Source organism: Zootoca vivipara, chromosome 13 (assembly GCF_963506605.1).
Source record: "Zootoca vivipara chromosome 13, rZooViv1.1, whole genome shotgun sequence".
Classification (NCBI taxonomy): Eukaryota; Metazoa; Chordata; class Lepidosauria; order Squamata; family Lacertidae; genus Zootoca; species Zootoca vivipara.
In genome coordinates, this window is record NC_083288.1 from 32,062,452 (window position 1) to 32,134,540 (window position 72,089).

The window sequence follows — 72,089 nt, forward strand, 5'->3', positions numbered from 1 at the left end:
TAATAGGCTCTGAATGTCAATTGTGCAATTGGTTGCAAAAACCAATAATTTTGATAAAGTTAAGGATGATTATCATGTCCCCAGTGTGTTGGTGAAGTTGTATCACACATGAGAAAACTACTGGGGATTTTCCTTATTAGAGTTCTACAACTATTATTTTCTCCTTTTAGGTATAATTAATATTATGTGGCACTTCCCCAGCAGGTCTAATCTGCCTGTCTCCAGATAGATGTAAGTTGCTCCATGTATCTACTATACATTTTGGAAAGTTGTTTGCTCACTGTACCTTTGGATGAGATGTTCTAACCAATTTATGCATAATGGTTCCTAAAATCAAGACACAGGTTTTCACCTATATTTGGATACAGTTGGGTGCCATTCTAAATCCTTTAAAAATGCACTTGTTTTAACCACTGATTTCAAATCTGCAATGATTTGGGAGCTTATTTAAATAATTCCTGAGCACCAATAAATTTAATATTTTTGAGCTTTTTTTAATGAAGTGCAATGAAAAATCAGCACTTCCAGAATGGGTTGCCATACATCCGGGTTTTCCTGGACATTAGTGTTGGACGAATCATGGATATGTCTGGGAAACCCCAGAAGTATGACTGGGGGGAAGAGAAAATAATAATAATAATAATAATAATAATAATAATAATAATAATAATAATAATTTATTATTTATACCCCGCCCATCTGGCTGGGTTTCCCCAACCACTCTGGACGGCTTCCAAACGAATATTAAAAACAGTACAGCATCAAACATTAAAAACTTCCCTAAACAGGGCCGCCTTCAGTTGTCTTCTAAATGCAAAATAGTTGTTTATTGCCTTGACATCTGCTGGGAGGGCGTTCCACAGGGTGGGTGCCACTACCGAGAAGGCCCTCTGTCTAGTTCCCTGTAACCTCACTTCTCGCAATGAGGGAACCGCCAGAAGGCCGTCGTTGCTGGATTTCAGTGTCCGGGCTGAATGGTGGGGGTGGAGACGCTCCTTCAGGTATACAGGACCGAGGCCGTTTAGGGCTTTAAAGGTCAGTACCAACACTTTGAATTGTGCTCGGAAACGTACTGGGAGCCAGGTGTTATGTGGTCCCGGCAGCCACTCCCAGTCACTAGTCTAGCTGCCACATTCTGGATTAATTGCAGTTTCTGGGTCACAGTCTGTGGGCAGGTAGGGTCTCAGCCTGCATACCAGATGGAGCTGCTAGACAGCCGCCCTGGACACAGAATTAACCCGTGCCTCCATGGACATCTGTGAGTCCAAAGTGACTCCCAGGCTGCAGGACATGGGAGTCCTCCACACCTGTCCGCCTCCTGTTCCCCCAAAACAGTACTTCTGTCTTGTCAGGATTCAACCTCAATCCGTTAGCCGTCATCCATCCTCCAATCACCTCCAGGCACTCACACAGGACCTTCACTGGTTCTGATTTAAAAGAGAGGTAGAGCTGGGTGTCATCCGCATACTGATGAACACCCAGCCCAAACCCCCTGATGAATATAAGCCGCTCCATTCCTTGGTGCTCCTGGCTTCAAAGTTGGGGGGGGGGAGTGCACCGCGTTGCCAGCGGCCTTTCCCCTTTCCTTGCTCTCTCTCTTCCTTACAATATACACAAAGTATCAAAGTGGTGATAATAATATTGCAGTAAACCAAAACAAAATACCACAAACGGGATAATAAATATAAAAGGGAATTTACTGAGATAATAACTGGAATAAAGATAAACTAATGACCATTCAAACTAACAAAAACATGTTACAGTGCCATGTGCAGATCAACATGTTACAGTGCCATGTGCATGTGTTTTGGTTTACTTTTTCACTCTCCCTTGCCTAGGGGGAGACGACAGGGGACTATGCTTGTTTTATTCAAATGTAAGGAATGTTAGCAAACCAAAGTGAGAAACAAATTGAAATGGAATGTTTATGGTGGCTAAACTCTTCAAACAGTAGTTTGAGGAGAGTTGCTTGCTTCTATGCGACTTCCGGACATGCGTGGAAGCAACTTCTGGTGCTGCTCTGCCCATTTCCAAAATGGCCACGGTGTAGAAGCGACTTCTGGCACTGCGGCCATTTTGGAAATGGACAGAGCAGCACCGGAAGTTGCTTCTACGCACTTCCAGACATGCATAGAAGTGAATTCTGATGCCGGCACTGCCCGATTTCCGGTGCCCATACATGGGCAGAGCAGCACCAGAAACATGGCCGCCAGCAGGAGCTGCTTTCCGGGGGATTTACGGGACATAAATCAATTCGGGAGACCAGCGGGAAACGGTAATAAAATATGGGGGGTTTCCTGGGGAAAACGGGGTACTTGGAAGCTATGGAGACGTGGTAGACTGTCCAGTAAAAGACCTACTAAAACTGAGCTGGAAGCCTCTCCAAACATAGCCATTCTGTTGTTCACTAGCCCAGGGTTTTTCAACCACTGTTCCGCGGCACACTAGTGTGCCGCAAGATGTTGCCTGGTGTGCCAAGGGAAAAATTACTTTATATATAGTCAATATAGGCACAGAGTTAAATTTTTTAACATTTTCTAATGGTGGTGTGCCTCGTGATTTTTTTTCATAAAACAAGTGTGCCTTTGTCCAAAAAAGGTTGAAAAACACTGCACTAGCCTACAAATTTTACTGACACTTTGATGGCTGCTAGGCTGTCTTTAGCTTCTATCAGGAACAAAATTCAGCTTAGTAAACAGCTAACACTTTTCTGAAATTATATAACATTATTATACTAAGTTTTATTATGTAAGCAATATGAGTTATATGCAACATGTTAGGAGTTATTCTGCAAAGAAACAGAAAAGATTATTGTAACTTTAAGAACTGTTTCTGTAAGTTCTGGGTGTGAGTTCTGAGCTGATTGGTTACAGCTGGTGATGAGTACAAAAGAAGGAGAAGTGGCAGTTTGAATTTGCCTGCAGAGAAAGAACACCCACACGCTTTATGTTTGTTGTTTTTGTATAGCTAAAAATAAATCCTTTATCTGAGTGTTTTTTACCAGTCTCGTTGCCTCATGGTTCTGCCATCTGCCACCAGATAAACCCGCCTCCAATACAACAAAATAAAAAAATGCTACAATAAAGTATAACAGCAAGTATCCATTGACATCACTCCTAATTATCTGAAATCAAGTATGCAAGCACATACGAAGAAGGCTGCTGGTGAATTGCATAGTCCAGCCAAAGCCGCTGCCATAATAATTTGTTGTAAGGTGCTCTGAAGCTCTTTGGCTGTAGAGTAGACCTGTTAAAGTCAGTGGGCCTAAGTTACTCACGTCCACTAATTTCAGTGGTTCCAGTGACTAACTTTGGTTTTACAACCCTTTTTTGGACTAACTTTGGCTTCTGCTGCAGCAGGCGAACAGAGTGGCTACTCTGCTTCATCACCTGCTTGGAGAAAAGAAAACTGAGCACAGCAACAGCCTGCTGCAGAAAGGCTTGCAGGACATTCAGGGAAGCAGGGGCAAGGGAGAGAGGGAGACGCAGGGGGAGGGGGTGATGAGGGGGCCGTACTGGCACCTTTTTATCTAGAAAAAAGGCACTGGATTTAAACATGAGACTTCAGAGGCCCACCCAAAGCAGAGCTGCATGCCATCTGGCTTTCCAGACATGTTTGGTCTGCTCATAAGAAATAGCTTGCTCGCAAGTAGCCATTTACTCCCAAGGGATCCATGTTCTTTATACAGGAAATCCAGCAGCTGGCAGCTGCCTGAGTTTGCACCATTGGGCCCTGGCAACACCCCCTCCCCAATCTCAGTGATAGCTCACCCTCAACTTTTCATTTTGTGAATGGGCCCTTAATGAACTTCCAAGACCCCTGAAGGCCTGTATCTTCTCTTTCTCAGCTTCAGTTGACACAGTCTGTTCCTCTGTAACATTTGCCTTAAGGCGCATTAGGGCCTCCTCGAAGATGACTTTTCTAGCTGGGGCATGGCAGCTATTATATCTTAAGAGGTGTACAAATCAGTGCAGTTTTGACAAGTTCAGTACCCCATGTTGGTTCAAAGTGCCATTGGATAGTTGCCAAACATAGACCAAAACAAACTCCTCAAACTCAGGAGCTACCATGCCAAATATTCTTTAGGTTTTATTACATTTTAATTGTTCTCTGTTATTTAACTCAGGCCTGAACACAATTATGTAGAATTTTGGGGAAAATATGCAAAAAAGTAGCCCAGCACTAGATGATAAGATAGCAAAGATCTCCACAGCTACCATGTATTTTCCTTTGGTACTCAGGTATGCTGGAACAAATGATATCCAAACACTGCAAAAGACCAACATGCTGAAAGTGATAAATTTGGCTTCATTGAAACTGTCAGGTAATTTCCTAGCAAGAAATGCCACAGTGAAAGTGACAGCAGCTAGGAAGGCCATATACCCCAAAACACCATAAAACATGGAAACTGAGCCCTCTTTACACTCTGCTATGATTTTTCCAATCAGGGAGTGCATATCTGTATGTGCATAAGGTGGAGAAGTACTCAACCAAAAAGCACAAATTCCTGTTTGAACAAAGGTGCAAGAAAGTACAATGGATCTTCCCAGCCTGTTCCCCAACCATTTTCTCATCCTCGATCCTGGTTTGGTTGCCATAAATGCCAGAACCACAATGATGGTTTTTGCTAAAACACAGGAGAGAGCCACAGAGAATATGATGCCAAAAGCACTTTGTTGGAGAAAGCAACTCACCTGTCCAGGCTGTCCCATAAAAAGGAAGGAGCAGAGGAAACAAAGGAGGAGTGAGATGAGAAGAATGTAGGTTAGACTTCGATTATTGGCTTTGACTATGGGAGTGTTTTTGTGCTTAATAAATATTACCAGTATCAAAGCTGTGGTGAGAGCAAAAGCAATAGCAGAGAAAACTAAAGTCATCCCTAAAGGTTCTTCATAAGAGAGGTAGGTTATAACTTTGGGAATGCATTGGCTCTGATCCAAATTTGGATATTGATCTTCTGGACATCTCGTGCAAGCATCTATATCTAAAAAGTGGAATTGAAGAAAGAGGTTACATTGAATAATGTGGAATATTTTTTGCACACTTTGTATTCAGTATGTATGTATAACTTTTGTATATTTATAGATGGATGAATTAAGTCTTCAAATATTTGTATTTGAAATTGTAGTAATAAAATTGTTAAAAATTAAAAAGAAAAGCCAGCTTTTTAGCGTATAATAATTCCAGAAATATTGGAAATGAGTAAGATATTTGTGCTACACATTTTGTCAATTTATTTTAATGGTTAATGAGTGATGACAGCAGGACATAAGCATTTGTGACAAAGTTCTCATTTTTAACCTACTATCATTTACACACTTTTAAGTTGGTCCAAAGCTGTAATTGGAAAATGGCGTCTGCTGCTAAAAAGAAAAGAAGCCTAATTTTCATGATCCGTGTGTGAGCCAATTTAAATATCTCCATCCAAAACTCAGCAGGGAAATGAATACCACTCATCTTAATCTTCTACCCAAAGAAGGATAAGCCATTGTCTGTTTTACGGGCATTAGGTCCCTTAACCAGGAACTATACATAATAAGGGAAACAAATTATTCAGCAGTCCCAGTATATGTATGGAATGCTTACCTTGACTGATACTACAGTAAGTGGACTGAGGAAATTAATTCTATTAATGATATATTGACACTATAGATACAATTCAGCTTTCCCTACTGCATCTTACAAGAGATTTTTGCAATGAAATATTGAATGAGAGATGGTGCAGCCAATGGCAATGATTAGCAAAATGTACTACATCTCTATTGTGTAAGTCCAGATCCTGATCCCAACTGTCAATATCAAAACACCACTATGAGCACAGAGAATAGTGGCTTTGTCTATTGCATGCCTATTGTCTATTGCAAACGGATTGGGTAATTTGGAACAGGAAATTTCTATGATGTTGGTGTAAAGTTCTAAAGTGGACACAAAACACTTTGAACATTCACACAATGCCAATTTACCAGCTCCTGCCTTTATGGAGAAGACTTGACATGGTCTCTCCCAAGGTGAGAGACACTGAGGTGAGGGTCACAAAGGAAGGAGTGTCTGGTCAGCTATTTAAGCTGGATCGACCCACAAACCACCTCCTTCTCAGCTGCAGTGCTCTGCCTTCCTTTACAGCGTGGACTTTGCTGTTTGTTTTTTTCTCAGGAGTTGAGTTGGAATTTTGAGGCTAACTGTACATCATGCACTTGACCCCTGTGACAAACCTATTTCCTACCTGTTTGGTTAGAAATCTTTCCTTCTGGACATGGAACACAATCGTAACAACAAAATGGCTTCCCTTCTTTCTCTTTTCTTCTGTGACCGGGGAGGCACTTGTCGTTACACACAGAAATAGGAAGAACCTATATAGAAACATTAGAGAAGAATAACAAATTCAATGTATAACGAAATAAGACAATTAGACAAACATGCATGGTATACAAGATGGAATGACATAAGTATGAAAACAGAATTTAGATGATCGTTAAAATATGGATAAAAGTGGACTCATGATTTAACGCATAAAGAATGTTAAACTGTGCAAGTTAAAGTAAGACTTTAAAAAGGCAGATGAAGGTAGGGTGGAAGTCACATTTCAGTATTTGTATTTTAATGTCAGCTTTCTGTCGTGTTTTATTTTATTTTATATTTTATTTTTCTACTTTTTGGTGTTCTTTTTTTACTTTTTTTTATTTTCTTGTACTTTGAAAGAAATTTATGTATATACAAAGTTAATAAAAAATGTTGTGTATGAGTAATGAATTTGGATATTGGATATGAAAACTAAATAAAAATTACTGTGGGGGAAAAAGAAACATTAGGGATTGAGAAAGTCTCTCTCTCTCTCTCTCTCTCTCTCTCTCTCTCTCTCTCTCTCTCTCTCTCTCTGTGTGTGTGTGTGTGTGCGTGTGTGTGTGTGTGTGCTGGTCCTAAAGCTAGGTACTATGAGATGGAGCAGCTGTTGGCTATTCATGTATACTCTTCCTTCACGATTTCTCCATTCTGCCATTTCTTACACATGTTATTCTATTTCTTACATGTGGCCCATGAACATTTCATATATTCTACATTGTTCATTTTTTTCGTGGTTTTAAACTCCTATTATGTCACATAACTTTAACTTCTTAAGCCACTTTGAGATATTGTTTTTGTATAAAGTGGCTCATAATTGTTGTTGTTGTTAATAATAATAATAATAATAATAATAATAATAATAATATATGACAAAATGAGATCTCCAGTAACCTCATTCAAGTTAAAGCAACCCAGAGTACATACTGGAAACCTTGAAAAACATTCATCAACTGGAGATTGGGGTACCCCAAACAATGATCGTAGGGCATGTAACATCACTAAAATGTACTAATAACATTGAAAAGAACTCACACATTTGAATAACCAGCTATTTGGAACTACAGATCTGTTGTTTGTTCTGTCTCACCTGGTTATACTTGCTATGCCACACAATGCTTTCATCTTTTATGGTTAACTCTTTGCCTGGAGGAGCCCGAAGATCCAGGCTTCCAATTTTGACTCTACCAAAAGACTGATTTGGAAACATTACCCAGTTGGTCACATCAAATCCGGCAACTAACTCCCCATTTTCATCAAATTGTATTGTCTCACCAGCACTGTTGTTGAATGAGATACCCCTTAGAAAGAAATGGAGCTATGTTCAAAGCAAGAATAAAGAATGACAAATAGCAAGATGTTAGATTTCTGAGTATGGCTGAGATGGTGTCACCAGATATGTTGCAAAGATATGAATTTGGGAATAGACAAAATGGGGGTTGCAGTGGGGGGGGGGAATGAATAATTTTAAGAGTTAGCCCAAATTAACTGAATGTTACTAAAGGGTGTTACTTTCTGAAGAGATAGCACTGAATTCATCTAGATTTTCTTATTTTTAAAAAGCTTTCCTGCTATTGTAACCAGTAGTACAGTTGCAGTGAGCAACCATACAGATTGCAGAACTTTTGGCTTAGCACTATGGTGAGCACTGTAGAGCTATGTCACTTGGTGACTTCTGTAACAAAACTTTTAACAGTTGATTCATGCGGAAGAAAGAAAAAGCCATGAACGTAGCATTCGTTTTTGTAGATGATACTTTTTGCAAAGCAGGTTCTCCCCATAGAGGAGAACATGGGTTACAGAAGGGTTAACAAGACATCCCAGGGTTAGAGAGGAGGGTCAATTTGAATGGCCACATGTGTGATTGGTGGTTTCATGAGGTCGCCTGTTTTGGATCAGGGGCCTGGTAGGAATTTTGCCACTTGGCTGATTGGCTGGTGCCAGGTGGTTTTTGCCTATTACGCTGCAATAAGTCACAACTTGTAAGGTTGGCAGTTAGGCATTGGTTCAAATTGGATGGTGGAGGGGTACAGATTTTGGTTGGGCCTGCCCGTCATGGTTGCTGCTGCCTTTAGGGGTATTCCTTTAAAGGAATCCTCGGGCTCTACATGTTTGTCCGTTTATCCGTTAGGGGCCAGAGTCACGCATGAGCCTCGTGGAGCATCTGAGGGATGAGGTCAAGGGCGTGGGGCCCCTGCCCTGATCTCTCCCAGAGGGTGCTTACCTACTGGCTCCCCTACTAAGCTAGTGGGAGTCAGATCTGTCCCAGGTGGGGGACAGATGGCAAGAACCAATGCCTACGCAACCACACACATTCAGTTGTATTTAAATAAAGCTGTGGCCAAATTAATGCCAAAAACCTTAAAATATTGTGTGAAGTGTGAGTTATTGGGGGGATGTCTTGGTACCTCGGCATGCAAACATGTTGAAAGCTCCGTTCTTTTAGTCTATGCAAGAAAATTAAACTGGTTTTGGTGAAATTACCTCCCATGGGTGCAGATTCTGAGCCACCAGTTTCCTTCCAACTCCCTGTCTTCTGTATTTTGATATGGATCTATACATGGCTTGCAGAACATGCAGAATTGTGTGGACAGCATTGTACACAGCGTAGCTGTTGCCAGTCATGCCCATTTCAAAGATAGATAATGGGAGACTCTCCAGTTTCTCCTCCACGTTGCAGCATTTTTTAATCTTGTCACCCACATTATTCTTTTTCAATGAGCAATTAAATGTTTTCTCCCAGAAATCCTGCATCAAGCAGTTTTCTTTTGCCTCTGAAGGATTTAGATTCTGGAGAAATGTCTTGAATCCCGGTGGTTCATTTGAATGGACAGATAAGGATAAGGCCCCCTGAAATGACTGCATATTCCAGGGACTTTTACTGGTGGTTTTGAAATCCCAATGTGATGTGACAAGCAGCACTTTACCTGAAGGGAGATGTGTCATATGAAGATACCAGATCAGGATATCCATTACTATAGGAGTTCCATATACAACAATTATATTGGCTTTGTTAGTCATAGCATCCGATATTGTAGGAACGTCAGCATTCCATTTCCCTGACATATCAACAGCATAACCCCATGGTTGTATATTTGTTATAAAAGCAATACAGATGCCATTTAAAGAAAGCTGTGGCACTAGAGCTTGCAAAAATCTTTCTGCACTGAATAATTTCACAGTTAATAGCCCAACCCATGTCCATCCGAAATGCAGAAGTAAGTGGACCACCCCATTGTACTCATAGTTGTTATTTGGCACCATCCGGTATAGGGAAGGGAAGAATTTTCTTTCTATAAACCTTGAGTCAAGGGAGCCAATTGTGAACTAAGAATAAAACAGAGATATATTATATGTAGGTCACAAAAATAGCTGCATTAAATCACTCACTAGTGTGCAGTACATTTGCTTGCATACACTGGTGTGACTTAAATTAATATTTCATTTGTAATACAAAAATGTGTTCATTCAAGAGATGCACACCAGTATGTAGTTAGACAAATCTTTCTCAGTGAGGAACAGTGAGATGAATGCATCTAGGGCTATAATAGTGGAGTGATAAAAGTGATTGCATTTGGGGGCTTCCAAAGGTAGATAGGACAATGCTTTGGATCCAGTAGTACCAAGAAACATTTTTTTTTTGTAGTACACACCTCTAGGATGGGCAAAGAAATCACACTGGCATACATTTTTTCCTTTCCTTTCACCTTAGCCAATGTGTTATGTTTTAATGCCACATGTTCTTCTTCCCCACCCCCCATTTAGGTTCACTCTGCCTGATTGGGTCTAATCCAGTGGCTACATTTATGACCTTGTGCCATGTTTTTTTAAAAAATATTATATATATATATATATATATATATATATATATATATATATATATATATATATATATATAATTTCCCTCTAGCACACGTAGTAGCTGCCTTCTAGATTGGGGAACCCACTCTCAGCTATTCAATCCACCGGAACCTGTCTTCACCTGTGGGGGAAGTCCCTAGCTCACTGAGGGTTTGAGATTCATCAGCTATCGTCATCTGGTTTAGCCGGCCAGTCAAAGCTATTCCTGGGATGTGGCCATGGTCACATGCTGACAGTGTCTAGGAGCCACAGGTGAGAGCTACCTCAGAAGGAGCATGATGTGCCCCCCACCAGAGCTACTACCACGTACCTAACATCTCTTTCATCTCTATTAAACTATTAAAGCATAATATTTAAACTTCTGCTTGTTTGACTCTGAACCTCAAACTGACCCATTAAACACAACTTCATTTTGAATAACTTATGTTGTAGCATCTTAGTACTATCCCCTGTAATATATACCTGTGGAATCTTGTATGAGTTTACAATGTTGACCAGGTTGAGGGAGAGCTCAGAGTATTTCGACCCAAGAATGGCTATCAAATTGTTCTGGGTATCACACTTGTAGTTGGGTAAAAGTCTGTGCTGTGTAGAAACAAGATCCAATGAGGCCTTGTAAGTCCTCTGAACACTGTGGTAGCTTTCATAGACGTGGTATCCCACAGTAACATTAGGTAAAATTGTGGGGTTTCTTTTAATCTCCTCCATAGCAAATACTAAGGCCAGAATCTCCTGGTAGTTCTTTGGCACAACGCTGCAATAAAAAGTACATTCCATATAATAAAATGCCAAGAAATACCATATCAAAGGACCACAGAGAATACCATTTCTTATTCTCTCAGTTATCTCCAGTAAAGAGTACCATATGTTATTATTCTTAATTCTTTGTAGTAGTATCAGCATTTTCCTTTTCATGAAAATGTTACATCACTGTTCTGCTTCTCTTGGAATACTTCCCACAATACACAATGCATGCTAAGGCTTATATAGTTGCAAATATATTTGGAGACACTTGCTGTAAGGATTTTCTCATATGGAATCATCTGAATATTTCATACCCCTCACTTTCCAGAGTTATGACATGTTCCTTAGGGGGTGCTACCTATGCTTGCCTTCCTATGGATTAGACACACTGCTTTTTTGTTATATCTGCTATGTTAAGAAATGTGCAGCTGAATAATTAGTAGAGACGCAGAGGCACTCCTAGGGTGTAGCAGCTATCCCAGATCAGGTGCCCAGACTGAAACTTTGAATCCTTATCCTTCTGCTAGGCTTCAGTGAACTCACTACATGCCAGCTTCTGAACTGCAATACTGCTGTTTACACACACAAGTTACAAAACTGAATTGGTGCTCAGCCTCTGAAAGTCAAACACACTGCTGAATTTCCATCAATTTTCAATTCTTCAGCTCCAACTAAGAAAATACCAACTAGCCATCCTGAGCTATGAAGACAAAGAGACTGTTAGCCAGCAGTTGGAACACCATATGAATAATGCTTCACATACATTGTAAAAAATAATAATCCTTGTTAAGTAGGATAGTATGGTTATCTCCACATGGATAATGTGGATCAGCATCAGATAGAGCGAATTCTTTCCAGTAATTAACATCAGGGATATTTAAAATTAATGGGAGAGAAGGCAAAAAGCAAATACTAAGTACATATTGCCAACTATTAAGAACATTGGACTAGATGACCCTCATGGTGTCATCTAACTCTAGAATTCTATGGCTCACTTTAATGTTTGAAATAAACATGGACAAGGTTGATGCCACAAACACAGGACAAATATCATAGAATAATCTGGCACAGAATTGCAAGCCTCAGGGGATGGAATATCCCAATATAGTACTTGAAAAATACTATAAAAATAAATACATTTTGTTTTATTATTTTTAAAAAGGCAATTGAGTTCATGAAAGAAAGAAGTGCTGCAGAGAAAATAGGAAGAGTTATGAAGTGGTCAAAATGATGGTCTGTCCTAGCAGATACAAGGAGAATACCAAATGAACACAATTGGGTTACAAAATGTTATGTCTAAATGACCTTAGAATGAAGTGCTGGAAATCTGGACCAAATTCTCAAATACTAAACAATGTCTTATCCAGATACTATGGCAAGTATCTACATGTGAACTGCATGCCACTTTTTGTTAGGTAAAGAGCTCCCGTTGCTTCATTATCTGTTCACAGTTTCTATGAGGTAAACAAGTGAATGCTTTAGTTAAAAGAATGAAAATGCCTTACACGACGTCCTTGCTCAACACTGAAGAAGGCTGTTTATTGAACATATGAGTGAAGTTCACCAAATAGAACCGAGAAGCAATTTGTCCAATGAAAAGGTCTCCTGACTGAGAAAACTCCTGTTAAATAAAGAAGTAGTCATTAACTCTGCATTTAGAGTATCAGATATTCAAGCTGAAAGAACCAGGATCAGTTTTGTTTACAAAACAAGGGAGAAGACCAAGCAGAAACCCATTTTTCAAAGAAAATCTCATTTCTAAACACACAGTTTTATTCAACTGCAGTTAGCATATTCAGATCAGTCCGGTTGTGACCTGCTTTCAATGAGACCTTAATGCCACTTTGACCAGTTTGTTTAAGAGAATGCTTCCATTACTATCAGTTTGCCTGTATTTTACTTTTCTTAATCACACACACACACACACACACACACACACACACTTCTATTTCCTATTCCCCAATGTTGCATAAAAGTCTCCCAGCCAATAAAAATCCTGTGAAATAAAGGAGTTACTTACTCTGCAGCTATTGGAATGAGCCTTCAAGACAGGAGGAATGCAATTGGTCTTGCTCACAATATGTGGGAGAAGACCAAAAAGAAACACAAATAACATCACCATTTGGGGAACGAAACTTCCCTTCCAGAAACACATGCTTCGGTTTTCTTCAGCTCACCCAGTTATGACTTACTTTCTATGAGATTTACCCCATTACTACATTGGTAAGTTGGTATTAGAGGATGTCAGTGTCACTGCCCCTCTCTTTCTACTTAATAATTCTTAATAGTTTTTCCCTATGCCATTTTTTGTGGGTACCTTTTCTGTACCTATGCATCAAGGTTGTATTTTCCCCCCATATAAGCAATATCTAGAAATGGAGTCTGCCTTGGGGAAACAGAGTGAGTTGCAGATTGCTCAAGCTACTCACAAACCATTTTCACTGGTAATAATCACAGGACATCCAATTGCGTACTCTTACTCTAAAACTATCAGAGCACAGGGTGGCAGAGCTATACCCAAACCTGACTCTTTGAGCCAGTTCTGAGCCTGGGAGAAACCTCTTATAATCACTTTCTGACACAACAGTTTAGTTTTCTCAAGACTTTCAAATACCCCATGGGGCTTGGTGAGCAGGACAATTATATGGGCATAATTATATGGGGAGGGAGAATCGGGAACATTTCTGTGGTCTCAAACACAGCAAAACACTAGGAGTAGCAGAAGGTGTTAATTGGTGTGGTAAACTCATTCTTTTTTGTGCAGAGTAGGATCACTCTGCTGTAATTAATTCAGTAGGGTTTCTGATCTGTTCTGCAATGAGTTAAAATGTGAATGTTGTACAATGTTGAACAATGTGTTTAAATATTAATGTTTTTGCTGCTGGATATTATTATTATTATTATTATTATTATTATTATTATTATTATTATTATTATTACATTAGTATAATTTCTACCCCACTGCTCCTGCCAATGGAACTTTATTCTCTCTCTCTTTTTTAAAAATATATTGTCTATTTCTTTTTCTTTACTTCTTTCCCTCTCTTCCTAACCCCCTTTCTTTTTCTCCTCTTCTATGTTCTCAGTATATTTAGATCAATTTATCAACAGATATACAGGCTACATTGATCAGTTGGTATAAGAGGATGATATCAATGCCCCTCTGCCTCTATGTATTAATTCATATTTCCTCCCTATTTCATTCAGTTTTCTGCCATGCCAGCTTTTTTTTACCTTTCATATACCTATGCATCAAGATTGTTTTCTTTCCTAATAAAGAATATATGGAAGTTGGGGGAATAGATTGAGTGAGCTGAAGAGTGCTCAAGCTCAAGACCATGAGCTTGACCTAGTTGATGAGACAAAAAATCCCTTCCAGCACTTTCCTTCTGAAACTCTGGACATTTCACAGTCAGATGGGTTTCATTTCTCAGGAGGGCTGAGGCAACATAGGGATTCGTAAGCTTAAAGGCCACATAAGGACATAAAAAGCCCACTTTATACTGGGTCAGCATATTGGCCCATCTATCACAGTATTATCTACACTGAGAGGCAATAACTGTCCAGAATATCAGACTGGGTAAATTCCCAGCCCTACTTGAAGATATGGTGATTGAATCAGGGACCTTTTGCATGGAAAGCAGATGCTCTATCACTGAGCACTTCCACTCAGCTATGGCTATAAATGAAGCAAGATCCTACTTGGAAATATAGGGATGCAGGTGGCACTGTGGTCTAAACCACAGAGCCTAGGGCTTGCCGATCAGAAGGTTGGCAATTCGAATCCCCGCACGGGGTGAGCTCCTGTTGTTTGGTCCCTGCTCCTGCCAACCTAGCAGTTTGAAAGCACATCAAAGTGCCAGTAGATAAATAGGTACCGCTCCGGCAGGAAGGTAAACAGTGTTTTCGTGCACTGCTCTGGTTTGCCAGAAGCGGCTTAGTCATGCTGGCCACATGACCCGGAAGCTGTCTGCGGACAAACACCGGCTCCCTCAGCCTATAAAGCAAGATGAGCACGCAACCCCAGAGTCATTCACGACTGGACCTAACAGTCAGGGGTACCTTTACCTTTACCTTCCTTGGAAATATAACAACCTTTCCTGAATCCTGAATCACACAAATTTCTGGAATCACACGAAATCATCTCATAATGTATGGTGCATAGAACTGATGAGAAGCTGGGGTGGGTGTTTTTTGTTGTTGTTTTTTAAGCATCAAGGAAGTTCCGAAAAATTCCCTGTGCATCGCACAAGGATACAATTAATCACAAAAATCCTATATTTATTACAGTCACTAATATATTAAAATACTAAACCAAACATTGCAGCAGCTGCCACTTTTACACTGAACCATAAAGCAGTCCATGAACGGGAATTGAAATTTGTGTCCCTCATGTTATGACATCTCAGGGTTACCTACTCTTCAAAATATCTACCTGTTGAATCTGGTATGTGTTTGTAAAAGTGACCAGGGTGAAGGAGAGCTCTGAGTTCTTTTACCCTAAAATTGTTCTGGGTGTCATATTTGTAGGAAGAAGATTCAGTGATGCAACGAGCTGTAAGAATTGCAGAAAGGGTAATTGGTGTTAGCTTGCCTACAATAGAGACAATCTATGCTACCAGAGTTAAGAAGAGAACAGAGAGAATTGCAGCAGATCCTTTACATCCCGGTCATCATCTGCTAGATTTACTCCCATCTGGACGTCGCTACAGGTCTTCATATACAACAACAACAATCTTTATTACGGTCCATAGACCCATCAATTCGTTACCAAGCGATACACAGCTGGGACACCCCGCCCTCAAACCACTCAGACATCTTACTCAAATTCGGAATAGGAAACATTAGTTCTTGTGACCACCGATAAAAACTTTGCCACTGCTAGTGTTCTGGCATTTGACCGGTCTTCCAATAGGAACCTGATATAGAAATCCTCTGATTTTCCTGGGAGCAAGGCTAGCAGGGGTGAAATCACTTCAGCCCTAGCTTGCTCAAACTTCCCACAGTGCAGCACAATGTGTTTTATAGAATCTACATCATGGGTGCACGAGCACAGTCTTTCCTGGTAGGGTACTCCTCTCATCCTGCCCTCCAGCACTGCAGAGGGGAAAACATTCAGTCTTGCTTTTGTGAACAGCCTTCGGTAGTTTGGCACTGTCAAGTTTTGAATATAGGCTGCTGGCTTAAAGACATGCCCATATTGTACTCCTACTGCCAATGGACTGCAGATCGCAAGTGATTGATGTCATAGATCACTGTGTGAATTATCCCAAAGTCTTTGCTTTAAGGTCTTTAGGGCACCTTCATATCCCAGGCAAAAGAGTTGGGTGGGTGACAGACCTAAAGCAGTGGCTTTTCTCGCCATGGTTTTCTGCCATTGGCTGATGTATTCCTCATTGTTCAGGTATTTATACAGTCCCTCCCCAAGTTCAAATACTACAATCTTGAGCCAATGTTTTAGTGCTGCCCACCATGCCTTTGTTGAAATTGGGCATTCACCCGTTTCTAGCAGGAGTATGGAATTTCGCACACAATTGGGCACCTGAAGCAAAGATCGAATAAATTGTGCTTGGAAGCCATCTAGCTTAGGCAGGTCCCCATTCTGCCAGACATTTGCTGCGTACAGGATTTGGGGGACAGTTTTTGCATTGAATACTTTTAGAGCTGCCGGTACATACTTGCCGCCCTTTGTATGGAAGAATCGGAGTATGGCTAGTTTTGTAATCTCCGCCTTTTGAAGGGAGGTTTGCCAGTGGTACTTCCATGATCTTGTATGGTGGAATGTTAGTCCTAAATAGCTGAAATGTTTAATCTGTTCAAGTTCATGGCCATCCAGCGACCAGTTTAACCGGGAAAAGCTTCTTTCAAATACTAAGATTTTTGATTTTTCATAATTTATTGTTAAGCCATTTCCAAGACAATATTCAGAAAATTTCATCAACAGGTGTTTCAAACCCGGTCTGGTGCGTGAAATTATGGCCGCGTCATCAGCATAAAGCAGCAAGGGGGTCCTTCTTATACCTATTTTTGGAAGGTGACCATCTGCGTCCATTAGGCACTCTTCTAGATCATTTAGGAATAAGCAAAACAATGTTGGGGCCAGGACACAACCCTGTCGAACCCCCCTACTCATTTCGATATTATTTGATAGCTGTCCCTGCTGACCGCATCGGACCTGCAGTTTGGTTCCGTTATATAGGGCTTTTATAAGAAAGAGGAGACGCTTGTCCTGTATTATCTGATCTAACTTGGTCCACAAATGAGATCTGGGGACAGAATCGAATGCTGACTTCAGATCCATAAATGCCACAAAGAGCTTGCCCTGAAGCGGCCTGGTATATTTTTCGGCTAGGAAAGACAGCATTAGGCAGTGGTCTGTGGTTGAGTGATTCTCTCGATAGGCTGCCTGGGCTTCAGATAGGATGTTATATTCATTAAGAAAAGTTGTCAGTTTATTACTTAGGAAGCAGGCATACAACTTCCCAATTACTGATAGCAGGCTAATTGGCCTGTAATTTGAGGGTTCTTTAGGGTCGCCTTTCTTGAATATTGGGACGACTATAGCATGCTTCCAGCTTTGTGGTACTTTGCCTGAGCTGTTTACCACTGTGAAAAGGGCCGCCAAAAGCGGAGCCCACCAGAGCTGGTTGGATGTTATAAGTTCCGCTGGTATAAAGTCTTTTCCCGGGGCCTTGCCATTCTTCAGTTTCTCCATTAATGTATAAATTTCCTCCACTGTAACTGGTCTCCAAAGAGGTAACAGTGCCAGTTCTGCACTGTCAGCTTCCTGAGAACCGATGGTAAGGTTTGAAATTTTCCATAAATATATTTCTGAAGTGATTCTCCCAGACCTGGGCTGGAATGGCACAGCTGGGAGTTGAAAGGCTAGTTTTCATTGAGTCAGAGACCAGTTGCCAAAAAAAATTAGTTTCATTATTTAGTGAAGCGTTCAATAACAAGGACCAGGAGTTTCGCTCAGCTTGCCTTTTCTTTGAGACCAAGAGGGCTTTATACTCTTTTTTCAATTTAAAGTAGGATGGAGGTAAGAGATTTTGTCCAGCATTTCTATAGTCCATGTACGCATTCCTTAAAGCTTCCTTCTTCATACGGCACTCTTTGTCAAACCAATGGCACCCTTTGTTAGTGTGGGACTTGCGGTCTGAGTTTGTATTTACAGTGACCACATCCTGCAATGACTCAATGAGATTTTCATAGGCAGTCAGGGAGGAATCTATGGAAGAGTTGTTTATTATAGTTGTTCTTAATCTAATTGCAGTTTGTGAGTTCAGTCTATTCTCAGCTGCAGTTGCTGTCTCTGGTGTCCATTTTTTCCTGCGCAATTCAGATTCATTTGCTTTATCTGATTCTACGTATTCTGTGCCAGAACGTGGGTGGTCTTCATATACAAAATTGGCCAGGCACAGGAACAGTTTTTTCCCCTTGTGCCATTAAATTGTTAAATTTGTAGATGTGTAGCTGAAGGGGAGGTCAATTATGGGTGGGTTTCTTTGCTTTTTTGTATTGTGAGTGGAACAGTGTGTGTATGTTTACATTGCAATGTAGCCGAAACAAATTCCAAGTATGTTGGAAAATGTACTTGGCCAATAATAAATTATTCTTATTCTTATTCTTACACATCACCTGAATATATAGTGGAACCCAAAGTGATATTAAGTAGGGTTGTGTGATTTTTATTGTTCTCCTCTGCAGCAAAACCACTTCCGCATCACATGGAGGTGGTGTTGTGGGCATGGCCTGCCTGAATTCTCGCGATGGGGGCTGAGAGCTCAGCCCCCTCGCAGGATTGGGGAGTTCCTGTCTCCATCATACCCGGGCTGACCAATAGGGTCAGCCGGGAGGCGGGGCTTCACCTCTTTAAATTAAACAGGAGGCGGGAACACAGCCTCTTTTCGCCCCGGCACCCAGCGCAATGGTGGCGAGCCTTTGGAGGCTTGAGTGGCGGTTAGGCATTGGAAATTTGCATAAATAAAGAAGGGGGCAGATTACATCACCCTCTGCCCGAAATTGGAGATTTAATCCCGTTAAAGGGGTTCTGGGGGCGGTAGCTTTGTCCTGAGCCTATGGAGATCAGGGCCTTATTGCACACCCCAACGGTGGCCACAGGAGGTGTTCCAGTAGATGTACATCACTGGGCTCCTTTCTGGTGGTTAATTTCTCCCAGACTGTAACACACGGGTTACAGTCGGATGCCTAAGCCAATACCGCTCAACATCCGAAACCAATAAAGTTGTGGCCTTTTTGCCCACTTAAAATTTAATTCACTGTGTCTTGCGTCTTATTTCCTGAGGAGGGAGGGACATTGCCACACAACTACCAAAGCCAAAATCTCTTGGAAGCTTTCATCACCACACTGCAATACAAATTGCACCCTCACGTATAAATATAATTTATATAATGTAAATAATTGCTGAAAAAAACAAATCTGATTTTTAATTATACTGGTTGTGAATTGTATGAAGTCTCTTTGGAGGGTGGGTGTGTTCTCACTGAGAAGATAGTCTCCCCCTAATACCCAACCAATGGTTTTCACTTAACTAGAGGCACATGAAGCAGGACCTCTGAACAGGAAATTAAAATCTGGGAACTCACATATGGAATAAAGTGAATTTTCAGCTAACCTGGTCCCAAACCATTAAGGGCTTCACAGGTTGAAAACATCAATTTAAAAAGACTGGGAGTCAGCACAGCTGAAAGAAGTGAAGAAGTATGGCTGAAATCAAGTGGCATGCCCCACCTGTTCATTTTGCTTACTGTGCTGCACAATTCAAATATTTGTTGACCCAATGAATACTTTTTTCATAAGTCTATTAAAATACCATTTGCATTGTATAAGCATAAGAGTTGATTCATCTGTGTTTTTCTATTTTTGTTGTGTTTTCCGTGTTTTTTTACTGATTGTCAGTAGATAGATGTTAGATAGAACTAACTGTTGTTTCTGAAACAGTTTAAAGGCAGCCCTATGTGCAACATAATTGCAATAGTTAAAAATGTGACTGAACCACAGCATGGGTAACTGTGGCCAAGTCATAGCTTAGGACATGGGTACCTGAGTACCTGAATAACAATCTTTTATTTCATACACAAACATACTCCCAAGTTTCTTCCCCTGTGATTGTGATCCTCTCATGGCAGCAATTCTTTTCTGGAAGACATGTCAGCCCTCTATAATAAACAAATAAAAACATATAAATAAAGCTTATAAATAAATGATACCACTTTCAAATTGCCAATATAATTTTAGTCAGCCACTCCAAACAATAAGCCAGGAGCAAATAGCCACATCATAGCCACTGAGAAGGAAATCCCGGTCTCTAATTTGTTTGAGCAATGAAACTGCATTGAGAGGGGGGGAACCCATTGGAATTGACTTAATTTCATATATTAAAGGGCACTGCTTATTATTTTACAACTCTCCCCCCCCCCAACACACATTTTGTATATGCAGTAAATTTGCTATGGCTGCCGGCTGCCAAGACCAAGACAATGAAGTATGTGATTATTACCACTGTCATTCTCAAAATTACATGCTTCCTTCCTTTCTTCTCCTCAGTGCATTTCCAAGGAGCTCTGACAAGATCAACAAAAACAAGTGTTTGGAACATATTATATAAACTCCATATACAGTTCAGAATTGAATCAAGAAATAGGCAGGTCTATGTCAGCGTTTCATATGTGAATTCCTACCATATTTTAGAAAGTATATTTTCTCCAGTTAATTTCACCACCTTCTATAAAGTAAAATTATGTATCTTTCAGCACCCATGCATGCACCATTGTTTTTATATTTATTAGTATGAGGAGTGAAAAGACGTACCTCATAAAAGAGGCATTGGATTGTGGAGAGAGAGAGAGAGAGAGAGAGAGAGAGAGAGAGAGAGAGAGAGAGAGAGAGAGAGAGAGAGAGAGAGAGAGGAAAGAGAGAGCGGGAAGAAGGGACTGCTATTGCGAAATCCATCTTAAGATAAATATTTCATAAAGAAACTCATATATGCCAGGCTCTTGCTTCTTTCAACATCATAGGCTTCTTCTTCCTCTTTTCCAGAGAAAAAGGAAAAGTCAGCAGAGAACTCTGAGCACTTTTTCCTTCCTTCCTTCCTTTCTCTCTCCATGTGGAGGTAAAGGTGTTGACACCTGTAGATGAACATCTGTCTTTAAGACCAGATGAGTAAATACCTGATTCACCTTGACATGGAAAGCACTGGAATAAGAAGTTATTTAGATTGGAAAAGAACATACCAGAAGCTTTATGTTGTTCAGACACGTTGCAACAAAAGTAAACTTTTAAAAGTGTGACTAAAACAGGGCACTGGTACAGATATATCTTTATCAGGCAAGCTGCATATTGGTGTTCCAACAGCACCACATGCCATTCTCCTAAGGCTAGCTCAAAACTGATGACAATTGTGAGGACATAAACAGGAGGATCTGAATCTTGATGACTACCTTCAACATTCGGATGCTGGTTGGAACTGTGTTACTGCTCACACTGATGCCTCAGATTGCATGCAAGAAACATTTTATTAACTGCACTATTTATGATGATCCACTTCCTTTACCACATCAGTTTTATCAGCCAGGCAACGTGATCATCGGGGCAATTGCCTCTCAGGTTTTTTACTTTCATGACAGCCCCACTTTCATAGAGCAGCCTACACAAGCATTGATTGATGAACCGGTGTAAGGACTACTTTCATCTCTATATTACTAAAATAAGTATAAGAAATTGGAGTCTAAAACTCACCAATAGATTTTTCTATATAAAACTTAATAAAAGTTGTTAGAGAGAGAGAGAGGTCTATCCGTGTCCGGTTTGGGTATCAGTGTGATGTAGGCCTCTTTCCAAGACTCGGGGGCCTCTCCTCCATTCAAAATTTCGTTGCACAAGTCTTTCAGTGGTTGGACTAGCCAGTCCTTCATTGTTTTGTAATATGTAGCAGTTAGACCATCTGGCCCTGGGGTCTTACCCAGTTGCATTTGTTGTATAGCTTGTTCCACCTCTTGTGTTGATATCTGTTGTGAAAGTAGGGATTTCTTATCTTCTGGGATTTTATGCAGTCCATGTTTGTCCAGGAATTGCTCCACCTCGTCTTTATCTTGCCTTTCTTGTTTGTACAATTGTTTGAAATATTTTTGAAAACATTTTCGAATCTCTGTCGGGTGCTCCAGATGTTTTCCTTCTTGCACAAGATTTGTAATGGTATTTAACTTCTGCCTTTTTTTCAATTGCCATGCCAATAGTTTTCCACATTTGTTTGCTGATTCAAAGGATCTTTGTTTCATCCATTTAATTTTAGATTCTATTTCTTGATTCATTAACTGAGAAAATTGAATTTGCAATCCCTTAATTTCTTTCTAGACTTGTAGATTCTTAGGATTTCCTCTTAATTTCTTTTCCTTTTCTTTCATTTGGTTCCAAATATTTTCTTTCCTTGCATTATATTCTTTTTTCCTAATTGCATTTTGTTGAATCAAAAATCCTCTCATTACACCGTTACTGGCATCCCATATTACTTTCTTGCCGACCATTGTTCTCAAATTAATCTCAAAATAGTCTTTTAATGTTTTTTGGGTCTTCTCCAAAAAATTTCCATTCCTCAATAAAGCATCATTCATTCTCCATCTGTAAGCACCCTGTAGAGATGTTTTTAAATCCAAAAGTACTGCATTGTGATCGGAGCATGTTCTTGGACAAATTTCCACGTTGTTTATCCTCGGCCCTAACTCTCTTGTAATCCAAGAGGTTTGTTCTGTTACTGTGCCAAAGAGGGGGTTCACAAGAATCCTAAGGACCATTTGCAAATTCTGGTTTGTAGCCCCATACTGATCATATTTATAAGTACAAGTGGTCACTTATAATACCTTACTTATACATCTAATTATGTATTGTGTATATCAAGTTCAGCACATTGACGAATGTCAAGTTCAGACATTGACGAATGACATGTCTGTTTTACACTGCATAATTCCTGCTCCCCTATATAATGACTTTAGTGGATGCAAAATGCAATTTATTGAGCAGAGCAATGACCACAAATGGTTTGAGCATTTTGAGCATTCTCTGGAGAAGAGTATATCTTAGAAGTGTTCAGTTTTTGTTTTTTTATCTTAGAAGTATTATCTTTCTCTCTCTATTATGCATTTGATCCAGGAGAATCTGATACCACACTACCACTTACATTATCTCAGTCTATGATATTGCATGATTTATACTGAACCTCCGCTTTAAAAGTATGTAGATGGATGATGACAATGAGCAAAAATGCATGTTCCCTTGTTTTGTTAAGGTGTCATTTCCCATTGCAGCTCCGTGCCAAAGATGTACCAGCACATTTTGGCCTTGGCATTTGCTGTAAAGGAGATCAATAAGAATCTGAAACTCTTGCCAAACATCACTCTAGGCTTCCACATTATCAATGGCTATTACATTGCAAAGATGACCTATAAGGCCACCCTGAACCTGCTTTGCGCACAGCAAATGTTTGTCCCCAACTTCACCTGTGATTCTCAGAAAGAATTAATTGCCGTCATTGGAGGATATGTGACTGAAGCTTCTGCCATTATGGCCAACATTGCTGCCATCTACAAGATTCCACAGGTAGGCCCGTTGTCATGTAAATATATGAGAAATCCATGACACAGAATTTTATTTTATTTTATTCTATTTTATTAAAAATAGGTTTATTAACTTTCATTTTTCACATTACACTTAAAGCAGCATAACTTGCAACACACCTACCATTTCACTTCTCTAATTTTAATGTTGGCCTTTTATAATCCACCAGATATTATCTTACATTGTTTTATATTATCTTACATTATAATACAGGGTGATTCATAATGAAGTGTACAGTTTCAACACGCTATAAATGGAAACTGTATACTTCATTATGAATCATCCTGTAAATACACCACCATTCCTCCCAAGGTGGCAAAAAACAAATGATAAGTGATAAAGCAAAACAAAAAAAACTCTTAAAGACCATTCCAATACAGAGGCAGACTACATAGTGCTTCATTTTATTTCAGCTCACTTATGGATCATTTCCCCCTGCGCATGGTGACAAAACAGCTTTCCCATTTTTGTATCAGATGGTCCCCAATGAAGATTACCAATTCAGAGGAGTAATCCAATTACTTCATCATTTTGGGTGGATGTGGGTTGGGCTCCTGGCCGTGGATGATGACTATGGAGACAGATTTTTGAAGGCCATAATCCCCTTGCTTACCCAAAATAGCATCTGCTATGCATTCATAATCAGACTACCAAAACGGACTTATGTGGATGAGTATTTAGACTTTATGATAGATCAGGTAGATAACTATCAAGTTCTCATGGAAAGAAAAGCCAATGCATGTTTCGTATATGGAGAGCCTCCATCCTGGCAGGATCTAAGAATGCTGCTGTTTTGTATACCTTTTTTGTCAATGCCACCTTTGGGTAAAGTGTGGATTGCAACATCACAATGGGATTTTGAATCACTGTCTGTTCAACAATTGTGGGACATCCAGCATTTCCATGGTGCCTTAACTTTTACAGTTCATTCAAATGAGCCACTTGGATTCCAGAAATTTGTTCACAGCATAAAGCCTTCCTGGACACTCAGAGATGGTTTCATTCAAAGTTTCTGGGAGCAAGCATTTCTCTGTTCATTGAAAAATTCTAATGTGAATATGGAGAACAATAATGTCTGCACTGGTGATGAGAAGTTGGACAGCCTTCCACATACATTTTTTGAAATGAAAATGATGGGCCATAGCTACAACGTTCACAATGCTGTATACGCTGTGGGACATGCATTACATGCCATGTACAAATCCAAGTTCGGACACAGGAGATTTCAAGAAGGAGGGAGAGTGGGATTTCTGACAGCTCGGCTGTGGATGGTAATCATATTTCAACACTGTTCAAAAAGTGGGCTAGCATATGATGCAAATTTAGAATAAATTCTGCTCCCTGCATCTGTAGAAAAATAGTTCTTCTGAAAGGTTAGCCACAGAATCAAAAATCTGGACCAAGAGATATACAATCTGGATATACAATCTGGATATACCAAAAGATATCCATTATTAGAAAATGGGTTATTAGGCAATGTATTATAAGACAAAGCAGTCCACTGGTGACCCAGGTGGTGCTGTGGGTTAAACCACAGAGTCTAGGGCTTGCTGATCAGAAGGTCGGCGGTTCGAATCCCTGCAACGGGGTGAGCTCCTGTTGCTCGGTCCCAGCTCCTGCCAACCTAGCAGTTCGAAAGCACATCAAAGTGCAAGTAGATAAATAGGGACCGCTCCAGCAGGAAGGTAAACGGTGTTTCCGTGCACTGCTTTGGTTCGCCAGGAACAGCTTTGTCATGCTGGCCACATGACCCGGAAGCTGTCTGCAGACAAACGCCGGTTCCCTCGGCCTATCGAGCGAGATGAGTGCCGCAACCCCAGAGTCGGACATGACTGGACCTGATGGTCAGGGGGCCCTTTACCTTTACCTTCTTTATTATAAGACAAAGCAGCCCATTGTGGAGATTTTAACCCCCCCCCTGTTTCCTTTACTTTTTCACTCTAGTTTCATCACTTACTAAAGAACATCTTGTTCAACAACAGTGCTGGAGACAATGTGAGGTTTGATGAAAATCGAGAATTAGTAGCAGGATTTGATCTTACCAACTGGGTAACTTTCTCAAACAACTCTTTTGTTAGAGTGAACATTGGAAGACTGGAACCTCAGGCTCCTCCATGTAAACAACTAACCATTAATGATGATCTAATTGAGTGGCATAGAAGCTTTAACCAGGTGAGAAATAACTTCAGATTTTCAAATATTTGTAATCATTAACTTTGACAGGAGAGACAGTATCGAATTAACTTTTCAGGAATCCGGTGCTTGGGATATATATTGGTCTCTGATTCATATGTTTGCTGACAGAGAACTGTTATTCAAAATATAAAAGTTGTCCAAATAACACCCCCCCCAACCAATGGAAGGTTAGAGATCCATTTCCTATTCTTACTAGAGAAAGGGAATTATAGTCTGGAAAAGGCAATTTCTGAGGAAGGAGCAGAAAGTTCTTGAAACATAAGACTGCAGCATTTGTCATCTATCCTAATAATATTCATATGTGCTTCAATAAACAAAAAGGAAAGATTCATTACACTGGCCCAAACAAAGGTATTGGCCCAACACACATACCCTACTAGAAATCTAGGGGTAATTATAGAAAAGCACATTATGATACTGTCAGATCTCATTAAATAGACAATAACTGACTAGAAAATATCCAGTAAAGACTCAGCTTTCTTTCCTGGAACATGGTGGGTTGGGATAAGAAGGCAGATAAGGATTTTATTTCTATGCTCCAGCAATTTAATATAATACGTTTGCAATAAACATGTTGCACCCCGAGGCCCCCCAAGCCCTTTTCCAGTAAATAACTTCAAAAGGACACATAATTTTAGTTTAAGTTTCTGGGCCACAACTTTATTGATTGAAGATCGATTGTGGTCCTGTGGTCCTGGCATGACACTAGTCCAGATTGGTTTTGCAGACACTCCTGATTGTGCTACTTTATTGGAGGTTTTTGCCTCATAGGTCTCCCGCTAAGGGGGCCTGAGAAAGATATGTAATTTCTTCATTAATTAATCTTTTTTTGAATAGATATAATATACATGTGGATTAGAAATACTCTGGAACAATGCTTATGCGATTATGTGGTCACTGTACAGTGGTTAATGAAGAAATTAGATATCTTTCTACTTACAAGTGTTAAATTAATTGGCTGATGAAGAATTCAACAAAACAGTAGTTGTTATCCGGAAACACTGTTCAGTAGAGTTCAGAGTTGGACATCAGAATTGGACATTTGCTGATTAGACAAAGCTTCACAGCTTGTTCTCCGCTGGGTAAAGTCTGACAACGTGATTCATTTAAGGACTTTCAGAGACTTCAGTTTGTTAGTTTTGATGTTTCCTGCAATAAGATAAAGGCCCTAATTTCATGCCTGAAATAAAATGAATTTTCTGGAGAAGATATGTTTCCACCTGAGTCCTATACATGGGCCCTGAGCCCAGTTTTGACTGGGGAGGGAGGGGTATAAATAAAAATTTATTATTATTATTATTATTATTATTATTATTGGATACATATCCTGATGGGCTCATTTACCACCATAAACAACACTGGTAAAATGTGCTCTGGATGGAAAATGAGTATCATTTTCTCAAGTTATAAGAAAAGGGACAGGAAGGACCCCCAAAACATTTGGCTAATTAGTTTGTTAGACATCTCTTCAAAGCTATATGCACAGTATCTCCTTCAAAAAATATCAGACTGGTTGCAAAGTGACCACATTATTCATAGCACCATTGATCAATGTTTTACTGTAAACCATATTAAAACATTCATGAAAACAGCGAACACAAAATGAGCTCAGTGATCTCACCATTCAATGTCAAGAGCTGCTCTCCTGCAAACCCTTTTTAAAAATACTAATCTGCTTTTCATGTTTGTGATCAGGTGTTGCCGCTTTCTTTGTGCAATGACCATTGCTATCCTGGCTACAGTCGGAAAAGGAAGGAAGGAGAAAAATATTGCTGCTATGATTGTGCTCCATGTCCAGAAGGAATGATATCTTGCCAGAAGGGTATGATAAGTAAAGGAATATAGGTTGCCCAAGTTTCTATGTGTCAATTAATTGAATGCATATAATTCTCCAGTTTACATTCATCCTTCTCCCTCTATTTCCTCAACTCTCTAGACTTTTAAGATGCCACATCTATCAGGACAGGGTTCAGTTTCAGAAGACCGTACAATGTTAAAGATTATTATTATTATTATTATTATTATTATTATTATTATTATTATTATTATCAGCAGCAGTAGAACAGCAGTAGCAGTGTTGAGGGGTGGGGAGAGAAGAAGAGTAGAGGTTGGAAAGTAATGGAACTGTTAAGAAAACTTGGCCTTATCTAATTGCTGTGGGAATGCAGAGATGTATTCACCAATCCCTATATTGGAACAGGTGGCAATTCAACTGCACTTGTTTCAGATTACGACAGTATGGGACTGTGGCGTTTCACCTCTAGAGGGCCTAGAAGGGGTTAAGTTAGCAGGGAGGGAAACGGCCAATGGGAGCTCTCCAGCCAGAAGCAGGGTGTATATAGGGAGAAGCAGGCAGGCAGGAGATGAGAGAGTTGAGGGAGAGTTAGATGAGAGTGAGATAGATGAGAGGAGTTGGTGTGAAAATAAGAGCTGGTTATTATTGTGGTGGCTGTTAAATAGTGAGATAGACAGGATACAGTGTTATGAGTTTAGTGATAATTATTATTAGTTATATTTAGAGGTAATAGGCCGGTAATTCATATTTAGAGGTATTAGGCCGGTATAGGAACCATCTGTGATTTTGAAACCGTTTAAGCTTTGTACAGTAACCAATACGCATAAGAACATTCAATAAACCATCTTGTTTTATTTTACTATATCCTGGTCTGAGGTGTGTGAGTGATTGAAAGTATTTGTTTGTCGTTGGCACATCACCAATAGACCGTCTAACGTCTGGGGGTGATGTGCAGGTCAGAGTGACCGCGACATAAACTGGTGGCAGCGCCGGGATCCGATTTATCACGCTATAAAAGTGACAGCATCGGGTTCGAATTAGAACACTAGTACCAATAGGGACAACATTACACCTGGAGGGGAGGATAATCTGAGGATTAATTATCTAACCTGGGGGTGTGAGTGTGTGGTTCTGAGGTACTGAGCAGAAGCTGTAACAACAAGAGAAGAGAACTCAAAAGCTGTTCTGGTTGTGGGTTAGATTCAGAGTCAGTGGAAGTTAGCTAAAGGGTGAGAGAGAAAACCCCTAGCTGAACTTTGTGACAGGAATCTTGAAGAGCCTAGCCAGAGGAACAGAAACTGAGAGGAAATTTCTCTAGAGTTGTTAAGCTTAATAGAGATTCTCACACAATATGCCAGCTAAGAAAAGTAAACCAGCTGTGAGGGAAACCTCTGTTGAAAGAACCCAGGAGGAAAATGAGTCTTTACAAATTGAAGAGCCTAGAGTTGAAACAGTTAGTGAAACCCCATCTGAGGGGAGGGTTCCACAAATGTCTGAGGAATTTGAGAGGTGGAAATTAGAGAAGGAATATCAGTTGAGAGAAAAAGAAATGAGATTACAAGCTGAAGAAAGAGAAAAAGAAAGAGAACTGACAGAGAAAGAAATGATGTTAACAATTGAAAGAGAGAGAGAGGAAAGGGAATATCAGCTGGAATTGAAAAAAATAGAATTAACAGCACAGGAAAACCAAAATAATAGCAATAACACTAATTCCCAAACACAAGGGAAAGTAGATTTTCCCTGAATTTCCCTGAATTTAAGGAGAGAGATAACCCAGAAGCTTTTCTAATATCATTTGAGAGAGCCTGTAAAGATTTTCAAGTAAAAGATGAGGAGAAAATGATCATTTTAAGGGCTAGAATTAGCGGAAAGTTAGCTGAAATTTATGCTAATATGACAGAAGAGCAAGCAAACGACTTTGAATTATTTAAACAAATAACTTTTACCCATTTCGGAATTACCTCAGAACAGCTAAGAAAGAGGTTCCGAAGTGTGACAAAAGGGAAGGAGGAAACATATGCTCAACTGGGCACCAAGATTTCACATTACCTCACCAAGTGGTTCGACACAGAGAAAGCCAGTACCACATCACAAATAAAAGAAGTGTTTGCTTTAGAACAATTTTATGAAACTATACACGGCCAATTAAGATATCTAATAAAAGAGAGACACCCTAGAACCCTTCAAGAAGCTGCTAAATTAGCTGATCAGATAAATGAAATAAGGGACCATAGATTTGATGACCCAAGTTTTGGCGGGAAACTGTGGGGGACTCCCAAAAGCAAATCCCAGGCAGTGAAGGGAAACCTTTCCTCAGAGACTGAGAAAGGAAACAGAACCCAAGGCAGCACTAGTACAAATGAAGAGAAGGGGAGGAAAAATAATTACACCAATCCTAAAGAAATCAAATGTTGGGAGTGCAATCAATTTGGCCATAAAAGTTTTCACTGTAAAAATAAGCAAGATAAAGCTCCAAGTGTTAGCCCTCAGAAGCAAGCTTATTGTATCCAGTCAGCTGAGGCAAGTCAAGCTAGCCCAGTCACCACGACGACAGCAGCCCCACTCAGCCTTCATGCTGTGGCAGTTGAAGACACAGTAGCTCATTGCTATACCATTAAATATGAAAATCAGTTGTTGAAGAATGCTGGGGAATTTATTGGGATTGAGGGGAAGCAATTTATTGCGATTCGTGATACAGGATCTCAGGTGACTCTGGTGCACACAAATTTTGTTAGTCCCTCTAAAATAATCCCTGGAAAAGTGAGGAGAGTAAAAGGAATTTCTAAACAGCCAGAGGTGCTGAAGGTCGCACGGCTTGAAATTCAGTACAAGAATTGGTCAGGAGAATGGGAAGTGGCAATATCTGAAGAGATTCCCTCTGCCGTGTTAATAGGATGGGATCTCATAGAGCATGTACAGAGTTCTTTTGTATTAACACATACTAAAGTGAGTCAGCAGTCACCTCACGCTGAGGAGAATGCTACTGTTGCCAATGAAGCTAGAGCTGAGGAACTAAACTGTGAGGGGGAAAATGAAGCCCTGTTGGTTCCTATTATAAGAAAACAAAAACCTAGCTTTGCTCAGAAACAACAAGAAGATTCTGAGTTGTTAAATTGTTTTGAGGCAGCCAATCCTCTAACACATGAAAGCCCTGAAAAGTTTTGCTTGAGCAAGAGACTTTTAGAAAAGGAAGTCCAAGCTACCCAAGCCAGGGAAGGAAAAGAAATGTTTATAGAACCGGTGATTGCGAACCAAACCCATAGTTTGGCTAAAAAGCAAAATGAAGACACTGAGAGGCTGCCACATGATTCATTGTTAATGCAAATTACTCAGAACCCAGAAGGGATCATTAGGCCACCAAGTACTTTAGGGGATACCTTTACTAACACCAGTGATGCAAAGGAAAACAACTTGCTTTATCAAGGCTGGGGAAAAGTGGATGAGGCTAGTCTGAGTCAAGTTGCAGTGGAAGGGCATGAAGAAGTTAAAGTGGGGGGAGAAAAAGATTCCAAGTTAGAGAGTGATCCTTGTGTCTCAGGACCCACACAAGAGCTTCCTAATGTCGCACAATCTCACAAGAGTTGTATGGATAGGAAAAACTTATCATCCCATGTTCCTGGTACAGCGAAAATATTACATACGAATGAGAGCGGTTCGAACACTTCTGACAAACCCAGACGGGTACAGTTTAGCAGTGGTCTAGGAAAACTCAATAGGTCAAGATCCGTGCCTAGAGATTGTTTCACTTCAGTAACTGACACGATTACTCTTTCAAAAACAAGTCTGAATGATACTGATACTCAGTGGCAGAAGGACCTGTGGCATGTAAGCAAAGTCCAAAATAGCTGCAATATTACTCAAGTGCCAGCTGAGAAAGCAGAGTATGTGATCAGGAAGTCTATTAGTTCCAGAGAGACCAAACCTATAGTTTTTAAGGAAACTACTGAAGAACCTAACTTAAGTAATACAGAAGGAAATGACCAAATTAGTGCCAAAAAGAGAAAGCTGACTGTGCAATGTGGGTCAGTTAAGTGCAATAAAATATCTGTTGCAGCTGAAGTAAAAGTAACAGAATTAGAAATCTTGAAAAGTGAGAATTTGTCAGAACAACCTAGGGAAGATATTGAGAAATCAGATGATGCAGCTATCCCTAAGATGTTTAGAAGAGCGAGGAAGCGAAAGGCTGGAAAACAAGCCGTAGCTAAAGAGATAGCAGAGACAACCACCATGGCAGTGCCTGTCAATCGAAAGACAAGTCTAAACCGAGGGATGCCAGTTGTGTCTGCAGCAAAGATTCCAAGACCCAGAGGCAGACTAAAAGTATGCCCACCTGAGAGGAATGTTATTCGCGAGGGAGACAAGCATGAAAGAGAGGTCGGTTGTGAGCATCCACGAGCTTACGTCAGAGAAGAGATCCCAGTTGACACACAAAGAAAGTCATCTCTAGATCATAGATCGAGTGCTTCATCAACGTCTAGACCCGACAAGAGTGACAGCGGTACCTCTGTTATCCGAAATTTGGACTGACAATCTACCCAGGAGACCGGAGGAAGAAGATCAAGTGGACATTTTAAAAAAAAGTTGTTTTATGCATTTAGAAATATGTGTATATTTGGATGGGAGGAGGTAAGGGTAAGAGTATAAATGTTGTATTTTGAACTATTGTTGTTTGAACAGGAGAGTAACTGTGAGAAGTTAACCCTCCTGTTTCAAACTTATTAAGGGGGGAGGTATGTGGCGTTTCACCTCTAGAGGGCCTAGAAGGGGTTAAGTTACCAGGGAGGGAAATGGCCAATGGGAGCTCTCCAGCCAGAAGCAGGGTGTATATAGGGAGAAGCAGGCAGGCAGGAGATGAGAGAGTTGAGGGAGAGTTAGATGAGAGTGAGATAGATGAGAGGAGTTGGTGTGAAAATAAGAGCTGGTTATTATTGTGGTGGCTGTTAAATAGTGAGATAGACAGGATACAGTGTTATGAGTTTAGTGATAATTATTATTAGTTATATTTAGAGGTAATAACCAATACGCATAAGAACATTCAATAAACCATCTTGTTTTATTTTACTATATCCTGGTCTGAGGTGTGTGAGTGATTGAAAGTATTTGTTTGTCGTTGGCACATCACCAATAGACCGTCAAACGTCCGGGGGTGATGTGCAGGTCAGAGTGACCGCGACAGGGACTCCTTTCTATTAGATGATGTTTGAAATTATGGAATACTTAAAAAGCCCTTTCTTTTCTTTCAGACATGGATGCCTGCATGAAATGTCCAGCAGACAAATATCCTAACAAAGATCAAAACCAATGCATACCCCGAATTTTAAGCTACCTCTCTTATAAAGAACCTTTAGGTATCTTGCTTACTGTGTTGGCCATTTACTTCTCTGTGATCACAGCTTTAATCCTTGGGGCCTTTTGGCAGCACCAGGACACTCCAATTGTGAAAGCTAACAACCGAACCCTCACCTATATCCTCCTCTGCTCACTTCTACTTTGCTTCCTCTGTGCCTTGCTGTTCATTGGGCAGCCTGGAAAGCTGACCTGCCTTCTCCGACAAATGGCTTTTGGTGTTGTCTTCTCAACCTCCATTTCCTGTGTGTTGGCAAAAACCATCACTGTGGTTCTAGCATTCATGGCTACAAGACCAGGATCTGGAATAAGAAAATGGGTAGGGAAGAGACTGGCAGATTCAATTGTCCTTTCTGGTTCATTTATTCAAATAGTCATTTGCATGGTTTGGCTGATTTCTTCTCCTCCATTCCCAGATACAGACATGAGCTCTGTAAATGGGGAAATCATAGTGCTATGTAATGAGGGTTCAGCTGCCATGTTTTACTGTGTCTTGGGCTACACAGGCTTTCTGGCAATTGTCAGCTTCACTGTGGCTTTCTTTGCCAGAAAGTTACCCAACAGTTTCAATGAAGCCAAGTTCATCACTTTCAGCATGCTGGTCTTTTGTACTGTTTGGCTGTCTTTTGTTCCAACTTATCTTAGCACTAAAGGAAAATACATGGTGGCTGTGGAGATCTTCTCTATTTTGTGCTCTGGTGCTGGATTACTGGGCTCTATTTTCTTCCCCAAATGCTACATCATTATTCTGAGACCGGAGCTAAACAACAGAGAGCATTTAATAAGGAGGGGGAAATAAAGAATGGTTATAGTGATCTGTCTATTATTATTCAACTGATTTAGAAGTATGTAAAATTGAACAAGTGTCACATTATTTGTGAAATTGTGTTTTCACCTATAACTATGTATCTATGTATGTGTGTGCATGTGTGTATTATGTAACAGGTTGGGGGGCTGTCAGTCTGCATGATACTATGAGTCTCTTCAATTACAATCAAGTTAAGTATAAAGGTTGATGGAGGAATATATTGTTCACTAGGCAAGTATAAAATAATGAGCTTGCCACTTAAGAACCTTCATTAGTGTAACTAAAAAAGTTACTCTGTGCCAATACATGGCCCTTTCCTCCTCACCTGGCTGGTAATTAAAAGGACAAAAGCCAGGATAAGTTGTGTGAGAGCTGAGCTGAAAGAGGCTATAGGCTCAGGTTGTATTTATGTGTAAATAAACCTTATATCCCAAGGACACCAGCCTTGTGTTACTTTGTAATGTTTATTTGCAACTATTTTAAGACTATTACCAGTAATGCTTTGAAATTCATTCTTGTGATGGAGAGCAAATTCTTTTCTACACTTTAGAAGGTCCAGATCAAGAATTTCATTTGCAGCAGGACACACCCTAACTGCACCCCTGCAGTCTTAAGAGATGTGAGTGCACAACGGTAGCTTGTGATCCACAACAATAAAACACACAAATTGAAATACAGTTGTACCTTGGGTTACGAACACCTTGGGTTACGAACTCCGCAAACCCAGAAGTATTTTCACCGTGCGTGCGTTCTGCGCATGCGCAAAGTGTGAAAATCGTGGAAATTGCGCTTTGCGCCTGCGCAAAATGGCGCTTTGGGTTACGACCATTTCGGGTTACGAACTGTGTCCCGGAACAGATCGTGTTCGTAACCCGAGGTACCACTGTATACAACTAAAAATAACTATATATATATATTGCCCCGCAGAGGACATTAAGGTCCACAAATAATAACATACTGGAGATCCCGAGTCACAAGGTGGTTAGACTGGCCTCGACCAGGACCAGGGCCTTCTCAGTACTAGCCTCGACCTGGTGGAACGCTCTCTCTCAGGAGACTAGGGCCCAGCGGGAGTTGTCATCTTTTTGTGTGGGCCTGCAAGACAGAGCTGTTCCGCTTGGCCTTTGGACTGACTCAGTCTGACCCCGGTATTACCCTCCCCTAAGGTTTTATCCTATAGATATTTAAATGAGGTCCCACTTGTAGATTCCTAATTTTAAATTTGAATTTTAACATTGTATTTAATCTGTATTTTAATTGAATTGTTTCTTTTATGCTGGTTTTGATATTTTTGTTGTTAGCCGCCCTGAGCCCGGTCTTGACAGGGAAGGGCGGGGTATAAATAAAATTATTATTATTATTATTATTATTATTATTATTATTATTATTCAAACAACAACACTTTATTTATACCCCACCCATCTGGTTTCCCCAGCCACTCTGGGCGACTCCCAACATAGTAAAACATTTGAAAGCAGATGAAGTGCTGTCACCATGGTTACCCCTTTTTGCCTTCATAAACTACTAATTGATACATAGCATGACATAGTTTAAAACAGGGTGTCAACTTGAATAGAATATTGTGGGGGCCAAGGTAAGCCCCACCCTCCATATTTAATCACAGGGTAATCCTATGCATGTTTACACAGAAAATTTCACTGGGTTTACTGAAGCTTGCATGCAAGCCTCATAACTTGGATTCAGTGTATATTCATTTGAGATACACATTCCTATTGAATATCATGCTTATGCTTTTAAATTGTGCAAAATGCAGTCAAGATGTGCACATTCCCCAAGGCCTGCAGGGGAATACATACATTAATCTGGAAACATACACAGTTCTATATTCATGGATGGATTATGCACACAATATCCATGAGCCCTGGTGAATGTGCACATTTGCTGTTATGCACATTAGCTGCTCAATACATACACACACACACACACACACACACACACACACACACACGAGTTTTCCAGCTGATGAGAATGTTACAGTTCCACAGATCTCACAAAGTCACATTAAGTCCACAATTAAAAATGGTGTCCAGACAACAAAGCAATGCTATGACAGGGCAGAAGAGAAATTCTGTGGCAGAGAAACTTGCTTCATGCCCTTGCTGGTAATGTGTTGGGAGAAATGGAGAGCTTATAGTAGTGGGTATCCATGATCCCCCTAGAATTCCCCATTTTGGACCTCACCACCAATGGAACAATGCCAATGCTATATCTATGTCACTTTGCATGTACTGGAGGCCCCATTCCCACCAGTGGACTTCTCTCTGTGCAGGTAGAAAGGCTTTTCTTTAACTTTTCCTGGATATAGGACTACAGTGGCACCCAAGTTACAGTGAAAGAAAACCATGTATCATTCTTTCCCACTTCTACTAAATGTGATGTCTTGCAAAACACAATAATAATTATAATAATATAATAATTTATTATTTGTACCCCGCCCATCTGGCTGGGTTCCCCCAGCCACCCTGAGCGGCTTCCAACAAATTAAAAATACATTAAAATATCACACATTAAAAGCTTCCCTGAACAGGGCTGCCTTCAGATGTCTTCTGAATGTCAGGTACTTGTTTATCCCTTTGCCTGGTTCCCTGTAGCTTTGCTTCTCGCAACGAGGGAACCGCTAGAAGGCCCTCGGTGCTGGACCTCAGTGTCAGGGCAGAACGATGGGGGTGGAGACACTCCTTCAGGTATACTGGGCCGAGGCCGTTTAGGGCTTTAAAGGTCAACACCAACACTTTGAATTGTGCTTGGAAATGTTTGGGAGCCAATGTAGGTCTGGCAGCCAATGTGCTCTGAGAAGATAATTTTGAACCTACCGTAGTGATTACCTCAAATTATTGCTTTCATCAACTATCTTGTAAAACCCCATGTGGATTATCTCAGAATAAAAGCATAATCAATAACATAGTCTGAAAACTTACATAAAATAAATACAAGCCATCTGCACTCATGAGGAGCTCTGAACATGCAGGCTTTCATGAGTCAATTTTTTGGCACTTGCCTCTTCTGAAAATAATAGTGAGCTGTTGAAGGAAAAGTCTTGTAAACCAACTGATGCTGGATGAAAGAGAGAAAGTAGATATTCAGCATCACAATCGGCCCCTAGATGGCAGATACATTTTTGCTGCTTATCCTGTTCTTCCTGTGGCTACAACCTTCTCCAGCTTATTGCAAGAAACATTCTGTTGTATGCACCATAAATGATCCTTTCCATTTTCCATACCAGTATTATCAGAGAGGAGAACTAATCATTGGAGTGATTGCTTATCAGTTTGGTTGTGTACATGATGAAATATATTTCTATGACCACCCTAAAACAAAGTTTGTAGATGAATTTATGTAAGAAAATTACTGTTGCCCTCGATGGCATACTTTTCTACTGCAAGAATTTACATCAGGAAGCAGTCTGCATATGATATTTTTGATGTTGCATTTAAGCATGTTCAAAGTAATATATTTGCTTCCTTCAACTTTATGATCTTCATATCTTCCTCTCTGTTACTTTTCTCCTCCTCTTGTGAATTCTTTCTTCTGTTTCCAAAACATAATAGTCAATGTATTTTGTAATTTCCTTCCTATTTTATCTTCAGCCTTCCTCATGAGTGCCCTTTCATCCTATATATATGTTTTCACGTTGCATCAAGGTTTCCTTCTCAGCCTCCATTGTTTATTCTATCAGTCAAAATGAGTTACATGGGCTTAGATTTGGCTAAATTGTGGTAATGGGTTTTATTTAAAAGCAGGCAAGAGGCAGAAGTTAATGTTTTATTTGCACATTTCTTTATTTATTTTAATATTGTTGGGTTCATTGGAAGAAAGGTGGGAAGAAAAATAATCAGGACACAAAGTTACCTGTGTGCTCAAAAGCTGGAAAGGAAGAACTGACTCTTTCATCTTGAAAGATTTAATATCATTCACGTTTTACCTCTTCCTTAGTGCAATACCAAAGAACTACCAGCATGTTCTCTCCTTGGCATTTTCTGTGAAGCAGATAAATGAGAACCCCAAGATCCTACCAAATGTCAGTTTGGGATTCCATGCCTATGAAAGCTACACAGATGCAAGGATGACTTATCAGAACACCGTGAAACTCCTGACAACGGCAGAAAGGATTGTCCCAAACTTCAAATGTAACAAAAATGAGAATATGATAGCTGTTGTTGCAGGACTAGACTCTGAAATCTCCCTTCATATGGCTAGTATCTTAGGCCTTTACAAGATTCCACAGGTAGGCTGAGCATGTGGGCTATTTAACTCTGATAGAATTGGGGGGGGGGGAGAGAGAGAGAGACCTTGCTGGATAAGAAAAGTGATGGTGAGAGAAAAATATATTACTGACAACAAAGTATCAGGATGGGGAAAATATTGATTACATAAATCTTTATGTTGTGGATGAGCTGCATGATCTATGCCAGGGCTTCCCCTTCCCCCAGAGCAAGAGTTTGTCCTTTCCTACTTTTCTAACTAAGTCTTGAGCCCCTCTAGAAATAAGGTTTTGGGGATAAATATGCAGACACATTTGAAGCAATTTCTGACGTGAGAGTGATGTAGCTACTTTGCATATTTTTGCTAGTACTGTTGTTATTAGACAACAAAAGCATGTTGGGGTGGGGGTGGGGGTGGGTGACCTCCATGATCAGAACTAGGATGATAAACATTAATTAGCCAGATGTGTTTCAAATTATTCCTATATAAAAAAACCCTACTTTTTCCTTCATGAAATTCTTATGTGTTCCAGCAAGTCAGCAAATATTTTGATTAATTACTATTTAGTATTATGTCTACTATTTAGCATTAAATCTGTCTACTGTGGTGAAACTGACCTCTTCCTTTTTAGGTTGCTTACAGTATATTAGGTCCTGTTTTGAGTAATGAATCTCAACTCCCTTCCTTCTACCGGATTGTCCCCAATGAAGCCCATCAATACATTGGCATTGTCCATCTTCTTCTACATTTCCAGTGGACGTGGGTGGGGATTGTTGCATCAGATAATGACAATGGTGAAAAGTTCATGCTGACTTTAACACCAATGCTTTTCCAGCATGGAATCTGTACTGCCTTCAATGAAAAAACTCCAGCCATATCTCAAGTTATAGACAATTTTAGTTCATTGGTAATCATCCAGGCCAAATCCTTTTTCTGGACCGTCTCAAAAGTCAAAGTGTTGGTTGTATGTGCAGAACCTCAGACAATGACAGCACTGATATGGATGGCATTTTTATATTCATTCTTAGATGGTACTACAAAGTTTTCTATACATAAAGTATGGATCATGACAGCCCAATGGAATTTCTCATTGGAAGCAATGCAAAGAGATTTTGATATACAAGCCTTCAATGGCGCCTTATCTTTTGCAATTCACTCAAACAAAGTGCCAGGCTTTACACAGTTCTTGCAGGTCCTTCACCCTAGCTATCCCAAAGGAGATGGTTTTCTCAGGATCTTCTGGCAAAAGGCATTCAACTGCCTATTTTCTGATTCCAATGAGCAGAAGCAAAGGATTGCTACTTGCACTGGTCAAGAGAAGCTGGACAGTCTCCCTGGTGCTCTTTTTGAAATGAGCATGACTGGCCAAAGTTACAGCCTTTATAATGCAGTCTATGCCATAGCACATTCTTTACATAACATTTACTTATCTAGGCTAAAGCACAGAGTGTTGGCAGGTGGAAGTAGTTTGGATCTTCCAAATGTGGAACCTTGGCAGGTAAATTTCACACCCAGAACCTTGTCATGCCTAATGTAATGTGTAATGATGCTCAGTTCATGGAGAATATCAGTAAAACAGAATAAGCTCTTTAAGGTTTCCAGACTCAAAAGAGAGCAGGGCAATTAAAGGCACAGAAGTCCTGTCCACTATTGAGTCTGGCAACCCTACAAATTATTGACATGTAATGTATATGTAATTGTGATTATGTGCAGTGCTTGGCTGTTCCTTTCACCATATTATAAATGATCACAGCTTGTGGCAGCTTGTGCTGGATAGAAATTGTCACTGTAGTTGTATATTTTAAATTTATGTTTTCCTCTTGTTGGGTTCCTAGCAGCAGTCTGAGTAAGTACAATGCATGGCATAACTGAATTTTTAAATATGCAAACTTCCATCCTAATAATATCACGGCATTCTCAGAGAAAAATGATTGGTGAAGGAATAGATATCTCTCTTATGCATAATATCACACTTTTATTAGTGCAAGGCCAAAGAATTATCAGCACATTGTCTCTTTGGTATTCGCTGTGAAAGAGATAAATGAGAACCAAAAGATCCTACCAAATGTCAGCCTGGGATTCCACATTTATGATGGCTACACAAATGCAAGGATGACTTCTCAAAACACCATGAAACTTCTGTCCACCTCTGAAAGGATTGTTCCCAACTTCAAATGTGACAAGAAAAGGAATATCATAGCTGTTATTGGAGGACTTTACTCTGATATTTCCCTTTACATGGCAACTGTCTTAGGCATCTACAAAATTCCCCAGGTAAAGTGTATCCTCTGGAACTTTTTTAAAGAAGATTTTTAGAAGACATCTGAAGGCAGCCCTGTTTAGGGAGGCTTTTAATGTTTAATAGATTATTTTACTTCATTTTTCTGTTGTAAGCCGCCCAGAGTGGCTGGGGAAACCCAGCCAGATGGGCGGGGTATAAATAAATTATTATTATTATTATTATTATTATTATTATTATTATTATTATTATTATTCCTGTAGCCAAGGGATGATGTAGACAATCCACATTAGCCCCCAGTGTTTTCATACCATTTGCCTATTGCAATGGTGGGTTGGTTGATTAATTCCCACTACATTGTTTATGTCATTTATGCCCATGGTATTTCATAGGTTTTCACTTTTTATACAGGCAGCGGCAATTTTAGGCTCATCCAGCAAATGTGTGATTACTGACACGCGGGTGACAGGAATGGAACCCCCACACAAAATGGTCATTGTCTGTATCATATTTATTACACACCATTCAGTAGCTCTATGTTTACACAAAGGCAGTATTTAAAAGAAGGATGGTTTAAAAGAAAATATAAATTTAAAGCTAGCCTGTACAGCATCCTTATGAAGCACCACAGTGCCAGGTGTCAAGGTGAGTTAAGCAGATCCACTAGTTTGGCAGAAGGGCGAAGAGGTCAGGCCACCCCACTCTGCCCAGTGAAATCACTAACTCTCAATAAAGCTACTAAGGTAAGCAAAGAAAATACAATTATGCAAATAGAAAGCCAGCAGGGATGTGGGAGCTTTACAGTGTTTTGTAGTCTTTGTCATATGTATGACTATCTCCCCATTGGACTGAAGTCACATTAAAGTGCCATACAATGGAGATAGATGAATCTACTTCATTTTCAAGAGTGACTAAGGTCACAATAATTGATTGCAAAAATTCAGGAATACATATATCTTTTTTTTCCCAGACACTGATGAATGTTTCAGGTGCCTAGAAGATCAATTTCCAAACGAGAACCAAGATCAATGTATTTCAAAGTTTCAAAATTTCCTCACTTTCTCAGAACCATTGGGGATCACTTTTGTTTTCTTGGCACTCTCTTTCTCTCTGATCACGGCTTTGGTGCTAGGAATTTTCATCAAGCACAGGGACACTCCCATTGTCAAAGCCAACAATCGTGACCTCACCTATGTTCTGCTCATCTCCCTGTTTCTTTGCTTCCTCTGCTCCTTGCTATTCCTTGGGAAACCTCATGCAGTGACATGTTATTTACGACAAACTGCTTTTGGCATAATTTACTCAGTGGCTGTTTCATGCATATTATCAAAAACCATAACTGTGGTCCTGGCTTTCATGGCTACTAAACCAGGATCCAGGATGAGGAAATGGGTGGGGAAAAGACTGGCCAACTGTATTCTGCTTAGTTGCTTCCTTATTCAAACTGGCATCTGTGTTGAATGGCTCTGTACTGCTCATCCATTCCCAGATTTCAACATGAACTCTCTGGTGAAAGAAATCATAGTAGAATGCAATGAAGGATCAGTCACAATGTTTTATTGTGTTCTGGGTTACCTGTGGCTCCTCGCCATAGTTAGCTTCATTGTGGCTTTCCAGGCCAGGAAGCTGCCAGACAGTTTCAATGAAGCCAAGTTTATCACATTCAGCATGCTGGTCTTTTGCAGTATTTGGTTGTCCTTTGTGCCTTCTTACCTGAGCACCAAGGGGAAATACATGGTGGCTGTGGAGATCTTCTCCATCTTGGCCTCCGGTGCTGCGTTACTCGGCTGTATCTTTACTCCAAAATGCTACATCATTATCCTTAGGCCTGAGTTAAACAGCAAGGACCAGTTAACTAGGAGACATTAGCAAGGTTGTACTTGATGTCTCATATTTGTTTAGTGAAAAGTCCTTTACACAAAGTCATTCAGGATAATAACAGCAATACTTTGGAACGCTGTTCCCCTTTGAAATCAGCCAGGGAACAACATATCTGATATTGTTCTATCTGCTCAAAATGTTTATTTAATCTAGCAATTTTAGGTGATTAATTTGATCAATCTTCTTTTGTAATTTATTAATTTATGATGGCTTAATAGTTTTATTGTACACCACCATATTTTTCAATGAGCTGATGGATTAGAAATACTAATATAAATAATTACGTACATAAACTTATTTCTGAGGAAACATCCGGAAAGATGCAGCTCCTTTTGATATGTAAATACCACTGCCATCAAGGAGCTGCACCTTTCCGGATGTTTGAGGAAATAACCTTCAGTGAACACCCAACAACAAAATTTGTAGATGAAATTGTATAAGGAGATGGTTCTTGTTGTTTAAATTTAAAGGATGCAATAGATCATGTTTAAATTAAGCTGGTGTAAAGCAGGCATCCCCAAACTGCGGCCTGCAGAGGTTTTGGCCTACAACTCCCATGATCCCTAGCTAACAGGACCAGTGGTCAGGGATGATGGGGATTGTAGTCCAAAACATCTGGAGGGCCGAAGTTTGGGGATGCCTGGTGTAAAGAGTTCGAAAGCACACCAAAGTGCAAGTAGATAAATAGGTACCACTCCGGCAGGAAGGTAAATGGCATTTCCGAGCACTTTTCTGGTTCGCCAGAAGTGGCTTAGTCATGCTTGCCACATGACCCGGAAGCTGTCTACGGACAAATGCCAGTTCCCTCAGCCAGTAAAGTGAGATGAGTGTGCAACCCCAGAGTCGTCCACGACTGGACCTAATGGTCAGGGGTACCTTTACCTTTAAAGATATGTCACATCCAAGCCCCTGTCTTCAGTTGGGTTGCTGCCGCTGCTCTGCTTAAACCTGATAGAGGGAACACAGTCCTTTAACTTGAGCTTAGGATCCGGCCTAATTCCCTCTTTTTTGTTCCACTCCTGCTATGTTCCAAGAACAGCCTTATTGGGACTTGCACTGACTTAGGCTGAGCTGGCTGAGCTGGGGTGAACAAGCCATGAGCTGGATTGAACAAGACGTGTATTTTCAGCTTAATCAGGGTTGGGGACTTCATACTGGCTGAGCCCAGCTGAACTGGGAATCAGCTATCTGAGACAGAGGTGTTCTGCATATTGCTCATCCCTGCATATCTTGTCATGGCATCTCCTCTGTTAGGGGCTCATGCAGACCTATCCCATACCACCCCTCTTACTGGAAAGAACATGCATACACACATGTGCACACACAAATATATAGCAGGTATGATGTGTTTTAGATGACTTTATAGGCATATGGTATTCCTACCAGACACACATGCTCACTTGTGATGTAATTTTGCTCACACTGTGGGGTAATTTTCCTCCATTATGGGGTAAGGAGGAGGAGTCTCTTTTTTAAATTGTATTTGCAACATTATTATTTTTTTGAAAAGCAATAAACAAGTTTTGGTATTTACATCATAAACATAATTAGAACAGATGCGACTGAACAAACAGCTGGATTTGGAACAGGCACAGCCTATGTCCTTCACCCTATGTCTAGGCCTGTTAAGTCTTTCTCCAGAGTTACCTAAAGGAGACACCTTCAAAGCTGTAGAGAAGTGCCACTTCAAGTCCAGCAATATTGATTTGATTTTTCAGACATGAATTATTGCTTCAGATGTCAAGAAACTCAATTCCCAAATAAGAACAGAGACCAATGCATTCCCAAGATTCTCCATTTCCTCTCTTTCTCAGAACCCTTGGGGATCTGTTTAACAGTCTTGGCTCTCTCTTTTCCTTTGATCACAGCTCTGGTTCTTGGAGTCTTCAAAAAACATTGGGACACTCCCATTGTCAAAGCCAACAATCTGCTCATCTGCCTTTTTCTCTGCTTTCTCTGCTCCTTGCTGTTCACCGCCAACCCTCACATTGTGACCTGCTACTTACGACAAACTACTTTTGGCATTCTCTTCTCAATTGCTGTGTCTTGTGTATTGGCAAAAACCATCACAGTCATTCTGGCTTTCATGGCCACGAAACCAGGATCCAGGATGAGGAAATGGGTGGGGAAAACATTCACAAACTCTATTCTGCTTGCCTGTTCTTTTATACAAACCAGCATTTGTTCCATTTGGCTCAGTACTGCTCCACCATTTCTAGAGTTTGACATGTACTCAATGACTGAAGAAATTGTAGTAAAATTCAATGAAGGTTCAGTCTCAATGTTTTATTGTGTCTTTGGTTACTTGGGATTTCTGGCTAGTGTTAGCTTTGCCGTGGCTTTCCAGGCCAGGAAGTTGCCAGACAGTTTCAATGAAGCAAAGTTCATCACTTTCAGCATGTTGGTGTTTTGCAGTGTTTGGTTGTCCTTTGTGCCTTCTTACCTGAGCACAAAGGGGAAATACATGGTGGCTGTGGAGATCTTCTCCATCTTGGCCTCCAGTGCTGGGTTACTGGGATGCATCTTTCCCCCAAAATGCTACATAATTATCATGAGGCCTGACTTGAACAGCAAAAACCAGATAATTTGCAGAAATGAATAATAATCTATCCGTTTTGGGTTTTCTGAGTCTTTCTTTTCTTTTCAAAAAATGTGATATTTATTGCTTATTACAAAAAAATAAAAAATAAATAAAACTACCACCCTTTGTCCTTCCCAGGTTTTCTTTTCACATTCATTGTATCCATGTGTCTCCCTTTTATTTGGGTGTGTAAAATATCCATACATATTTGCTGGGAATGGCTATTAGGGGCATTTGGGCAGGGTGCCATTAGTATGATTATGATTCTCAATTCTCTTTTTACATAAGGTTTGAGTCAGGAGAGGCTGTTTGGAACATGGACAAGGACATGGCATTGGGGACAAGAAGAGCACTAACTATGGCCCCATTCTCAGCCTCAATTAAATACCACATAGTGCTGCAATTTATAATACACTTACATGAATTAATATTTGAGCGTATATTAGTTGGTTTGTCTAAATATTTAAGGGGGAACAGTCTTTGCAGTCCAGCCCAGCAGTGGTGGTGTGAGCAGCCAGCTTTCCACACCATCCACATGGTGGAGAAGCACTTTGCCGCCACACGGGATGCTGGGACAAGAGCAGGAACTTATCAACATCCATGCTGGGTCCCTAAAAGGGTAGGTCTTAAGAATGAAAGAGAGTCGACTGGTTGATCATTGAATACATGTCCAATGCCTATGCCAAGCCTATTTTTCTGCAATCAATGAAGCTGTTAACTAATTTAATCCAACATTAGACTCCTTGTCCTTATTTATCACATGATTCCCCCTCCCCCATCCAAGGCTTCACTGTATCTGGGTTTGAAATCAAGACCAGCTTCATGAAAAACATAGTACAGTCATACCTCGATTTAAGTATGCCTCGGTTTGAGTATTTTCAGTTTAAGTACTCCACAGACCTGTCTGGATCGGATGAATCCACTTTCCATTACTTTCAATGGGAAAGTTCGCTTCAGGTTAAGTTCGCTTCAGGTTAAGTTCGCTTCAGGTTAAGAACAGACTTCTGGAACCAATTACACTCATACTTCGGGTTAAGCACGCTTCAGGTTGAGTATTCTGCGGACCCATCTGGAACAGATTAATCCACTTTCCATTACTTTCAATGGGAAAGTTCATTTCAGGTTAAGTACGCTTCAGTTTAAGTACTCCGCGGACCCATCTGGAACATATTAATCCACTTTCCATTACTTTCAATGGGAAAGTTCGCTTCAGGTTAAGTACGCTTCAGTTAAGTACTCCACGGACCTTCTGGAACGGATTAATCCACTTTCCATTATTTTTAATGGGAAAGTTCGCTTCAGGTTAAGTACAGACTTCTGGAACCAATTGTGTTTGTGAACCGAGGTACATTGTAAACCGAGTGCATTGAGCTTTTTGCCATAAGGAGGGAGGAGGGATAGGACAGCAGTATAAATAGCATTTCTATCCCATGTATGTCACCTCCATCTCTACCTCAGATTTAGGGACTTTGTCATCACCTGTCTCCATAGGCCTTATTTACTTTACATGTCACATTTCTCCAACTAGATTGCACATGTTTAAAGTAGTATTTTGCACAGGAGAGTATTCTAGATAATTTGGAACCCTGTAATTATATCAGATACCTATGATTTATCCTCAAATTTCTCAGGTTCCATGTGGATTTGTCAGGACCACAAATACAGTAGCCAACAGAGTATAGATGTTCATATGAAATATATCTAAGCTCGCTAAGAACTAGTATAAGGGGCTTTGGGGGTGAAGAGCTATCCCAATCTAATCTTTAATGAAAGGTTGAGGAAAGTAGCTGAAGGTGGTGGATAGATAGAAAAGAGAAGTGTAGGTCACATTTTGCCCTGAGATTTCAGGGATGTGTTTGTGGTGGTTATTTCTCTGTCTGTGGCTTCAGCTTCCTCCAACAGAGACAAAGAAAGACAGTGATACGTGCACTATGACTGAACCATTCCGATTCCCATATCAGTATGATAAAAAAGGGGACCTAATCATAGGACAGATGACTTCTCAGTATGGCTTTGTATCTGATGAATTTTCTTTCCATGAACACCCTAAAACCAGCATCATATATGAACTACTGTAAGTGTGTTTTGCCCTTCATAGCTTGCAATAGGTCTGCTTTGTTTCTTTACACACAGTGAGGAAATGTGACCCTTTGCACCAGTCCCTGCTGACAAGAAAACAACTCGTGCAGCAAAGTTGAAGCCCTTTTTGGGTAGAATTAAAGGGGGAGGAGAGAATTTGAAAGCAAAATACAAAAAACTGAAGTTCCCAAACAGTCACCCCAACTAGGCTGCTGAGCCATCCTCACACTATGAAGAAAAGTGTTAGCAATATGCCTAAATTCCCAAAGCATATTATCAAGACAAGTTGTCTATGCGGTATGTTCCATATTTTGTAGTGCATATTTTTACCATAGCTCCCATCATGAGTCCCTGTTTGTTCATTTTAAGTGAGCAAAAGTGATGCTGTGTGTGCTTTCTTTTGAACACCACAATACACACATAACTATCTGTGAAGTAACATAATATGATATGTAATAAAACTGTAATTTTAATCATCATATCAAAAAGCACAGTTCCTGATGGCAACGTATCGTGTCTTCTATATGTATTGGTATCGTAAAGTCCAAGGATTGTCAAGCTCAAAGATTACAATGCACAGTTCCTGTTGGCAATGCCATTTCATGCTGATATCTTCCTTCTGCATCGTCCTACATCTTAAAAGTAACAAGCAAAACTACCTTCTGCATCTTCCTAGGTCTGAAAGTGCGACAAACGGAACTGATTAGTAGCAAAGGCAGCCAATAGTAAAATAGTTCTCAGGATATACACCCTTGCTTCGCCCATCGGGCTTCTTCAGTGACAAGGTTTCCAGGAATTGGCTTTTTTCAGTTCTCAGGAATGCAGAAGTAGTTCTCAGGAATGCAGAAGTTGCCAGTCAAAGATGACCAATGTCGATAACCATTGAAACTATGCTTGTATAGAAGCAACCCCTACAATGGGGTGGTTGCAGGCAATTAGAACTGAACATTCTTAAAGAGACATAATCGCAATGATATTCAACCGATGTGAATCTAATACATTAAGTATTCCACATCTTCATTTACATATTATCATAATTTTATCCAACTTATTCAGTGCGGGTTAATTATCAATAGATTCCATATGGTGAATAGTCATAGCGGCCTCCACTTCTTAATATAAATTATCAAAGTATAAATAGATCTTAAGAGCTTGTAACATAATTAATTGCCTAATGCAGAGCATCTATAAATGCATGCCCAGGAACACAAAGGTTATCAATCAGAGCTATTTAGTAACATTCAGTACTCTTAAAGATATACAATCACAGTGATACCCAGCTGACAGAAATCTAGTTCGTTGAGTCTTTTACATCTTCATCAATATTTCTTAGCTTTTTTAGGATTTACCCAGTATAAATAGATTCCACCTGCTGCATAGTCATAGTAATCTCCACTTTTTATAGTAAGAATAACTACTAATTTATGCCTAAGTTCCCAAAGCATATTATCAAGACAAGTTGTCTATGCAATATGTTCCATTTTTTGTAGCGTGTATTTTTACAATAGCTCTCATCATGAGTCCCTGTTTGTGAACTTTAAGTGAGCACAAGTGATGTTATGTGTGCTTTCTTAGCTGCAAATTATTAGGGTTGTCAGACTCAATAGTGGACAGGACTTCTGTGCCTTTAATTGCCCTGCTCTCTTTTGAGTCTGGAAACCTTAAAGAGAAACCAGCAGACCCTTTGCTTGGAAATTAAACAAAGGGTCTGCTGGTTTCTCTTTAAGGTTTCCAGACTCAAAAGAGAGCAGGGCAATTAAAGGCACAGAAGTCCTGTCCACTATTGAGTCTGGCAACCCTACAAATTATTGACATGTAATGTATATGTAATTGTGATTATGTGCAGTGCTTGGCTGTTCCTTTCACCATATTATAAATGATCACAGCTTGTGGCAGCTTGTGCTGGATAGAAATTGTCACTGTAGTTGTATATTTTAAATTTATGTTTTCCTCTTGTTGGGTTCCTAGCAGCAGTCTGAGTAAGTACAATGCATGGCATAACTGAATTTTTAAATATGCAAACTTCCATCCTAATAATATCACGGCATTCTCAGAGAAAAATGATTGGTGAAGGAATAGATATCTCTCTTATGCATAATATCACACTTTTATTAGTGCAAGGCCAAAGAATTATCAGCACATTGTCTCTTTGGTATTCGCTGTGAAAGAGATAAATGAGAACCAAAAGATCCTACCAAATGTCAGCCTGGGATTCCACATTTATGATGGCTACACAAATGCAAGGATGACTTCTCAAAACACCATGAAACTTCTGTCCACCTCTGAAAGGATTGTTCCCAACTTCAAATGTGACAAGAAAAGGAATATCATAGCTGTTATTGGAGGACTTTACTCTGATATTTCCCTTTACATGGCAACTGTCTTAGGCATCTACAAAATTCCCCAGGTAAAGTGTATCCTCTGGAACTTTTTTAAAGAAGATTTTTAGAAGACATCTGAAGGCAGCCCTGTTTAGGGAGGCTTTTAATGTTTAATAGATTATTTTACTTCATTTTTCTGTTGTAAGCCGCCCAGAGTGGCTGGGGAAACCCAGCCAGATGGGCGGGGTATAAATAAATTATTATTATTATTATTATTATTATTATTATTATTATTATTATTATTATTTTGTCTCTTGTCTTTTTTCATTAGTGGAAAATGAATAATAATGGCCACTAAAGTATCTGGCTTTATTATTTTTTTATCTTATGGAAAAATCTAACTTCGGAAGAAATATACATGCCTGTTCATTATATAGGTGGGGGATATGGGCCTATGCACAATTTCATCTTGAGGTCAGCATACATCCTAAGCAGGTGCTTTTATGTTTTGCAAATATGATGCACAAGGGATTCTTAGATTATTTTCACCGACTAATATGCAGTTTGGGTTTTCCTAATGAGGATACCTCAAACCAGTATTGTGCTGAACCATTCACTGGAAGTTTTCAGAAGGAAAGGCTGGGCTGGGGTAACAAATTTGAATAACTTGAAATTTGAATAATTTGAAATTTTCAGATATCCCACAAAGAAGTTGAACTCATTAAGCATCTCATTGTTTTCAATAACACAATAAAGATGCTGGCATCTATGAACAATTGAATAGTTCATTTCATACTCTCAGATCTTGTGGCCCAAGAGCAATTACCTTGATAACAATGCGGGTTCACCATCATGGTGAGCACGATTTGCGGTGGGGGCTTAACAAACCACTCCTGAGTTACAAAGGTGGGGGCATGAATGGTCACCGTCTGATAGGTCCCTGGCTGTTGTTGGGCAAATTTGTATGTTGCAAGTTGTGGGTCAGCCTCTGGGGTATTTAAGCCAAAGAGAAAGGTTTGCATTTTCGGATCCCCACCCTTCCTCCGCTGTTTTTAGGCCTCTTTGTTGACATTGCTGTGCCTCTCATGGGGTCGCCTGTATTCAGGGGTCTGGTAGGAATTTTTCCATTTGGCTAATTGGCTGGTGTCATCTGGTTTTTGCCTACTGCATAGCAAACAGTCACAACTTGTAAGGTTGGCGGTCAGGCATTGGTTATTGGTTGTATATGGGGTCTTGTTGACTGTGTTGGCCCCTTAAGTTAATGCCTGCGTGTTGGGGAAATTCTGGTCAGGAATGCAGGGGCTCTATGCAGTGTCCATAACCCCGGTCGGGGGCCAGGACCGCGCAGGAGCCCCTGAGAGCCTGAGGGGAGAGGGGAGGGCCAATGCACCCGGCTCCCTGTCTCTCCCTGTAGGGTTTCCCCTTGTTGACAAGGTGAGTTTAGTTCTGTCCTTGGGGGACAGTTGGAGAACCAATGCCTACGCTACCACTCCCATATTTCATATTTGTATTTTAATAAAAGTTGTGGCCAAATTCATACCAAAAACCATTAAACAAAAATTCTGTCTATGGTGTGAGTTATTTGAGGGGTGGTTTTGGGGACCTCCACACACAATATTCTCCCCCCACCCCAGGAAAACCACATGGATTCCAAGTCAGTAGATATCTGGGTTGAATCCTTACTGTTTTGTATAACTTTTGTGCATACTGGTGAAACTAACATTTCCCCTCCCCTTTTCAGATTGCCAACTGTGTATTAGCTCCAGTGATGAAACTTGAACCTGAGATATTATCTTTTTACCGGATGGTACCGAATGAAGCATATCAATACAAAGGAATTGTCCATCTCCTTCTGTATTTCCAGTGGACATGGGTGGGGATATTTGCATCAGATCATGAGAATGGAGAAAAGTTCATACAGACTATGATGTCACTGTTCACTCAGCATGGAATCTGTGCAGCCTTCATTGAAAAAACACCTTCCATGTCTCAAACGGCAAAGCATTTAGGTTCACTAGGACTCTTTCGGGCCAAGTCCTTTTCAATGACCATCTCCAAAGTCAAAGTATTGGTTGCATGTGCAGAACCCCAGACTATGACAGCACTGATATGGTTGATATATTTCTTTTCTATAGTAGAGGGTATCACAGAGATAGCTATGGGTAAAGTGTGGATTATGACAGCGCAATGGGATTTCTCATTAAATACAATGCAAAAGGCTTCTGATATCCAAGTTTTTGATGGTGCCTTGTCTTTTGCAATTTACTCAAATGAAGTGGTAGGATTTAAAGAATTCCTAAAGATTCGACATCCGAACACTGTCAAAGAAGATGGTTTTATCAGGATCTTTTGGCAGCATGCATTCAACTGCATATTTTCTGATCCCAATGAGCACAGAGAATGGACTGATTCATGTACTGGCCAGGAGAATCTGCAGAGCCTTCCTCACACTATTTTTGAAATGAGCATGACTGGCCAAAGCTACAGTATCTATAATGCCGTTCAGACAATAGCACATACTATACATAACATATACTCATTGACTCTGAAATGCAGAAGAGAAGCAGAAAGAGATCGACTGGCTCTTCAAATTCTGCAACCGTGGCAAGTAAGATTTCACATCCTGAATAAACAAACAAACAAACAAACAAATCATAACTAATCTGATACGTGAGAAAAGTCAATTCATGAAGTAGATCAACAGAACAAAATATGTAAACACTATTGATTTTTCCTTAAATAATTAACTCTCATTAACTTATCCTTGATTACTTGTGCACCCTAAGTATCACACTAATGGAAATGTGATTTTGATAAACTTCTAATTGGAGTTATGACACTGCCTTGTAAAATCTGTTTCACAGGTGCCACTCTGCTGAATAAAATGCTTAATTTGATCAGTTTTCTGCAAAAAATAAAGTGAGCTACATAGGGAGGTGAGGAATTATAATCTTACCATATAAGAAAAGGAGAGGGGCTTAAGGTGTCTGGAAGGTAGCACAGGAAACCAAAGCAAATTCAGGAAACGAGATGTAAATGAAATGGGTTTGGGCAATGTGAGCTTATACAGGACAATGAGGTCAGGGAAAAGAGAAAGCAAGTGAGCAATGAATACATTGACACAAAATAGTTACCTCTTGCAAGATGGAGATGATATATTGGAAGAAATTGGAGTCTAGGATTAGGGCTGTGCATCTTGAAGCTTGGAGTAGCTAGATATGAATTTAGAACAAAAAAAGAAGTCTCCTGAATCAGACCCAACACATGATGATGATGATGATGATGTCCTGTGTTTTGTAGAAACAGTGTCCAAAGAGATGCCTACAATCAGGACATGAGGGAAATTGCACTTATCACCAAGCAACAAATAGTCAGATTGGCTAAAGAGAGCCTTATCCTCTATGAAATTATCAAATCATGTAAAGCTTGCCTTCCTTCCTTTGTTCCTCCCTCCCTCCTTCCACTACTACACTTAGAGGAATTTCAGACAAGACAAAGATTAAATATCCATTGTGGAATTATTGCTTTTCTCTCTTAAAAGCAGGAGCATGTGTTTCGCCTTTCACCAATTTGTAAAACATGTGTTTGATTCTTTCAATATAGCTTCACTCTTTCCTGAGGAGCATCTCATTTAACAACAGTGCCGGTGACACAGTGTCGTTTGACAAGAATGGTGAATTAGCAGCCGGATTTGATATTATAAACTGGATTAGTTTTCCAAATCAATCGTTCTTGAATGTGAAAGTTGGAAGGATGGATCCACAGACTTTGCCACATGAAGAGATCACCATTAACAAGGAGGCCATCAGGTGGCACAGCATGTTTAATCAGGTGGGATTTGATGATATACTGTGCAGACATGATTACCTATGAGAAGCCTAACCATTTACCTCGTGTGGGACATGCAAAGCAGCAGATGGGGGAAAGAGGGATTTGCTGACATTTTCAATCACCAGTGCTAGGGAAGCACTGAGTATGAGGCTTTGCAAGTAATGATCATCCAAATGTGCATTTGCCAGCCGATTTTCCTTAGATTATCAAGGTATATTACAGTCGGTCAAATAAGATTCCATTTTCTCAAAGTCCTCTTTTTCACAGTCGTATAGCAAAGTATTAAAAAATTCAAATGCTTTCCTTATTTCTTTTGGGCTAGTCAAATGCTTATCTTTGTCTACAATATTATTTATCATCTTATTCTTTCTTTCTTTTTTAAGTTGCTAAGCTAGCAGTTCACCAAGTTATTTATATTTATTTATTTATTTAATTTTCATACCGCTTTATTTTTTTTAATAAAAATCTCAAAGTGGTTTACAGCATATTAAATGAATAAAACAATAAAACAATCGCCGGGCAATGTTCCTCTGACCTCATGAGGAGCCTCTTCAGTAGGTTTATTAGCAAATTCAAAAACGTTCTGTTTCATTAATTTAATTTTCTGATTGATCTCTTGATTAACATCGAAAATTGTGCTTGCAGGAGTTTAATCGCTTGAGAAATATCTGTGTCCTCTGGTTTTACAATTAATTCCTCCTTTTCCAATAAAACATCTAATATCTCCTGTTTTTCTTCCCCCCTTTCCCTTTTTTGAAAGGCACTTTGCTGAATTAAAATCCTCTCATTACTGCCTTGCTGGCATCCCACACTACACTTAAATCTGTTTCTTTATTTATTTAGGTTGAGGTCAAAAAAATTCTTGAAGGGAGCGTTGCCCCTTATTCACAGTTTGTTCACTTTGCGGTACAGCATCATTTAATCGACACCTAAATACAGAACATTTTTCACCTGTTATTTTCATCAAGATGGCATTACGGTCAGATAATGTTTTAGGGTGAATTTCCACCCTTTTTACCCTAGTTATTAAATCTTTTGAAGCCCATAAATAGTCTGCTCAGCTTGAGGAATTGCTTGCATTTGAAAAAAAAGTAAATTTAAGTTCTACAGAATGTTAAGTTGCCATAAGTCAATTAGGTCAAGATTGGACACCATATCGAAAAATGCAATTGGTAATTTCTCTTCTTTTGAGTCTTTTTTCTTATTCTTCTATCAACATTGAGGGAAACAACACCATTGAAGTCTCCCATCATTATTACATTAATTTAACACAAATCAAACAATGTCTCTCTCTATATATTTTTTAAAAAGAATCAGGTTTCTGTTCATTTGGGGCATAGATTCCTAATACAGAAATTGGTTCCCAATCTAGACTCACTTCAATTGTCATCGTTTGCACAGGTTTCTCCAAACTGCATGTTTTGCTTGCAAGGGCTTTTATGTCTGTTGATAATTCACTTAGCACTTTGGTGTGGCTTTGAAGATCTTTCCGCATTTCCGTCATTATCTATAAAAGGCCAATTTTTTGTTCTCCCTCTTGGAGACAGCCTTTCCTTGGTTGGCTAGGTATCTGTGTCAGATTCTTCTTTTGTTAGGCCATTTTTATTTTAATTGCCCAACCAAAGGAAAAAAAACAAAATAAAGAGGTACAAAGGCTAACAGTAACATTTTGAGTTTTGCTATGCATTCTTATATATACTGTACTACAGCCTCACATTTTGCCTCCTTTACTACACCCACCCACCCACACAATTTTAATGCAACTTATACATAATAAAGATTTTCAGAAAAGCTCTTAATTTGCCCCACCTAGAATTTCTAATCACATTCCCTCAATTAATTGCATGGCAAAAGAAAGCTATGTTTCCTTCTTCTTATATGTACAGGCGCTGCCCCTTGCCAGGTGTAACGACCACTGCCATCCAGGCTACAGCAGAAAAAAGAAGGAGGGGGAGCCATTTTGTTGCTATGATTGTGTTCCATGTCCTGATGGGATGGCTTCAAGCAAAATAGGTATACCACATAATTTAGTACAGCTCCCCATACTCGCCTTAGCAGCAGTTTATTTCTCTAAAACTGGTAAATAATTATCACTATCATCAGCATCTCATCATGGCAAATTGCAGCATTTAAGAGCATAGCTTAATCAATAAAGCAACAACCCAATCCATAACACCCCCCCCCCCAAAAAAAATATCAGTTATCTATTCAACCCATTAGAGAGAATGGTGAGATCAGTTTAACTGATGCAATTGATCGTAATAATTCACAAATTGAATATATTCAATACACAACCCAGGTTTTTATCATTATTACCATACCTTCTGTGTAAAAGAAAAATAGTATATCAGTACTGTAACTGATTGCCAGTTTTAAGTATGGCAGCATTATAAACAGTTCCCTAGATCTAAAACATTTAGTATACAGTGGGACCTCGACTTACAAGCTATTCAACATCCAACGTTTTCAAGTTATGAGCGGAAAAAGTGGCCGCACGCTTACGTTTTTTTTATATATATTTGAATGGAAAACCCATTTGTGGCTAGATGTGGTTTCCTCGACTTACGATTTTTTCGTTTCCAATGCATTCCTATGGGAAACCACTTTTCCTATTGGAAACTTGACTTACGAAGTTTTCGACCTACGAATGTGCATTTGGAATGGATTAAATTTGTAAGTTGAGGTCCCACTGTATATTTATATGGGTGCCAAAATTATCTGAGAGAGGAGAAGTCATGGGCTGCAACACATAAGTGTATTTTGCTTGAATAAGATCATTGGAAGGTTATGGCATTTTCTATTTTTTTTTCCGGGGGAGCCATAACCCCGAAATGCTGTATAGTTGATTCCACTTTTAGCAAAATTTCACCAGCTATCACTGTTTCCAATGTAATGCCGACAGAACACCAGCAATTAGAGAAAAATGGTCACTTCATTTTCTACAGGATATTTCTCTGGACTCCATGAATTTATATTATATGTATTTAATATTCCAGACATGGACAAGTGCTTCAAATGCCCAGAAAACCAATATCCAAGTAAGGACAGAGATCAATGCATTCCCAAGTCCCTGAATTTCCTCTCTTTCTCAGGACCGTTGGGGTTCACTTTAGCTTTCTTGTCTCTGTTTTATTCTCTGATCACAGCTTTGGTGTTTGCAATATTCACTAAGCATTGGAACACACCGATTGTCAAAGCCAACAATCGGGACGTCACCTTCTCTCTGATCATCTCCCTATTCCTCTGCTTCCTCTGCTCCTTGCTGTTCATTGGCCTGCCTCACACAGTGACCTGCTATTTACGACAAACTGCTTTTGGTATCATCTTTTCTGTGGCTGTTTCATGCATATTGGCCAAAACCATCACTGTGGTCCTGGCTTTCAAGGCCACCAAGCCAGGATCCAAGCTGAGGAAATGGGTGGGGAAAAGATTGTCCAATTCTATTCTTCTTGGTTGTTCCTTTACCCAAGCGAGTATTTGTGCCACGTGGCTATGTACTGCTCCTCCATTCCCAGATTTTGACATATATTCTTTGACTGAAGAAATTGTAATGGAATGCAATGAAGGCTCTGTTAGTATGTTTTATTGTGTCCTGGGTTACCTGGGAGTCTTGGCCATTGTCAGCTTCAGTGTGGCTTTCCAGGCCAGAAAGCTGCCAGACAGTTTCAATGAAGCGAAATTCATCACTTTCAGCATGTTGGTGTTTTGCAGTGTTTGGTTATCCTTTGTGCCCTCCTACTTGAGCACAAAGGGGAAATACATGGTGGCCGTGGAGGTCTTCTCCATCTTGGCCTCTAGTGCTGGGATACTGGCATGTATCTTCTTCCCCAAATGCTACATAATTATCCTGAAACCTGAATTAAACAGCAAAGATCAGCTTATTAGGAGAAAATACTAAGCATCTACTGATTTATTGAATGCTTGTGTAATTTTAAATAATGAAGTTTATTAGAGAAGAAAGCAAAACATATAGAAATGCCCATTTATATTTCCCTGGTATTCTTTTTCTCACAATAAATGTGTCCCACATTCTACTGTACATTTGAGTTTGTTGAAATACTATCTATCATGGAGTATTGTTCTTAAAACTGGAAGTAGGAAAAAAGTTATGTAAGAAGCAGTACTGGGGGGATTGTGATGCACATGCTAGGGATATTCTTGGATAAATTATTTTAAACTTCCTAAATCATAGGACAAATAAGAATAGCTGAGAAATTTACGTTTTGTATTTTAATACAGGAAGCAAATTCAAGCATATTCAAATGCAAATTTTTGGTCCATCCTCATTTATCCTGCAAAAAAATAGAGATTGTGTAGCAATCTATTTTCTTTCCAATAGAGATATTGTGCAGCAAGATTATTTATTCCATCATAGCCAAGGCAAGCATCTGCCATGCAATTTTTCTGGCACACCAATGGTACTCCAAGGCACAGAGGATATCCATTCAGTACAATGGCAGAACACCTGATTACCTGAGTGCAGAGGCAAAATACAAATGTACCCCTCACCTGGCAGAGCTAGTATGAGTACAGCAACTAACATTGGTATCCAAGAAGAGATGAACATTTCCTCAGTAGTTAAGAATTTTAATTTTCAAGGTAGGGCATAATGGAAATTAATAGAAAATCAGTATTGTCCCAAATAATATCCATAGCATTCTACACATAGTCAAGATAATCCTCAGTATTCTAAAAAATAAATTAATATGATTTACAGCAGAAGTAAGGATATGATCAAGAGTCAGCTACCTTTGGTGATCCCTACTATCCTTGTGTGTGTTTTGGAATGTGGTAGGTAATTTTTAGCCACTGCTCATTGTGATCTGACAGGATGCTAGGTGGGTGGGGTACTGCTGGAAACAAGAGTGGCGGCATTGTTCTTTGTTTCTGGGTTAAATTATTTGATATTTCAATCGTGGGGAGGGTGCAACACTGTCAAGTTTATAGCTTATAAGGAGGGTATAATTTTAAAACCTAAGTCTAGTTTATCTATTGTTGTTCTTTAAAAAAACGAATAATCCTAAATATGGGATTTAATCATCTGCAAGATAATCTTTTACATGAAAGTCTTTGTCCGATTAGCATCTGAATTGTACAATCTGGCTAAGATCAATGATCAAGAAGCTGATGTACAGTATATATTTATTTAGAAACATATATTATGCCAGTAATCTTGCAGTGCCAATGTGGTTTACAGTGATAAAACATATAAAACAATAAATGGAAACAAGACCTCACCTTTGCTTTGTGTGTGATAAGTCAGATTTAGCAAGCTGCTGGTGGGTTGGAATCACAGAATATCAATATAAAGAAACATAATGTAATAAACTCCTTTAGCTTATATAACTATTATATAATTGAATATTTTATGATTATAAATTACAGTGGTACCTCAACATCCGAATGACTCGACTTCTGAAGGTTTCGACTTCCAAAGTTGCCAAACCTGGAAGTCTTTTCACCCTGCACACATTCTGTGCCTGCGCAGAAGTGGCGCGCGTGGTCGGCGCATGCACAGAAGCGCAAAATCGCGCTTCGCGCATGCACAAAACGGGCGCTTTGACAACCAAAGACTTCGACTTACGAAGAACACCGCGGAACGGATCGCTTTCGTAAGTCGAGGTACCACTGTAAATATGAAGTGCTTATCAGTCACCCCAGGGCCTCTGCACTCTGTGATAAAATGTAAGCCATATTTTCCTTTATATCAATCTTTTGCTTCCATTTCATATTTTGTAAGTGCTCAGATATTTCTCAGTAGTCTATCAAGACAACCTTCCCCATCTTGGTTCTATTTGTATTTTATTTATTGTTATGTTTCCCATCAGCCCCCTCTAGTTTATATAGCAATCTAGCAAGCATTTCCCTAGGGGGCACTGATGTCACACAACATTTTTGACAGATCAATGAGACTGCAAGACCCAGAAGGAACCAATCCGCACAGAGAAAAGCACTGGCTGCCTCCTTGGTGCCCCTTTACCCCATTGCACTAACAAAATGCACTCCACACAGGGAACTTCCTAATGTCATAGAATCATAGAATCATAGAGTTGGAAGAGACCACAAGGGCCATCCAGTCCAACCCCCTGCCAAGCAGGAAACACCATCAAAGCATTCCTGACAGATGGCTGTCAAGCCTCTGCTTAAAGACCTCCAAAGAAGGAGACTCCACCACACTCCTTGGCAGCAAATTCCACTGCCGAACAGCTCTTACTGTCAGGAAGTTCTTCCTAATGTTTAGGTGGAATTTTCTTTCTTGTAGTTTGAATCCGTTGCTCCGTGTCCGCTTCTCTGGAGCAGCAGAAAACAACCTTTCTCCCTCCTTTATATGACATCCTTTTATATATTTGAACATGGTTATCATATCACCCCTTAACCTTCTCTTCTCCAGGCTAAACATACCCAGCTCCCTAAGCCGTTCCTCATAAGGCATCGTTTCCAGGCCTTTGACCATTTTGGTTGCCCTCTTCTGGACACGTTCCAGCTTATCAGTATCCTTCTTGAACTGTGGTGCCCAGAACTGGACACAATACTCCAGGTGAGGTCTGACCAGAGCAGAATACAGTGGTACTATTACTTCCCTTGATCTAGATGCTATACTCCTATTGATGCAGCCCAGAATTGCATTGGCTTTTTTAGCTGCTGCATCACACTGCTGACTCATGTCAAGTTTGTGGTCAACCAAAACTCCTAGATCCTTTTCACATGTACTGCTCTCAAGCCAGGTGTCTCCCATCCTGTATTTGTGCCTTTCATTTTTTTGCCCAAGTGTAGTACTTTACATTTCTCCTTGTTAAAATTCATCTTGTTTGCTTTGGCCCAGTTGTCTAATCTGTTAAGGTCATTCTGAAGTGTGATCCTGTCCTCTGGGGTGTTAGCCACCCCTCCCAACTTGGTGTCATCTGCAAACTTGCTCAGGATTCCCTCAAGCCCATCATCCAAGTCATTGATAAAGATGTTGAACAAGACTGGGCCCAAGACAGAACCCTGTGGCACCCCACTAGTCACTACTCTCCAGGATGAGGAGGAGCCATTGATGAGCACCCTTTGGGTTCGGTCAGTAATCCAGCTACAAATCCACTGAATGGTAGCATTGTCTAGCCCACATTTTACCAGCTTCTTTACAAGAATATCATGGGGCACCTTGTCAAAGGCCTTGCTGAAATCAAGATAGGCTACATCCACAGCGTTCCCTTCATCTACCAGGCTTGTAATTCTGTCAAAAAATGAGATCAGATTAGTCTGACATGACTTATTTTTCAGGAACCCATGCTGACTTTTAGTGATCACAGAGTTTCTTTCTAGGTGCTCACAGACTGTTTGCTTAATGATCTGCTCTAGAATCTTTCCTGGTATTGATGTCAGGCTGACTGGGCGGTAATTGTTTGGGTCCTCTCTTTTCCCCTTTTTGAAAATAGGGACAACATTTGCCCTCCTCCAGTCTGCTGGAACTTCGCCTGTTCTCCAGGAATTTTCAAAGATTATTGCCAGTGGTTCTGAAATCACCTCTGCCAGTTCTTTTAATACTCTTGGATGTAGTTCATCTGGCCCTGGAGACTTGAATACATCTAAACTAGCCAAGTATTCTTGTACTACCTCCTTACTTATTCTGGGCTGTGTTTCCCCTGCTGAATCATCTGCTCCATATTCTTCAGGTCGGGCGTTGTTTTCTTTCTTGGAGAAGACTGAGGCAAAGAAGGCATTGAGGAGTTCTGCCCTTTCTCTGTCCCCTGTTTGCATTTCACCATCTTCTCCTCTGAGTGACCCCACTGTTTCCTTGTTTTTCCTTTTGCTACGGACATACCCATAAAAGCCCTTTTTGTTGCTTTTAACCTCTCTGGCGAGCCTGAGTTCATTCTGTGCTTTAGCTTTTCTGACTTTGTCTCTACACGTGCTGGCTATATGTTTGAATTCCTCTCTGGAGATTTCCCCCCTTTTCCATTTTTTGTACATATCCCTTTTAAATCTTAACTCAGTCAAAAGTTCTTTAGATAGCCAGCCTGGCTTCTTTAGGCACCTTCCATGTTTCCGTCTCATTGGTCACAGCCAGCTTGAGTCCAGCAACGATGCCTTTTATGTACGGACTAAATGACCTCTCCACACAAGTTGGAAATGCCAAATACCCAGAGACAAACAGCATGTATAACATGCAGGATGGTGTTTGGGTTCATTATTGTGTGTGTTTACTCTTTATACACACTTTGGTAGTTGTAATGCCTGAGCTCAAACCCATTACATTATAGGTAGGTAGTCATGCTGGTCTGCCGTAGTTGAAACAGAATTTTTTAAAAATCCTTCCAGTAGCACCTTAGAGACCAACTAAGTTTGTTACTGGTATGAGCTTTTGTGTGCATGCCATGTGAAGAAAGCTCATACCAATAACAAACTTAGTTATACTCTAAGGTGCTACTGGAATGAATTTGTTGTTGTTGTTTCTATTACATTATGTCTACCTTTTGCTCTGTGCTATCCCTCATGTATCAGTAGTTATGTCAGAACAAATGTACAATATAACCCACACACATCAAGATATGGACAAATGTGTCTATACCAGGGCTAGTGTTGTGGAGGATATGAATATATCATCTCTGACTCCATCATAAGTCTTTACTCTTCTTTTTACTAGTGTACATTTCCCCCATTACACTAACCTCTAATTGACAGGTTTTATTTTGCTGGCGGTGGTATCATTCCTCGAACAACACTCTGGAGACATTGTTTTAAACCATGTGATTATCTCAGATTATTATGATTCATCTTCAGTCTTGTCAAAAACTAACATAGTGTGGAACCTTATATAAAATATACCATGTTTGCTGAGAACTGGAATAGGGAGGTTTCGAGAGGAAGAACTATAAGCAATCTAAGCAATGCTGATTTCAATTTATGAAAATAATATGGATCCATTGAAGGAAGCATTTTTTTAAAGGAGCTGCTGCGAGGCAAAAAACAGAATTCTAGGTCAAGATTTGCCCAGTGGTGACAGCAATGTTTTTGTGGTTCCTCTTCCTCTTTCTGTGGTTACAACTACCATCAGCTGAGGGAAAGAAAGAAAGTGCTTGTGCTGTGACTGATCCTTTCCAGTTCCCATTTGAGTATAATCAGAAAGGTGACCAAATCATCGGAGAGATAACGTCTCAGCTTGGCTTTGTATTTGATGAGTTGTCTTTCAGTGAGCACCCTAAAACCAAGTTTCTTTATGAACTTCTGTAAGTATTTCCTCCCCTCCATTATATGGTCTAGGTCAGATAATGTCTCATAAAAGGGCACGTTCAGAAATCAGTATGTACATCTAAAAATATATTTTTATAATTGTTTCAATGTGATATTCTTTTTTTTATCATTTTACCCTTTGTCCAGTGGGTGTATGCTGATGCACACAGGCTTCATGCAGGAGGGGCTAGGCTCCTCATGCAGTAGCACACAATGGAAAATGATTTGTGCTTCCCTCTTCAGCAACCCATGACCCATATTTTGGACACCATGAGGACTAATCACCTGGATTATTCCAAAATCAACAAAGGGAAAAATAGATAGATATTGATGCAGACAGTGCATGGAGTAACAACCTGGCTCATGAATGAAACAACCAGGGCTTTTGGCTCATGCCATCTGCTGGAAATTTATGTGACCATACTCTGGGACGCGGGTAGCACTGTGGGTTAAACCACAGAGCCTAGGGCTTGCCGATCAGAAGGTCAGCGGTTCGAATCCCTGCAACGGGGTGAGCTTCCGTTGCTTAGTCCCAGCTCCTGCCAACCTAGCAGTTCAAAAGCACATCAGTGCAAGTAGATAAATAGGTACCGCTACAGCAGGAAGGTAAACGCCATTTCCGTGTGCTGCTCTGGTTTGCCAGAAGCAGCTTTGTCATGCTGGCCACATGACCCGGAAGCTGTACGCCAGCTCCCTCAGCCAATAACGCGAGATGAGCGCCGCAACCCCAGAGTCGGTCATGACTGGACCTAATGGTCAGGGGTCCCTTTACCTTACTCTTTCTTAGAGGCAGACCTGCACTCATATTTCACAAAATGAATTACAAGTATGCCTTGTGACATTTTAGAACAATGTATGTAATATCATTCTAATAGCGTTAAACAGGTCAGTGTAGATCCAGCCTAGGGCTCACAGACCAGCCTCACACCTCAGCAGCATTCATTGTTCCCCTCTTTGCCTCATCTGTTTCATGTTCTCATTCACATTCCTCACAGACACAAACTTCCTAAGGGATTGGATATCTGTCTTACATATGCTGGAAACCTTTATTTAGGGCTATCTCGAAGAAATATCAGCATATACTGTCCCTGGTATTTGCTGTGAAGGAGATCAATGAGAATGCAAAGATCCTACCAAATGTCACCCTGGGCTTTCACATCTATGACAGCTATACAAATGCAAGAATGACTCAACAGAACACCTTGAAGCTTCTGTCCACCACAGAAAGGATTTTTCCCAACTTCAAATGTGACAAGAGAAAGAATCTGATAGCTGTTATTGGAGGACTTGACTCTGACATTTCCCTTCACATGGCTATTCTCTTAGGCATATACAAGATCCCACAGGTAGACTGAGAGTGTAGTTCATGAAGCTTTTAACCTCAGGATATTGTTTCTTTTTTGCTCTCTCTTTCTGAAAGTGACCAAAAGTGAAACATCAGGTTTTACTAATTTGTCAAAAAGCTCTAGTTACAGGTAGGTAGCCATGTTGGTCTGATGTAGTCTAAACAAAACAAGAAAAATCCTTCCAGTAGCACCTTAAAGACCAACTAAGTTTGTCATTGGTATGAGCTTTCGTGTGCATGCACACTTCTTCAGATACAGGATTTTTTAAATTTTGTTTTGTCAAAAAGCTATCCATATTGGGGAGAATAATTCACTTTTAATACTTCTCCGCAAGATATACACATGGAACAAGGCACTCACTATACATTGTTTTATCTTGAGATCAGCATGATGTTTGGCAATATTCTCTAAAGTGCTTTGTTCCTCTTTATGATCTGCAAACGTGATGCAAGGGTATGCATAAATCTCCATGTGGATAATGCATAGGGTTATGTTGTTTAGGTACCCACCTCAGTTTGATAGTCTGTCCGTAAGGTCAAATCCAGTACACATGCCCAAGAGTCTGATATGATTGGAAAAAAGCAATTAACATTAGGAATATTTTCTATCAGGGGTGCAGGACAGAATCCAGGCAGCAAGGCACTCCACTTATCATTTGTTCTTATTATTATTTACTCACTCTTCAATCTAAGGTCCCAGGGTGGATTGTAACATTAAAACGCCATATTAAAAACAGTGTAAAACAAATTACAATCGCAGATCACAAACACAGACTGATTCTATGAGCAAGCTTTATGCCCTGTGTGGTACAGGAAGGTTACCTAAGAGAACCTCTCACACTCCCTTCATAGTCCAACTGCAACACAACATTGCAGTGCTGCAAATGAGTCTTACCCACTGGACACTGAGGTCCAGTGCCAAGGGCCTTCTAGCTCTTCCCTCACTACGAGAAGCCAAGTTACAGGGAACCAGGCAGAGGGCCTTCTCGGTAGTGGCACCCGCCCTGTGGAACGCCCTCCCATCAGATGTCAAAGAGAAAAACAACTACCAGACTTTTAGAAGACATCTGAAGGCAGCCCTGTTTAGGGAAGCTTTTAATGTTTAATGGATTATTGCATTTTAATGTTCTGTTGGAAGCCGCCCAGAGTGGCTGGGGAAACTCAGCCAGATGGGTGGGGTATAAATAAATAAATAAATAAATAAATAAATTATTATTATTATTATTATTATTATTATTATTATTATTATTATTATTATCCTTCAGTTGTTACTGTCACCAGTCTCCCACTTACTCCTACAGCCCAGATGGGAGTCACTAAAGAAATTACTTTTTGAGCTTCCCTTATGAGTTACTCAGAGTATTAAAGCAGCTCGCACTCTCTCTGAGTCTCTCTCAAACATCAGAAGAGTGTGCTGGTCACTTACCACTCCAATCCTAAACTATTCCAGTAAACTGATTGTCAAGCATCTGGGTACACAGAGGTTCTTAAACCCTGAGACTGGCAATCACAGGCATCTCAGCAGTCAAATTAAATCCAGGGGGAAATAAACCAGAGCACCATGGCTCTAAAACTGGACTAATCCTAACCTTCTCTACAAAAGTTGTCCTGGTCTACTCACCAGTAAGCAGTTTCTTAGAAAGTCCAATCTGGAACTCTGCTGTTGAGAGAGAACCTGGATCCTTGGTGCTGAACAGGGAACAAGGCTACAAGAGCAGCTCAGGAGTAGGTGGGAAAAAATAACCTACAAACAAGGTGGGTCATCCAAAAATTCCTACTTGGCTGCAAAGCAACCAACAAACCAAACAGAGATGAGGGGAGGGGGGGGAGGTGCTCCTGACAGAAGAAGAAGAACAACAACAACCGTTAGCTAGGGCAGCCCACCTAATGCACAAGCAGGCATGTGATATTGAAGTATTGTGCATACTTCCTCTTTTGGCCTGAACAACCTGCAAATATGCCCCCCTGGCGTTAGCAAGGTGGACAGGGCAGCAGACCACGCCCTCTGGGGTAAGATCACCTTAGACACATCTATACAGATATTTAGAATGTTGGTGCATGTTTTAATCCATTTTTAGTTTATGTTGGTTTAACTTAATGATGTTAATTCATTTTCTCAATACTTTCATTGTTTTATCTTTCTTATAAACCACTTTCAATATTTGTTTTTACAATCAATCTGAAATAAAATAAAATATTGAATAAAAAATAAAAATAAATACCATTTGGAATTAATTCTCAACTGTTGTTTCCCCCCACACTCAGATTGCCAGTTGTGTATTAGCTCCAGTGATGAGACTTGGACCCCAGTTCCCTTCCTCCTATCGGATGGTCCCCAACGAAGTATATCAATATAAAGGGATTGTCTACCTACTTCTGCATTTTCATTGGATTTGGGTAGGGATTGTGGCATCAGGTGATGACAATGGGGAAATTTTTGTGCAAACCTTGATGCCAATGCTTTCCCAGCATGGTATCTGTACAGCCTTCACTGAAAAAATATTCGCCATATCTCAAACTGCAGAGAACTTGGGTTCATTAGGACTATTCCGGGCCAAGTCCTTTTCTATGACCATCTCAAAAATCAAAGTATTGGTTGTATGTGCAGAAGCACAGACCATGACAGCTTTAATATGGATGATATATTTCTTTTCATTATTAGAAGGTGCCACTGAAACGTATATGGGTAAAGTATGGATTATGACTGCCCACTGGGATTTCTCATTAGAAACCATGCACAGAGCTTCCGATATCCAAGTCTTCAATGGTGCCTTGTCTTTTGTAATACGTTCAAAGGAAGTTCTGGGGTTTACACAATTCCTGCAGAACCTACATCCTAATTCCGCCAAAGGAGATGGTTTTATCAGAATCTTCTGGCAACAGGCATTCAACTGCTTATTCCCTGATTCTAATGAGCACAGGGAAGAGGCTGATTTTTGTACTGGACAAGAGAATCTGCAGAGCCTCCCTGCAACTTTGTTTGAAATGAGCATGACAGGCCAAAGTTACAGCATCTATAATGCAGCCCAGGCCATAGCATATACCTTACACAGGTTGAATCTATTCAGGATAAAACATGGAGCAATGGTCAATGGAGGACTAGATCCTCAAAATCTGCAACCTTGGCAGGTAAGACATTCAAAACCACCTTCTTGTCACACAAAAATTCACGGCATAGTAACAAACAAATGAAATATCCCTCTCACAGTTTTAAAGGTCATAGATTCTCATGGATTGGAAGCAAGAGCCATCTAGCCTAGTGTTGTGTCGAAATAGCGGGCAGATACCTATGAGAAACTGACAAACAGGACTTCAGCAGGACATAATACTCTTCCATTTGCTAACCAAGGTGCTGACAGCAGCATTCTTGCAATATATAGCCATTGTGAATAAAAGCCAATGACAGCCCGTAGATTTATCTAATCATCACCTAAAGCTGTCTATGTTTCTTTCTTTTCATGTTTCTTTGAGAGGATTTTATGCTAAGACAAAGTTTGGATAGCCAGAATGAAAAAGAAGTTTTTAGAAGTTAGTACAGTAGACAGGAGTGCCTGGCGTGCTCTGGTCCATGGGGTCACGAAGAGTCGGACATGACTAAATGACTAAACAACAACAACAGTAATTATATTCAATGCTCTGCACTTTTTGTGCTTGTCCCACCCCATCCTTACAGTCTACTGCCCTACTTTGCCACGTTAGTTTCTGCACCATAGAAGAAACATATTTTCTACTGTAACTGCAACATCGTTTTCTTCCTAGCGGTGGCCACTTTTTATTGTAAACAAATTGCTCTGCTGTTTGTATTGTTTTTGACTCTTCTTTACTGTGATCATTATAGAATGTTTGTTTTCCTCTTTCAAAATAGGAAAATATGTTTTCCACTTTCATCTTTTTGCAAAACTTACGCTTAATTCTTTCAATTTAGCTTAACCTTTTCCTGAAAAGCATCTCATTTAACAATAGTGGGGGTGCTACCGTTTCTTTTGATGAGAATGGTGAATTAGCATCTGGATACGATATTGTAAATTGGGTGGTTTTCCCAAATCACTCCTTTTTCAAGGTGAAAGTAGGAGTGATGGACCGATGGGCATCACCAAGCCAAGAATTTAGAGTGAACGAGAAGGCCATCACATGGCACAGTGCATTCAATCAGGTGGGATTATATGCATACATACCTACATATATACATATAAATGTCTATATTCCACTAGTTCCGAGAAACTTGGGTGCTCATGTGTAGAAGCCTAGGCCCATAATCTCAAATGCTTGCCCTAGTGCATGAAGGGAGGGTGTGTAGCAGAGATCTGTGTTATTATGGATGAGACCAGAAACAGCCCCTTATTTTTCAATATAAACCCACCATTCAACATAAAAAAATTCCTTCAGTAGCACCTTAAAGACCAACTAAGTTTATATTTTGGTATGAGCTTTCGTGTGCATGCACACTTCTTCAGATACACTAGAAACAGAAGTGTCAGACCCTATATATATACAGAGGGTGGTGGGGGTGGGTGGGAATGGGAGATGGGCTGATGGGAGTGGTAAACCTGTAGATGGGTGTTAATGGCTGCTGATGGCTGCAATTAGTCCTGGGCTGAGGTGCTAAAGAAAGCTTGATCATGCATAATGAGATAAGAATCCGATATCTCTATTCATCCCAGGTGCTTCCATGGTTTTAAGCTTGGTAATGATTTCCAATTCAGCAACTTCCCTTTCCAGTCTGTTCCTGAAATTTCTCTGTAATAAAACAGCTGCTTTGAGATCTTTGAGACCATTCAACAGTATGTCCATTCCCATCTCCCCAGTGGAAGAACACCAGTTTTAAACTTGTTGCTAAAGCATCTTAAGAATTTATATCACAATCAAGGGAATGATTCACTTGAATCCTAGTTTTGATTTCATACTGATCCCCCCCCCTGGTTCATTTAACAACATGGGGAAATGTTTTCAATGGGGAATCTATGCATAGCCCTCTTGAGATCTATGGGACATCCTTGGCTGCTTTATTTACGAAACAATTTAGTAAAAATAATTTACAGGACAAGTGAGATAAAATAATTTTCTTTTTATGAATAGGTACTGCCCCTTGCCAGGTGTAATGACCACTGTCATCCTGGCTACAGCAGAAAAAAGAAAGAGGGGAAGCCATTTTGTTGCTATGATTGTGCTCCATGTCCAGAAGGGATGATTTCAGACAAAAATGGTACGCGATGTACTGCAACCATTTCCCATAGCAGCAACTCAGTTCACCAACTCATATTGCATAACTCCAAAAATTTGTTTAATTTATTTGCTTGTTTATTTCAGACATGAGTACTTGCTTCAAGTGCCCAGAAGATTGCTTTCCAAGCAAGGAACAAGATCAATGCATCCCTAGGCTCCTGAATTTCCTTTCTATCTCAGAACCTTTCGGTATCACTTCATCTCTCTTGGCTCTCTCATTTTCTTTGACCACTGCTTTTGTCCTCAGAGTCTTCACTAAGTATCAAGACACTCCCATTGTCAAGGCCAACAATCGGGACCTCACCTATGTTCTGCTCATCTGCCTATTGTTCTGCTTCCTCTGCTGCTTCCTATTCCTTGGCTGGCCTCACACAGTGACCTGCTATTTAAGACAAACAGTTTTTGGAGTCATCTTCACTGTGGCTCTTTCAAGCATATTGGCAAAAACTATCACTGTGGTTTTAGCATTTGCCGTCATCAAACCAGGATCCAGGATGTTGAAATGGGTTGGGAAACAAATTTCCCACTTCATTCTCTTTGGTTGCTCCTTTGTTCAAGTCTGTATTTGTACTGTATGGCTATGTACTGCCCCTCCCTTCCCAAATTTTGATATGCACTGCCTGGCAGAAGAAATAATAGCAGAATGCAATGAAGGTTCAGTTTTTATGTTTTATTGTGTCTTGGGATACTTGGGATTTCTGGCCACGGTCAGTTTCACTGTGGCATTTTTTGCCAGGAAGCTGCCAGACAGCTTCAATGAGGCCAAGTTCATCACTTTCAGCATGTTGGTGTTTTGTAGCGTTTGGTTGTCCTTTGTGCCCTCTTACCTGAGCACAAAGGGGAAATACATGGTGGCTGTGGAGATCTTCTCTATCTTGGCCTCCAGTGCTGGGTTACTGGGTTGCATATTTGCCCCTAAATGCTACATAATAATTCTGAGGCCTAATTTGAACACTAAGGACCAGTTAACTTGGAGAAAATATTAAGAATCTAATCATTTTTTAAATTCTATATGATCTTAAAATGTTGGTATTTATCAAAGAAAATAATTATACTATATAATTTACTCCTTTGTTTCCCCCCAAATGTTATTTACCTCACACATAGCCGAGGCCTTGATAGCTCCTTTGGTTAGAATGTGGTGCTGATAACTCTTTGATTCAGTGCTTTCTTCATTCTCCAGTTTATTTGGGCTTCTGAAGCTGTATCTGTCATGCAATTATTCATCTATGAGGAGAGTAGAGGTTCCCCCATTGACTAGTCATTTAGGTGACTTCCACTGAGGCAAAACATCATGTGTCCACTCTACTAGCTATGATAGTTGAATTTTGTAGAAATGTGATGGACTTTTATTTGCAAACCATGAGGGTAAGAATACGGGACTGCCACATGCCCAAAATTTATTTTGGAAGTACCTACGTCTGCTGTGATTATAATGAATGACAGTGAACCTGTTGGAAAGTAAATGTACTGTGACACAGTTTCTATCTTTTATAATAAAAAAATGTTTAAGGATATGCAATGCAAGAGAGTTTTTGTAATTTTTAAAAGTTATGTTAGTTTGTATATGTAATGAATACAAAAAATATTTGTTTATTTATGTCTGTTTACTACAATGCATCAATATACATGAAACCTCTATTCCAAATAAGCAGGCTCTCTGCCTCTATCCTGGAGTTCCTCTATGTTTTGCATTTCTCTCTCTGAGCTCTTTTGAGAGCTCATGTAACTTGTCTCACTAAATTAAAGTGAGATCTGATATTATTTTCCAGGCAGGGAAAACATTTTACATCTCTCTTACTGTACATACAGTCATACCTCGGTTTAAGTACGCCTCGGTTTGAGTATTTTCAGTTTATGTACTCCGCAGAAAGTTTGCTTCAGGTTAAGTACGCTTCAGGATGAGTACTCCACGGACCTTTCTGGAACAGATTAATCCACTTTCCATTACTTTCAATGGGAAAGTTCACTTCAGGTAAAGTACGCTTCAGTTTAAGTACTCCACACACTGTCCGGAACGGATTAATCCACTTTCCATTACTTTCAATGGGAAAGTTCGCTTCAGGTTAAGTACAGACTTCTGAAACCAATTGTGTTTGTAAACCGAGGTACCACTTTACTCTGCTTTGTCTTATTCGGCCCTCAGATAGCACAGAATGCCATCCCTACTTGAAACTTCTGGAAAAACTTTCTTTTTCTAGGCATTTATCTATTAACAATCATATGCTCCCCATCCCTGGCCCCTATTGTACATATCAGATGCTAAAGCTCCATAGATGCTCATGTAGAATGACCTACTTGATTGTGGTAAGAATGTTGAAGAATTATACAGTATTTGTTACAATTAAATCCGTAACTATCATTCATATGTTCGAACCCCCTAATTTCAGATTTGACCTTTTCACTTTGTGACACACCCTGAACACCAATTGGTCACATTGATCATATGCTCACTGGAAGACTGAATAAGCATTTACAGGAATATTAATAACTTGATCTCAAGTATCATTGATCTTCTCATACTAGTTTAAGTTTTTTGTTTGGCTTGGGACCAACAGCAGTTTTATCTCAACCTCATAGTGTGCTGGGAAGAAGAAGGGGAGACCAAAGGGGGAGATCCATCTTGGGCAGGGTGCCTGAAGGCTGGCTGGGACAGATATCTTGCACTCCAGTGATGCACTGCTATGGGGAGCAATTTCTCTTGAAACTACCATGCTGTAAAATTAGGACTCCATGCAGATTGAATGCATAAATATGTGAAAAAATGATATTTCTTAAAGTTATGACAGTCTCTGCCACATCTTCAATTGTCCAAAGGAGCACAAACCCCAGGAGAGTGCCTGCTCTCCTTTGGGGAAATTCATATCCTAAGTAGACAGTTCCCTGCCATACTTCCATTCTAGGGCCCTAAACATCTCTTGTCACTTTTGTCTCATATCCCTGCTGAGTGCACATGCAACATTTGTCCCACATACATTGAGATCTGATAACTTGTTTTCTGTTTCCTAAAATTATGTTTGCATAGGAAATTACTCTGGAAAAAATTACTTTGGACCCTGTCATTTATACTAAATTACTATGACTCCTCCTGTACTTTAGCAAACTCCCTGTGGATTTGTCAGGCTGCTACAGTGGTAATCAAAAACAATCTGAAACCCATATAGAGTGTACCTTTGTACAGAGCTCAATGACAGGAAGAACTATGCCAGCCTAATTGACAAGTTCACCTTATCAAAAGAATCTGGAGCCACAGAAGAAAGACTGTGACAACGTAGTGGAGGGTTCATAGCAGACAGAAAACCCAATTCTTGGTCGATATTTACCCTAAGAGACAAGAATGTCTATGTGGTTACTATTCCTCTCTCTGTGGCTGCAGCTGCCCTCCGCTGATGGAAAGGAAGACACTGTTATGTGTATCATGACCGATCT

At 40.0% G+C, this 72,089-nt stretch overlaps 2 protein-coding genes across 2 annotated transcripts; both read left to right on the top strand.

The window, feature by feature from the left end:
* Window positions 1-21,400: 21,400 nt before the first annotated feature.
* Window positions 21,401-33,714, top strand: LOC118094739 (vomeronasal type-2 receptor 26-like). The gene is made up of 5 exons (XM_035135363.2): window positions 21,401-21,642; window positions 23,269-23,560; window positions 25,541-25,750; window positions 27,470-27,596; window positions 32,813-33,714. Exons 1-5 carry the CDS (start codon window positions 21,401-21,403, stop codon window positions 33,712-33,714), a joined length of 1,773 nt encoding a protein of 590 aa, XP_034991254.2.
* Window positions 33,715-55,877: 22,163 nt separating this feature from the next.
* On the top strand, window positions 55,878-56,777 carry LOC118094742 (vomeronasal type-2 receptor 26-like). The gene has a single exon (XM_035135366.2). The coding sequence runs from the start codon at window positions 55,878-55,880 to the stop codon at window positions 56,775-56,777; it is 900 nt and encodes a 299-aa protein (XP_034991257.2).
* The last annotated feature ends 15,312 nt before the right edge of the window (window positions 56,778-72,089 follow it).

Bases quoted from the DNA above. Each gene is read 5' to 3' on its own strand.
- LOC118094742 (XM_035135366.2), top strand. From the start codon at position 55,878: ATGGACAAGTGCTTCAAATGCCCAGAAAACCAATATCCAAGTAAGGAC.
- LOC118094739 (XM_035135363.2), top strand. From the start codon at position 21,401: ATGACTACCTTCAACATTCGGATGCTGGTTGGAACTGTGTTACTGCTC. The intron at 21,643-23,268 runs GTAAGGACTACT...TTCCCATTGCAG, and splicing joins GCATTGATTGATGAACCGGT to CTCCGTGCCAAAGATGTACC. The intron at 23,561-25,540 runs GTAGGCCCGTTG...CACTTACTAAAG, and splicing joins CCATCTACAAGATTCCACAG to AACATCTTGTTCAACAACAG.